The sequence below is a fragment of the Peromyscus leucopus genome, chromosome 12, assembly GCF_004664715.2.
Source record: "Peromyscus leucopus breed LL Stock chromosome 12, UCI_PerLeu_2.1, whole genome shotgun sequence".
NCBI lineage: Eukaryota > Metazoa > Chordata > Mammalia > Rodentia > Cricetidae > Peromyscus > Peromyscus leucopus.
In genome coordinates, this window is record NC_051073.1 from 65,564,904 (window position 1) to 65,636,077 (window position 71,174).

Consider the following 71,174-nt stretch of genomic DNA (forward strand, 5'->3'; position numbering starts at 1 on the left):
CCCCTTCCTAATCCCAGGCCATTTGGATATGCTATCTTAAACCGCAAAGGAGACTCTGTAGAAGTCGTTAGATCAAGGATTCAGCGGAAGGCCCTTGGGTTACCTAAAGAGCCCTGTGTGACCACAGGAGTCCAGCAAAAGAAAGAGGCAGGAGAGGACCGTATGGTGCTGCTGACTTTGAACATGGCGAGAGAAGCCAGGATTCAAGGAATGTGGTAGCCTGCACTGGAAAGGCACGGAGCACGTTCTTCCCAGCCTCCGGTGAAACACAGCTGTCCTGGCCCCTCCTCTCAACCCATGAGACTTGTTCCGGGGTTGTGGTAACTCCTGAAAACAGCAATAAGAAAGGCACTGTCTCAGTTTCCTGTTTGATATGTGGCATCTAGTCTGCATTATGGTGGCTCTCTGTAGGTCAGTTTTCTTAACAGGAGTTCCTCCAGCAAAAACTGCATGTGCTTAGCTTTCCTCTCATGGGTCTGTGTGGGGCTTAATGAACAGTGGGTACTCAGGGTGGGCACACTCCTGAATGGATGAATGTGGCATGTGTGAGCTGGCAGCTGGGACTGGTCATCTTTAACACCTGCTGTGTGTGCTCTTGGGGAGCAGATGCCTGTTGGCCCATGACCCTGTGGCCATCTGAAAAGGTTTTATTTTAGAAGCCTCTGTCCCACAGGTTTACATATCTTGAGCCCTAGACATCCATGGCTTTGTCTTCTGGGATAAGATTTTCTCTCATGTCTTGGACCAAGGCATCAAGGCAAGAGATGGCAGGAAGGGAGAAGGGGGTCTCAGGTCGCTAAAGGAAGCGTGATTTGTAACGGTGTCTTCCAACCTGAACACTCTGCTACACGCTGACAGCCACAGCCAGGTGGGGAGTGTGGATTTATTTAGTGTTGAATCCATTAGCAAGCAGATACCAGGTGTCTTGTTCTATGCCATTTCAAAGGAAATGGGGTCCAGGGAAGACCCAGAAGTGAAGTTTTTGCTAGGTCAGAGGAAGAACTCGAACACTGTCCAAGGTTCTAGTGGCCCCAGCACGCCAGCGGGAGCTTCCTCCTCAAGCCAAGCAGCCTTAGGCTAGGGGGGAAAGAATGTTGGATGGAGACCGGAGTGGGCCTGGAAAATGGCCTCTAAGATCCCCGTACCTCAGACAGTCTCTGACTAATTACCCCCTACCCTGGGCTGAACTGGGTGGGTCTGGGTGTCACCTGCCACCCAGGCACTGGTCAACCAAGACACTGACTGTGACCTTGCTGAGCCACCTGCTTGAGTCGAAGGGCAATTTGCAAGGACTGTCCTGGCTTGGGTGCTTCATGCCCCCGGGGTCAGTTCATATCCTCAGACAAGCATGCGAAACAAGCTCCTCCAGGACCAGGCAGTTTGAGCTGCTGTTTCCAGGGGAGGGGACTTCTCCTCACAGGTGTCATCTTCTGGGCTGGCATAGTCAGCCTGATCCTCCCTCGGGTCACACTGACCATCCCCAGGCTTCTGATAATGGGACTGAGATGTCCTGGATGCAGGGAGGCATCTGGGCTTTGGTATCCTTGTGTGCGAAGTGGGAGTCTGGAGCAGAGGGACTTTCTGACTCAGGGTCTGACTCCTGGATCCCCAAGTTCTCCTTCCTCACTTTCCTTCCCCACCCTCTAACTTGATTCTGTCAAGGCTGCCCTGCCCACCTCCATCAGCTGCCCTTTCCACACAGTCTGCACCCCAATGGCTGCGCCTGCCCCCGCTTGCCACACAGTCAAGCAACTCTATAAACTGTCCCTTTTCAGAATAGGTAGATAGTCGGGGCAGAGTCTGCCCGATGGCCCTCGACACACCTAGCAGAATCACCCAGGACAGCGGTTCTCATGGCTCCCGATTGAAGGGCCATTCTGAATTCAGTCATCTTGGCACCCCGTTTCTTGTGCTATTAGCTGCTGACCAGGAGTCCCGAGGAGGGTGGTGGTGGTGGTGAGTGAAGGAGAGGTTTTCCTAGGTGGCTCCTTGCCCTGCCTCTGTCATAAGGAGGACTTAAGGACAAGGTCCCCTGGCTTACGGAGGACCTGCCATTACCTCTTCTGGTGACAGTGAGCCGTTGTTTTTGGAACAAATGTTGTGACAGTAGAGATTGAAGGAGCTTTGTGACCCGGGAGCTCCTACATGTTCCTTTCCTTTTCTTTTTTCTCTTGAGACAGGGTTTCTCGTGTAGCCCTGGCTGTCCAAGAACTCACTCTGTAGACCAGGCTGGCCTCGAACTCGTAGAGATCACCTGCCTCTGCTCCTGAGTGCTGGGGTTAAAGGTATGAGCCACCATGCCTGGCTCCTTTTGCACAGAGTCACCAAGATCAAGTGATGAGTTTGTAGGGCGTTTAGGAGAGTTGGTTCAGAAGGACCGATGTCAGTGGGACAGTCTGATTTCTGAGGAGGAAAGGTCCCGCACTCTGACACTGGGCTGCAAGGGCATTGTCAGCCTCGAGGCCCTGAGGTTTCAAAGCCCAAACAGAGGATTAAAGTTTAGGGAGAGTTGCTGAGAGGGGAAACATGGCTTATCCCTTCCCCTTGATGGCCACAGATACACCTCAACCAAGCCGGAAGACAAGAGAGTAAGGATCTGGCTCTTGGCAGGGTCACCTCTTCATCTGTGGTGGCACCCTGAGCCCTGTGGAAAGGCATACCTCTGGTGCTCACAAGAACCTGCAGTTGGGATGACTGTTGGGCATGTTTGGACTAATGTCAGTGTTCCCTGCAGAGACCCTTGTGGGCATTGTTCCATCTGGCCCTTGACTCAGGTCACTGACACTCCCCTCTGGTGCCTCATCATCTGTTTGCCGCATTAGTAGACCTGATTCCTTTCTCCGATTGCCCGCTAAGAGGCTTACAGGGATATCTGGTCTACCGTGGCAAGGTTCTCTCCCTCCCGGTTCTTTAGCTATCTCACCTTGGCTTCCCATGCCCAGCCTCTTCTCTCTGCCACTGAATGCTGAAGCCCCGTGTGCCTCCCCCCACCTCCAGGCCTCCTAAGGCAGGTTCACAGAGTCCTTAGTGTCTTGAGTAGCCATCGGCTGCCTGTCCGAATCCACCGGGGACATTGCCCGGCGGATCGTGGCGGGCTGCCGTCACATGCCTGCTGACTAGCACAGAGGCGGCCACGTCACGGTCTCCTCTCTCCAGGCCCTGTGGTGTTTGTCTCTGTGGCTGTGGCGTCTGCTGCCTCTTGCCTGTGTCACAGGTGGGGAGAAGATGCCAAGTCTACCTTTAAAATGTAAATGTGTTTGTTTTTGTCATTTACGATTCTGGGACCACAGGGCATAGCACATGCTAGGTGAGATCTCTGCCACTGAGTTATTATTTAAGAGACTAGTCTCATTAAACTGCCCAGGCTGGCCTTCAATGTTTAGACTTCTTGTCTTAGCTCCCCAAGAGCTGGGATTATAGGTCTGTGCTACCAGGCTTGGCAAAATTTCTTTTAATTGCTTAACATGTGTGCAGGAAAGCACATGCATGAATCCTGTCTGTGTGCAGCTGAGTAAGGGACCACGAACTGAACTTTGAGTGTTTACTTTGGTCTTATTCCTTGTTCCCTGCTATTCCTTCCCCTTTGTTTTCTTAGCTTTAATTTAGGCAATCTTGTCTCGTTTTCTGTGAGCTGCGTAACTTCGTTTCTGGAGCGAGGCATCAGAAGGCTAAATGAATACATGGGTTGTGTGGATTCTGAGGTCTCTGACTGGATCACGAAGAGCCTGGACCCGAGGACCACAGCTCTGCCCTCCATGTGAGGAACTGTCACGTACTTTATAGAAGGGATAGAGTAGGGTCAGAGCAGGGCAGAGCTCAGAAATCATCCTTATCCCGCCTGACTGACTCCTGCTGTGTCTTTTACCCATCATGCCGTAACCACGTGTTCCCTGTGCCCTCTGGAGTGGTAAGCAGCCTTCTGACTTGCCTGCCTCCAGAGCCCTCTGCTGAGTCCTCTTCATCCCCTTCATGGCTCAGGGAGGAAACAGCCAATGCCATTGCCAAGTCTGTAGCTCCCCGAAGTCGGGTGTGGCGCTGGAGCAGAACCCACATTCAGTACTGTCATTTTGTGTCTATTCAACGGCCGTTCGGTCGCTCTTGCCTGCAATCCCACCACCGGTAAGGCTGAGGCAATAGGATACCACGAGTTGAGGCTAGCCTGAGCTACATAGTGGGTTTTATGCCTGCCTGAACTACAATGAGAGTCCCTGTGTCGAAGAAATCGAAACAAAACAACGACAACAAACAAGCAAGCAAACCACTAACAAGGAGCAAAACACAGAACGGTTATCTAGATTGGGCAAGCCAGATGTGGTCCCAGCATACAGAGGCAAGAGGGTTCTGGGTAATGGCAGCCATAATGATCTAAGTTCAGATCCCCATCACCCACGTTAAAAACCCAGGAGTGGGGACACACACACCCATCACCCCCTCATTGTAGGGGCTAGAGACAAGAGGATCAGATCACCAGGAGCTGCCGGCTCCCGGCTTAACTTTAGGTTCAGTGAGAGACTATCTCAAGGGGATAAGATGCCCAGTGACCACCTAGCGAGCAAGGACTGGTGAATACGAATATGAACCCGGGCAGATTTCCCCTCCTCTCCTCTCCTCACCTCCTCCCTTTTCTCCCTTCGTTTCCAGATGAAATGGGGTTTCAAAAAATAAATAAATAAAGATACAGTTCTTCCCCCAATAGCCTAATAGGCTGTCCTGTACGATTGCCTCCAGTACTGCCCTACTGTACGGAAGGGAAACCCAAGACCCACTACAGGAAGTGACGCACTAGGTCCCTGTTCCTGTTCACAGCCTTCCATGACTCTCATGAACATGCTCATGAGCCTGCTTTTTTTTTTTCTTTCTTTCTAGCTAATGGCACTTTCCTATTCTTCTTAGGGTCTCTCACTAAGAGTAGTTGGAGGTGGGGATGGGGGATGGCTCAGCAATTAAGAGCACTGGCTGTTCTTCTCCGAGACCTGAGTACAAGTCCCAGGAGCCACACGGTGCCTCACAGCTGTCTGTAACTCTAGTTCCCGGGGATCTGACACTCTCTTTAGCCTCTCCGGGCAGGGTACACATGTGGCACACAGATATACATGCAGGCAAAACACCCATACACATAAAATAAAAAATAAAAAACAACTTGGAAGAAAAAAAAAGGAGTAGGTGGTACAGTGCGGCCCCCTAGGCTGGGCACATGTGGCCTTGTCTCCTGCAGCCTGTCATGTCCGGCATCCAGAACAGACCTGTTCATTCACGCAGAGATTAAGGGAAACATCACATCCCTTACAGCGCCCATCCCTGACCTTTAATTAGGTGTGGTGACGCGCTGGAAGCTGCCCTAGCCGTAAGGACTGCGACGTCGTTAGTTTAATCATTTCAAAGGCTGCTCTGTTTTATTGTGGCGTAAAATTTGGAAGGCTCATATTAAAATGTACAATTAAATGTAACTTGAATAAATTGCTTTAGGCCAAGGAGAACTTTTCCCTCCCTCTCTTAACAGCAGTCCCATTCCCTCCTGAGTCCCATTTGTTAACTGTCTGCCTTCAGACTCCCTGAACTTTCAGGGCATGGAATGTTGGGACTCTTTGAAAATGGACATTTCAGAGGCATTTTGACTTGGCCTTGGGCAATTCTTAAGGCCGATGTGGCAGAAAAGCAGCCACTAGAGCGGAAGCTCTCAACCTGTGGGCTGTGACCCCTTTGTGGGGGGGGTCGAACGACCCTTTCACAGGGGTCTCATATCAAAGATCAGATACTGCATATCGGCGGATGTTTACATGACGATTTGTAACCGTGGCAAAATGACAGGTGGCAACGAAGTAATTTTGTGGTTGGGGGTCACCACAAAGCGAGGGGCTGCATTAAAGGTCACAGCGTCGGGATGGTTGAGAGCCACTGGTCTCGAGTGACGGACTGAGGGCCGGATCAGTCATCATCACCTGCCAGGTGTACAAGAGCCTCACATTCCTGTTAGCTGTTCCGGCTCACCCCCTCCTCCCACGGCAACCGTCCCTGAATCGGCCTTGGCTCCCGTCTATGGTACCCCCACCCCATTCTTTTTCTCCAGAGTTCACAGATGCCCAATTTCCCTTAAGGCTCCTGCCGCTCCCTGTTCCCCCCCTCTCCCCGCCCCCGCGCCCCGTCTCATTATCCCGGCTGGACCACCGCTCCCTCCCCGCCTTGAAGCCAGATTCCTGGCTTACAGGGTTGGGATGCCCCGTGCTCCTCGTATAGGGTGTTAGTCTCCTGGGGTAGGGACTGAAGATCGGTCCAGCTTGTCTCTGTGGGGACCCCTTGCAGAGATTTGACGGGCCTTTTATTCTGGACCATGAGTCCAGCCCATCCTTGTAAGGCTACCAGCATGACTCACCCGGGGAAAGATGGCATCACTGATCACTCCCAGTCCCACTTGAGAAACATTGCAAGGACGCTTGGAGGATAGGGTCTTAAAAATGGAGAATCCAAGGAATGTTTTCTTCTCTATAAAAATCATCAGGCGGCATCAGAAAAAAAAAAAACATGAAAAAATATGACAGACAAAATTATAGGTGCAGATATATGAGCCATATTCCTGTCACCTGAGACAATTTAGCCTTCCTCAAAAGCTTGGGCCATGCCTGATGGGTGAGGGGAACCCAGAGCTGGCCAGGGCAGAGGGATGGCTTCTATAGTTGGCCATGCCCCTGCCGAAGCAGGTGCCAGAATGCTTAGAATGATCTTCTGTGGTCTTGGTTTTTAATTAATAATTTAAGAAAGGACTAGTTTTGATTTTGTGGAATATCATTTTACTATTACAGTGACGGACCTCAACTCTCTGGAACATAACTTTACCTGGGGGTTACTTAGCGTATTAAAATATATGTAACACACAATTTATTATTTTCCTCAAGGTAAAATATATATATGAAACTTACCAGGATTATTATTATTGTTGTTGTTGTTGCTGTTAATTTTAGTTATTGAAGTTTTACTTTAGCTAATGTTACTGGGGGTGGGGCTGGCAGCCTAGGACAATTTTGTGGCGGTTCGTTCACCTTTACGGGGGTTGCAGAGATCGAACTCAGGCTCTGGTCCCAAGGCTTGCACAACAAGCCCCTTTGGCCCCGCTGAGCCATCTTGCCAGCCCGTCTTTTGTTTTGTCTGAGGCAAGATCTCATTATGTAGCCTAACCTAGGCTAGCCCTGAAGTAGCAATCCTTCTGCCTCAGCATCCTGAGTGTTGGGGTAATAGGTGTGAATCACCGCACCCAGCTTGCCTCAACCGTTTTTAAATGTATAGTGTGTGGCGTTGAGTATACCATAATTTTGTGCTGCTCCCCAAACTGAAACTCAGCCCATTATCAACCCCTATCCCCCACCCTGTTCCATGGCAATCACTTTGTTATACCCTGTCTCTGTGAATTTAGCTTATATATATATTTCCATTCTTCCTAAAAGTGGAAGCACACAATATTTTTTGAGATTAGTTTCTTTCAGCATAATTTTCATATTCATTTTCTTCTTAAAACTGGAGCATCTTGCTGGGTGGTGGTGGTGGTGGTGGCGGCGGCGGCGGCGGCGGCGGCGGCGGCGCATGCCTTTAATCCCAGCACTCGGGAGGCAGAGGCAGGCGGATTTCTGTGAGTTCGAGGCCAGCCTGGTCTCCAAGGTGAGTTCCAGGAAAGGCGCAAAGCTACACAGAGAAACCCTGTCTCGAAAAACCAAAATAATAAATAAATAAATAAAAAACTGGAACATCTTCATACACATTTTAATATGCACCACATTCTATGGTTTGTCCAGAGCTTGGATTGCTCCCACTCCTGGCTGTTCAGATTAATGCTGCTGTGACTGACAATGGGCAGATAGTTCTGCTCTGGGGCATGTGCCTAGACGAGGAACGGCCATATGACATGGTCCTTCTATACCTAACTTTTTAGAAGTACCATCCTGCTCTCCATGGGGACTGTGTCCTTTTATACCCCTGCCATTATAAGCGTCAGTCCACCTTCTCCACATCGGTTCCAACACATTATCTTCTGTGTGTGTGTGTGTGTGTGTGTGTGTGTGTGTGTGTGTGTCTGTGTGTGTCCGTGTGTGTGTCCGTGTGTGTGTCCGTGTCCGTGTCCGTGTCCGTGTGTGTGTGTGTGTGTGTGTGTGTGTGTGTCTCCTTATGCTCTGTAATGCAGTGGTGTTGGTGTTGGGCATTCTTTTGTACCTTCACTGGCCACCTGTGGATACTCCTCAGAGAGCTGCCTGTCCAGCCTTTGCCTGTTTGTTTGGGGATTGCTTTCTCACCGTGAGACACTCTCCTCTCCACCCACAGCTCTGAGCAAACAGCCTCCTGGACACCCATGACTCTGCAGTCACCGTCATGAGGAGCACATGCCGGGGACCCGAGCACTCTTAGGAAACTCATCCCTGGAGAAACACCACTAATAACTGGGTATGGACGGGGATGAGTCTGGGAGTTGTCGCCGAGGATTTTAAGAAGGTGACTGTCCGCTTGTTTTGTCCCATTATCTTTATTTTATATATTTTCAGTATTTCTGGCATCATTCTTCCAACGTGAGCATGGTGCCTGACGCAGCCACGTGCCACATATGATGTTTCTATCAACAGTGGGCCACGTATATTCCAGTGGTTCCCTCAGATTATATCTTCCATGACTCAGCCTTCTAAGTCTGTGCAAATAGCCCCTGATGTTTACACATGATGAAATCCCCTGACGATGCATTTATCACAAACATCCTTGCTGCTGAGAGATGTGCAGGTGTACCTTATGTAGTCCAAACTCAAGCCCTTTGGTACAAGCGAGGGATGATAAGGGAGGGCACTTGCTCACTAGCTACCTATGCTCTTGGTTGCTGAGCGCGTCGTCCTTAGGGACAGAAGAAGCTGAGGAGGTTCAGGGCGCTCCCACCTACTCAGCTGCTGAGCTGGCATCCTGCACCGTGGATCTCACCTCTCACTTGTCTTCTAGCCTGAGTGAATCAGGCGAGGCAGGTTTTAGTGAAGCTCGTTGACTTCACGCATTGGGACGAGAAGGCTCTGAGAGGGAGGTGAGAACTTGCAGAGCTGAAGTGGAAGCCATCAGAAGCATGAACCCTCTCTGCGGCAGGGACCCTGTCCCAGGCTGTTGGACCCACCCTGAGGGCTGGGCTGACATTCACAGCCATTTGCTCCATCTTCCTCTTCTAGGTCCCTCCCTCTCCACTAGACATTCTCACCCGATCTGTGGGCATGTTGAATTCTCTGTCCTTAAAAATCCTCGTGTGTTGTGAACACCCTGTATGATGCTGTGATGGCAGACACTTGTCATTGTCTTCCTCCAGGACTGAGTGAACTCTCATGCAGATGATAGACTCCACATGGTGACGACGGGGCCTTGGATGTGACCATCAGGGCGCTCCAGTGAGGCCTAGGCTAAGAGTCTGAGTTTGGATCCCCAGCGCCTCTGTGGCTGTAGGGCATAGTATCATGTGCCTGTAATCTCTCTGGTTGCTGGGGAGACAGGGACTTGGGAACACACCCGAGGCTTGCTGACCAGCTAGTCTATCCAATCAGTGAGCTCCCATTCAAACAAAGACTTTTTTCTTTTTTAAAAAAAAAAAAATAAGGTGAAGGGTCAGCAAGATGGCCTGGAAGGTAAAGGTGCTTGCTGCCAATCCTGACAATCTGAGTTGGATCCTGGGACCCACATGGCAGGAAGAGAGAGATGACTCTTGAGAGTTGTCCTCTGACCTCCATGTATGTGCCCAGACAAATAAACAAATAAAATTTAAAAAAGAAATAACAGGGTGAAGAGTGATTGATGAAGATGCTTGACATCATCACCTGACTCATGTGCATGCACACACATGTGCACATGCACACACAAACTCATAATACACATATACCACACACACACAACGCACGCTCTGAGTCTCCCCTCAGGACCCTGCCTCCTGCTCCTGCCTGCTGCTTCCCACACTGAGGTGCCCTGGCTGAAAGCTTCACCACACCCCAAGTTCCTGACCTTTTTCTCCATCCTTCTGCATCCCCTTCTCCCTCCTCCCCCTCCCTTCTCCCTCCTCTTCTCCTTCCCTCCTCCTCCCTCCTCCCTTCTCCCTCCTCTTCTCCTTCCCTCCTCCCTTCCCCCTCCTCCCTCCTCCTCCCTTGCTTCTGCCCCTCACTGTAGCCTCTTTATAAATATTAATTGTATTTATTTAATTTATTACAATAAATTGTGCACATGTATGTATGATGGGAGACATGCACATGTCACGGTGTGTGTAGAGGTCAGAGGGTAACTCTGCAGAGTCAACTCTCTCCTTTCCACGGGTTCCAGGATCAAGCCCAGGTTACCAGTCTAAGTAGCTCGACTGCGGCCCTCATCTTCTGTTTCAGTAGCATTCGGGGCTGATTTTCTTTTCTCTTTAACCTTTCTTTCTCCCTCTCCTTCTCTCTTTCTGGCAGATCTCCCTATGTCCTCAGATTGGCCTTGAACTTTTGATCTTGCAACCACCTCTCAAGTGCAGAATGGATTCCAAGTCCGTCTTCTTACCCCTTTCCTTACCTCCCTGGGATGGACAGTGAAGGCGCTCACCCACTACTCACGCCACTCTGCCTGTCTGTCTCTATTTTTTCTGTCTGTTTCTGTCTCTGTCTCTCTTGCACACACACACACACACACACACACACACACACACACACACACACACACACACACACACACACACACACTCGTGCATGCACACACACTTCAGGAAGCTCAGACTTCACCTTCCACCCAGCCCTTTAATCTGGAGTGTGTTTTAAGCGGGGGGCTGGTAGTCCCCAGAGCAGGCCATTTCTGTGTACTCTACCCCTTGTCTACCTTATAGAGCCCCACCCCCGCGCCGTCCTCTGAGCCCAGGTGTGGTTTTACACTCCCCTGGACAGTCCACAGTGGGCTCGGCTTTGCCCACAACTCTCTCTTCCCTCATCATCCAGCTCTCTCTCTCTCTTTTGTTTTTTGTTTTTTGTTTTTCGAGACAGGGTTTCTCTGTGTAGCTTTGCGCCTTTCCTGGAACTCGCTTGGTAGTCCAGGCTGGCCTCGAACTCACAGAAATCCACCTGGCTCTGCCTCCCGAGTGCTGGGATTAAAGGCGTGCGCCACCACCGCTGGCATCATCCAGCTCTCTTAATAACACTGACCAACCACTCAGTTACCCAGGCCTCCATCTGACTGATGACTTTACACTTTTTTTTTAATCACTGATGGCACAGTGATTGATGGTCCCCTAAAGGCCATTCACTCTCCATTCCACAGCTGTGAGAGTCTTGCTTTGTACATGGTGCTTGGCGAAAGATTACATTCTCTTTGCAGATGGGAGCAACCACAAGACTAAGCTCCGGCCAGTGGGATATGAGTGAGATTTGACGTGTGTGTGTGTGGCTTCTAGATCATTTCCTTAAAGAGAAGGACCAAGCCCTAAGCATCTCTTCTTTTGGCAGGAATATGAACAGCTGTCTAGGATCAGGACAACCATGGCTTGCCGTCTCCAATGCAGCGAAGTCACCATTCCACATTTCGATGGGAACGCCACTGTGATTCAGCTCTTGCGATACTGGCTTCCCTGGTGACGGTACCCCAGCAACCCTGCTTCATCGGTCCACTTACTGCTGTAAACATTCCATCACTGGACTCCAGCAATTGGCTATGCAACCTACCTATCAATGCTCCAGGCCTCCATCATCGGCCCAAGCTACTACTGTCATTTTTATCCTGTTCCCCATTCCGTGTCCCTTAGTAACTCACACTCTACGTCGTCACCCAAACTATCCATCTTCCCACACCAGCCTTTCTTCTCCTGGGCATCAGTGATTTCCCGGACCACATAGCTCTCTGTCTGGCAGCTGTCCTATACATTGCAGGGCATTTAGTAGTGTCTCTTCTTCCACCCTCCCCACCCCCGATGCCAGTACCCTTACCAAATGATGAGAACAAAAATGTATTTAGACACTGCCAGATGTGCCGTGGAAGCCACCAGGGCACACTGATCTGATCTGTGTCTTGCAGAATGCATTACAGTTGTCGAGACTTTTCCTAGGCCGGCCTTGCCCTCCTCCTGGTTGGTAGTTCTGCTTCGGACATGACCCCACTCTGGGGACTGCTGTTCTGTCTCTCACACGCATGATAGGCTGACTGTTCACATCTCTGTGCCTCTGCAAATGCTCTTGCTTCATCCCAGAACGCCCAAGTGCCTCCTCATTCTACCAGGAGCAGTTTGAGCGTCAGCTCTGTGGGAAAGCCGTCTTCCATGGCCCTCCCAAAGCTCCGTGGTTCTGTGTCTTACTCTTGAATTTGATGGCTGAGGTGTTTGAGCTCTCTTAGAAGGAATTCATTCCTGCGTGTTAGTTAACACCTAGTCTAAGGCCTGGTGCAGAGTTGGTTGAATGAATGCAGGCACTCAGAATGGTGAGGTGAGGTGGTGTGTCCAACAGTGCAGGAGAGATGAGGACTTTGATAGACTGCGCCTCCTTGTGGGCCCTGCTCATGAAAGTGGCCTCCATGTGAGAGCTGACCTGATGATATGGTCCCTAAATGTGACAGAGCCCATGGGTAGGGATTCCCAGAAGGCAGGTTTCAGCATAATAGAAGGCAAGATAGAAAAATATAACTTTATTTTTACAGCATATGATAGTTGGTGTAATTACCTATTAGATGGTAATACAAGAATCAAGTTTATTTCAATAAAGCATGGACTGGCTGGACATGGTAGTGCGCATCTCTAATCCCAGCACTTAGGAAGCAGAGGCAGGCAGATTTCTATGAGTTCAAGGCCAGTGTAGTCTACATATTGAGTTCTAAGACAGCCAGGGCTACACAGAGAGACCCTGTCTCAAACAAACAAAACATGAAAACCTGTATCTATGAATCTGAGATTCACTGCTTTGGGGCTCACACTAGACTTCTGAGAATAGCCAGGACCGTGGGAGGAGCCGAGAACCATAAGCTGTCCGTGGGGAACTCAGAGGCCCCATGGCCTTTGCTACCTCAGAGAGGGACCATGGCAGGGGAGGAGATGAGGAGACCTGGAAGGAGAGAGGTGGAACGGCTTTGAAGGCTGTTCAGAGGGGAAATGGGCCTTTGTTCTGTCCTCTGGCTTCTGGGGGACCATGATTGACAGTCAGCAGGATTGTTTCCCATAGGTCTGAGGCGTGACTGAGGAACAATGTTGATAATGTTGTATCAACATGATGATATACAACTTGGTGGCAATGCACAGAGAAGTGACTGCCGCTTGGCTAGAGTCATGCTGTTGTTTACAGGAAAGCTGAAACAGGCACCAGAAAAGGTGCTGTGCAGATCAGCAGCGAGAGTGATTATCACACTGTTTCCCCGGGAGGGGGCCTCCTCCGGCAGTTAGGGCCTCAGGTCATCCTCACCCCCAGTGTGGGGTTTCCTGGACAAATTTAAATTCTTTTGGTCCCTATGCATGGGCCTGAGCCCTTCTTTCTCCGGCCCAGTCTTCTGTCTTGAGGAATTCAGATGACATCAGACGTCTGGTCTGAACACTCCTGAACGCAGTGGTGCATTCATTGTCATTCTGTGGGAATGAGGCTACCCTACCCCGGCAAACGGCTTTACACATCCTGCCTTTGGTAGAACACAGTAGGTGTTCTGTCGCCCACAGCCTCGCTACCCTCGGGCGCTCTCTGTCTTCTTCACTGTGCCGCTCTATCGGGGCATTCATGGGATGATAATGCCCTGTGCTAGGGTGCTATGAGGGGTTTCCCAGAGTCCCAGTTGATCCATCCTTCTTTCCCCTCATTTTTACTTACTTACTTATTTATTTGCATGCATGTGCGTGTGCGTGTGCGTGCGTGCGTGCGTGCGTGCGTGTGTGTGTGTGTGTGTGTGTGTGTGTGTATGAAAGAGAGCACACTAGAGAGAGAGAGCGTGCATGTGTATGAGATTTCTACGTGTGGGCGCTAGCGTACCCCGGCATGCATACGCAAGTCTGAGGACAATTTTGGGAGTCGGTTCTCTCCTTCCTTAGGCCTGGTTGAGGAAGGAAGGAGAGAAACGCCTCTTCCGTTTCTGCTCTGCGGCAGCTCTAGGCTAGCTGGCCCGCGAACTCGCAGGCGGCGACTCTGCTGTCTCCCAGTCCCCTCTTTGAAGTAGCACCGTTGAGACTACAGAGTGCTTGCGGCTTTTTAAACGTGGGTTCCGTGGATCCATCTCAGGCTGTGAGGCTTGTGCCGCAAATACGTTTACCCACTGAGCCACCTTTCAGGCCCCCTGTACCCTTCTTAGCCACAACAGATCCACATGCGTCTGGGGAAGGGGGGGTCAGACTTCCCTTGAGTGCTTCAGCAAACCTGGCCCTTCTGGTTCTCCCCCACGGGATAGGAAGAAAGTGTGCCCCGGGGCCACAGGGCCTCAGGGTGGTGAGTCAGGCTTTTCCTTTCTGCAGTAATACGTCCCACTTGTGGGGGCTGACTGCACACCATGTTGCTTTCTCATACTTGTGGGAGCACAAGTGTAAGAGGATGGGCAGGACACCCCAGGGTGGTCCCCGCACATGTCCTAGTCACTGTACATCAACCACATGCTATCGAGTGGGCCGGAAACTTGGCACCCTCTCCCCATACCAGCATCCTGCCGCTGGCCCTCCTCATGCTTCTTACCCCTTCCAATGCTTCTGGCGGCCCCCCCACTGCCTGCAAGGTCACACGCTCCTCCTCCGGGAGGCAGCCCAGACTTCCTCGACTCCATCACAAATCTGGGCTTCAAACGTGACGTTTGGCCAAGCGCCTTTTCCTTGCTCTGCCTTAATGGTTTCCTTCGCCCATTCCACTGGGTCTTAGCACCATGTCTTCAGATGCTTCTACCCTTACCCCAGGACTGCTCTGTCCCGCATACTCTGCCCACCCCACCTCACCCCTCCCTCCACACAGCCTGTCTAAACAGCGCGGTGTTTTTATCTGTCAAAGACGTGCCTGTCTGAGCGACGAGTCCCATGGAGAGATGAACAGCACAGAAGCCATAAATTTGGATCCTCACTCCAAACTGCCCCTTGGTGTGTGACCTCTGGGGAGTCAGCACTGGCGATAATTGCTTCATTTACAGTATAGAGAGCCATTGATGGGCCCATAGTTCTCCCCCACCCCTCCCCATGGGAGGCGACATTTGGCAACGTCTAAGGGACATTTTGTTGTTGTTGTTGTTGTTGTTGTTGTTGTTAACACTACAGAAGTGATGCCCCGGGCTTTTAGAGGGTAAGGGCCAGAGTTGCTCTTTGGCATCCTATCCTGCAAAGCCCTGGGCAGCTCCACAGAAAAACATCACCCAGCCCTGAATGTCACCACGGTCTGGTTGAAAAACAAGGTGTGGCGGAGGCAATATAGGAACTCGGCACAAGTCCCTCGGGACACCCACCTTACAGCTGTGCTGCTTTAAATGGCCACCCTTAGATGTCACCACTATTGACCACTCTCAGCCCAGAGCCTGGCACAGGGGACTGGAGGAAAGAAACAGGACGAGGCGACTATTTTTTTTTTTTTTTTTTTTTTTTTTCCAGACAGGGTTTCTCTGTGTAGCTTTGTGCCTTTCCTGGAACTCGCTTTGGAGACCAGGCTGGCCTCGAACTCACAGAGATCCGCCTGCCTCTGCCTCCCGAGTGCTGGGATTAGAGGGTGACTATTCTTCTTATTCGAGGTCCGCTGGCAGGAAGTTGAGGCTCCGAGGTTGGGGTTGAGAAGGAAGGTGCTCTCCTGTGGGATATCAGTGGGAAAGGAGGCCGAGGTTGGGGAGCTGGGGCTGGGGGGTGTGGTGGCAGGGCTCTCCAGCTCCTCGTTTAATAGCCAGGGCACTTTTGTTTCTGGCTGTGATTCATGGTGCCACGGCTGAGGCATGATTCAGGCTGTAGGGCTTGACCACCCAAATCACGGCTTCAGTAATAACACCGCACTTTTATGTCCGCCTTTCATGGCAGCTCTCAAAGCACCCTGCAAACATTAATTAAGGCTCTTGGCGTTCCACCAGGGGCTGGGTGCAAACATCACTCTCGCCGCTTGGTGGAGAAGGGAAACTGAGCCAGGGCGCCTGCAGTCTGTGGCTCTTGCTTTGTTTGAGGGCCGCTCGTGGAAAAGAAGCTGAAATCTGGCCGCCCCCTCCCCATCTATCTCCCCAGGCGCTCTCTCTCTAGGTGACCCCTTGAATAGAAACAGTATCTTGGCTCCCTACTGGGGCAGGAACAGGTAGGGGCAGCAGGGCACGCTCAGGCTGTGGCGCAGGGGTGAAACGTGTGGAGAAGCCCTCCTTCTCAGTCACCACGTCCATGGCTGTCACAGCCCAGGGCCATGGCCATGGCGTAGAAACCCCTCTGGGGCAGCCGCCTAGGAGCAGAAGGTGGCCTCAGAGGGACATGAAATGCTGCTGTTTAGGAGAGATGTGGCAGAAGAAATGATATTCTTCCTTGGAACGTAAAGGAAATATACCTTTTCTAAAATGTTAGCAGTGGCTGAGTTGGGTGAAGTATCTGAGTATTCCTTATCATTGTTCTCGCACATTTTCTGTAAGATAGGAGCTATTTCTATATAAAAAGTTAGAAATAGAGGGAAGGGAGAGGGAGGGGAGGAGGCAGAGGAGAGCGGACCCAAAGGCCGCAGAAACAGGACTTTGAGCATCCCTGGGCTGGTGCCTAAGGCGAGCGCAGGGTCTCAGCCCCTCAGAGACGCACTGGGGTGGCAGAAAACCCCCTTTCCGGCACTGCAGTGGACACAGAGCTCGAATCCGAAGACGATGGGGAAGAGCGGGGAGAGGGAGGCCAGGGGCTGGAGAAGAAACTTATTTTCAAATTCAGTCGAAGAACACCCCTTGAGCTTGAACGCAGTGATGATGCGCCCAGAGTCGGGCTGCCCCGCCCCGCAGGCCGACACTGCCCCCTGCGGTGACTCACGAGGGGATGTTTAAATGACAGGGAGGACCCAGAAGTCCCTCACTCATGCTGCAGCCTTGAGCCCGTCCGGTCCTCCTCCTCTCCTCACCGGCTCCCTCTTGTTGACCCGGCAGCCGCGTGGAGCTGCTGGTAAGTGGGTTCCCCTCCTTCCCTCCCGGCTGCTCCCCACCTCCCGGCTGACCACAGGATCCCGGGAGAGACTCCAGAAGGGGCAGGGCTGGCCGTGCCTGGGATGCTCCGAGGACCTGGACAGGTACAGCCTGCGCAGGCGCTGGGCGAGCCCGCCCCCAACGCCCCTGTCCCAGGATCTAGCTGTATATCTTGGCGCCCTGATTGCTTCCCTTGTCTTTACAAGTCTGTGGAGTCAGTTTGGGGTGCAGCCGGGAGAGCCTTTGACCTGCAGGGAGTTAGTTGAAAGTTGACTAAAGCACCGGTTTACCTCCTCCAGGATATCAGAGTCACAAGGACGCGAGTTTCCCCTAGGTTCCAGCTGTTGGAACCTGTATAATTTCTTTTGCACCTACTGAGGTGGTGGTTTACAGGTGCCCTTGCACATCTGTCCAGGATGGTGAACTTTGCCTCACAGGGTTTCTGCCTGGGAGAAATCAGCTCTCTCTCTGTCAAAGATGGACGGTGTTACCCGCGGGACTCCGGGCAGATGTGCAGTCTCTATTTAGGAGTGCCAGTTTGGAATCTAGCTGTGGGCTCAGATGTCCAGGTTACAGTTTTGTGTGGCTTAGATGACGCCATTCTGGTCACCTAAAAGTATCATAGGGCCTAGGTCAGGGGAGCTGATGAGTTTGAGAAGGAGTAGCTGGAGGTAGGTTTGTGATGAGAATCAGGTGCTGCGTGTGTGTGTGTGTGTGTGTGTGTGTGTGTGTGTTGGTGCTGAGGATCAAGCCCAGGACCTCAGGCATGCTGAGCAAGCACTCTACAACTTTGCTCTAGCCACGGCTGACTGTGTGGGTCTTAATCCCTACCTGTGTCTCTGCCCACGAGCACAGGAACCAACTGTGGAAAAGCAGAGCCTTCTGGACCTTTCAGCCCGAGCCATTCTACCTTTGGGGCTGAATGCGCCACTCCAGGGCAGACTGTGACTCCCGTGATGACACATGTACCCCAGGTGCTGAGTGCTGCCTGCCACACGCTGGCATCTCTGCCAGGGTGTCTAAGCTGGCATCACCTACAGAAGGCAGCTCCCAGATGTGTGGGCGCTCCTGCTCTGGGACTTGGAAATTCCCTCAGCGGGTCTTCTCCTTTCTCTCTGCATCGCCTGAACATCTGGAGTAAATTCAGGGCCAGACAGTCCAATTTTTCTGTGGCCATGAGTCAGCTGTTGGTCTCAGCAGCGACAGGGTAGAGAAGGCATGTGATTGAGGGTCGTGGCTAGGAAGCGTTCTGAGGAGACCCCACAGCGAGTATAGGAAGGGTCTTCCCAAGGCTGGGGGGCACTGCCCAGGTTAGCTCTGTAAAGGGAGGGACGTGAGGCATGAGTGGAAATAGATCCAGATGTGCAGACATGAGGGAGACGGGAAAGACGGTGCCCAGACTTTGTCCTGCCAGCAAGCACACGAGAGCTGTGATTACAGATGACAATTTGCTTTCCCGACCCCCGGCCACAGTAGAAGCCGCTGAAGCTGCCCGACCCAGTGCCTGCCTTGGCTGTGGGACACGAGGGCAGAAGTTGCTTCTGAGACGTTCTGATCAGAGACCACACCGTTTCCCCCTGCTTCAGCCCCAAGGGGCTACGCTGGGAAGGAGCATCTTTGCACTCTGTGTCTTCTTATAGAAAGACCCTGCTCCCCGACTCCTGCCATTGTGCTGGGCAGTGTGTGCTCTTACAGCTCCTGCCTAGCGAATTACAGTCCTGCTCTGGCCTCTGCAGGAAGCCAGGCTAGGCCTGCCCCAGGCTTGGGAGGGTCCCCACAGAGGGCCTGGGGAAGAATTGCTTTTTCTTTTTCATTCTCTTTTAAAAAAACAAAACAAACAAACAAACAAACAAACAAAAACAAACCAAATGAAAACAATGAACAATATTTTGGCTTTGAAGGGCCCTAGAGGATGAGGTTGGGACAGCCTTGCTGTGGAATTCAAGGGTCTTTGTGTCTGGGGTAGAGTGTCCCTAAATCATGGGCTGTGTGTGCTGATTACCAGGCTCAACCCTTCCGGTGTCCCCCTTCTGAATCTTCTCTCCCCTCTTCTGTTAACCCTTAACAACACATCATCAGTGCAGCCTTAGAGTAGAAAGTCACTTGCGAATGAGTTGGGGGAGGACTTGGGTGTGGCTAATAATGCTGGATGGTGGAGGGTGGTTGTATTTGGGCCAATCATGTCAAGGGGAGGGGCAAGGCATCTCCTCCCTCTCCCCGACACCGCCCGAGGTGGGAGCCCACACAGACTAGGCTCTGTGGTAGCCTCACGATGAGGTCCATGGGTTCACCAGGCTCTGTGTTGAGTCTTCAGTTGCCTGTGTGACCTTGGGTGAGTCCCTTCCTCTCTATGGACCCATCAATTTCTCATCTATGAGGCAGCCAAATGGTCTGACCAGATGACTTCAAAAGACTCTTGTACCAGTGGTGTCCTGAATTCCATGACCTAAATTCGGAAACAGCTGCTAGGCTCAACCAGTACAAGCCGAAGATTCCAGGTTGGGGAGACAAACCAGGAGGTGTGCCTACCTGGTGGAACAGTATTCCAGTCTCCCCCATTCCTAGTCTTCCTCTGTTCTTGGTGGCTGAATGACATAAGCTGTGAGCGTGGGTTCTCAGGCAGTCTAGACCACGTTCTAGGTGTGTGGCCTGTGTGTACAGGAATGGGAGTTCATGTGTGTGAGTCTAGGCCTCAGCCCAACCTAGAGGTTAGGAGCTCTGTGGGTGGAGCCTCCAGAGACCTGGTTTTGCTCAACAACAAGCTAGCAAATATCGCCCCTCACTTTTATTGGGAACCCACTTTGTCCCAGAACCATTCTCAGTGTCTGGTCCATATTAGGTCACTTCACAGTTACAGTAGTGATGCCAGGAGGTCAGATCTAGTCAACAAGATTCTTAGGCCAACTGTGTGTGTATGTGAGAGAGAGAGAGAGAGAGAGAGAGAGAGTGAGAGACAGACAGACAGACAGACAGACAGACAGACAGACAGAGACAGAGAGAGACCCTGAGGACTGAAGCGCTCTCTCTCTCTCTCTCTCTCTCTCTCTCTCTCTTTTTTTTTTTTTTTTTTTTTTTTTATGTTGTGTCTGCAGACAGACAAGACAGAGAACTCTGACTCTCTCTCTCTCTGTGTGTGTGTGTGTGTGTGTGTGTGTGTGTGTGTGTGAGAGAGAGAGAGAGAGAGAGAGAGAGAGAGAGAGAGAGAGAGGACTGAACTCTACCCAGGTCCAGTCTCTCTGACAGACAGACCGCACCAAAGAGCAGCCAGACTGAGGACACCCTGCACACTGGGTGGGAATGAGGGCAGGCCCAGGCCTGGCCTCTCTTTTGCCTGGCCTAGGGTCTGTCTCACTCCAGGAGAGGCCTTGGTTAGGAAACCATCTTTAGGGAGTGTCACAGGGATGAAGAGAGGTCCTCTTTGTGGGCCCCAGTTCCCTCAGATGCAGGGGAAGGGCGGAGAAGCCCTTGAGGGTCCTCTCAGGTCTTGGGCTGTGTGAACAGACAGAGACTAACCGGCGAGGTTGTCCTGCCTGGGGAAACTTTGGAAAGAGGCTTGGGGAAGAAGGGGTTTTCAAGCCTTGGCATGTGAGCAGGGCCTAGCCAGGCGGCTCTTCGTGGGGAAGAGGGGATAGAGCACGCTATCTTCACTCTAGGTTCCTTTCTGCCCTCAGCAGAAACCACACTAGCGCTCCAAGAGTTTCGGAAACTCTTACGGAAGGGGACATGAGGCCTGCAGTGTTTACCTAAGCTCCGGTTGTTAACGTCAAGACTGCTGTAGAAGAGGGGTCTCCCTGGCGCCCCTCAGAAGTCTCTTTCCAGGGAACACTGTGTTTAGTGAACAGGAATGATGGGCCTGGTCCAAGAAAGCCCAGCTCCCAACCAGCAAAGCCCAGGGCTTCGAGGCTAATTATGTGTTCGCTCGTGAGTCACAGGGTGTTTCTGCAAAGAGACCCAAGCACCCTGTTCAATCGTTTCCACTCCTGGGGAGGGGCCGCGTCCATGTCCAGGTGAGCCACCTGTCCTTCTGTCCGTCCGTCTGTCGTCTGCCGGCTTCTCTGACTATGCGGATCTGAGACTGACGCCAGGGGTGCCCCCTCCCCAGGGACTGGCTGACATGATTGAGGACGTGCTCCGTGCCTGGAGGAGGAAGCTGTAATTAGGGCAGCTTTGAGGGCTTTTAACTGCCATTGTCCCGGCTGCCAAGCAGCACTGGGCAGCGTGGGCTATTAGAGGCCACCAGATGCTGGCTCCCTGAGGCCGAGGGCCATGGCCTGCAGGACTGCCAAGAGTTCAAGGCCTCGTCCCAGGCCGGCTTCGAGTGGAGTGCTCCCTCCCTCTTTGAGGGGACTTGGGGGTGTTCTCTGCAGGTGGTCAGGGGCAGGCAGGTGGGGGAGGGGGCACCAGCTGTAACAACCGCTGGAAAACTGGAAACAGCTGCCTGCAGGCCTGGGTGGGCTCAGCAGACAGGGAGGATTTATAAAAAGACATTGAGGGAATTCCTGGCAATGTCTGTTGTGCTGAGGGTGGTCCATTTTAGACAACAGTGGCCGGTTCCCACAGGGAATTACCTCTGGTTTTCCTCCCAGGCTACAAAGTGTCTCCCCAGGAGCTCAGAGTCTTCACTGGGCTGGCCTAATGATCTCTCTGCACCCCCCCCCCCCCCACTCACCCCCGACCTCCCCTCTGCCTAGATGGAAAGATGGTCCTCAAGGAAACTGCTGCCTACAGGAAAAGGCAGCAGGCAGAGCTTCCGGGTGACGGGCACGTAATCGCCCTCCATTGCTTGGGCCGTGACATCATCCTTGGAGCTGGGCAAAAGGGTATTTATGAAAAATAAGCAGTTCAGACAGCACCAGGAGCAGCTGAGCCTCAGCCAGGGGTGAGTCTCACCAAGGGGACGGACGGATGGACGGACAGACACAAACCCTGACGGCCCAGCCTCTTGGGAGATGGCTGGTTCTCACTTCCACTCTCTGGGACTCAGCCCTCGACCCTGAAATCTTAGCCATGGGCTGGACATCTGCTGTCTTCTCCGCTGGACCGCTTTGCTCAGGGTAGGAGTCTGCTCTCCACCTCAGTCTATAAGCGCTCAGCTGGGCTTGAACACGGAGCGTGCTGCCTCTGTGGGACTGTGCACACCAAGTGTGAACTGAACTCTGCTGGGCCACGCCCCTGGCACGCTAGTGTTGGTGTCTGGACTTGCATCGCCTCTTTTATCCCGTGGCAGGTTTTTTTTCACACTCAGGAAAGGCTCGTGGATTCTCTGTCTGCTTCTGGCTATTTATCTGCAGCTCCTTCAATGGATGCTCAGACGGTGTAGTCTCTATGGCCTCTCACCAGGCTCTAGGCCATTGGTTCTCAACCTGTGGGCTGTGACCCCTTCGTGGGGGTCAAACAACCCTCTGACAGGGATCACATCCTGAATATCAGATATTAGCCTTACAGTAGCGAAATTACAGGTATGACGTAGCAATGAAAATAATCTTATGGTTGGGGGTCACCACAGCATGTGGAACTGTATTAAAGGGTCACAGCATTAGGAAGGTTGAGAATCACTGCTCTAGGAGTTCCTTAAGAAACTAGTTTGTCATTGAGCAGTGGTGGCGCACGCCTTTAATCCCAGCACTCGGGAGGCAGAGGCAGGCGGATCTCTGTGAGTTCGAGGCCAGCCCGGGCTACAGAGTGAGATTCAGAACAGGCACTAAAACTACACAAAGAAACCCTGTCTCAAAAAAAAAAAAAAAAAAGAAAGAAAAAGAAAAAAGAAACCAGTTTGTCATTGGCCTTGAAGTTCAGAGTGGAACTGAGCACGGTGCAGTAAGAAGGGGCCTGCTTGGGGAGGGGGGGGGTGGAGAGTAAGGCCGTCACCTCCTGCCTGCCACACTCCGTATTTCTCTGGAGACCATCTAAGATCACGTTAGCTTTTCTAGCATCGTTGTTTCCTTGTTTTTGCCAGTACGGAGCCACCCTTGTGCCTTTGGGAACACACGTGGGGGCCAGAGGTCAACGACACGTGTCTACCTCGACTGCACGCCACCTTCACTTTTGAGATAAAGTCTTTCACTGACCCTGGAGCTCCACCACCGTTCTGCCAGGTTGGCAGTCCAGCTGGCGAGCTCCCAGGATGCACCTGTCTCCACCCAGCCAGCATGGAGCTGACAGAACTCTCTGTGCCCAGACTTCTTTATTTTTCTTTTTCCTGTTTCTTTTTGACAAGGACTCCCTCCATAGCCCAGGCTAGCCTTGGAGCTGCAGAGATCTCCTTGTCTCAGACTCCTTAGTGGTAGCATCACAGGTGTGAGCCACTATGCTTGGCTCTGCCTGTCCTCTGTTTAAGCAAGTGGTTTCCTTTCTGGACCTGACGCGCTGTTTACTTGTGGTCTGCAGCGACATGAGTGGCCATGCTGTTCTTTTTCCTTCCCCCATAGTTATACATAACTTAGGCTTCGTGAAATTTCAGCAGGACAGAGCTAGAAAGGGCTGTGAATAAATGAAAAGCTGAGGTCCGGGTGGGCGGGAGATAAGTCGGGTGTTTCCCAGCCTGCTTTTTTTGTTGGGGGACAAAGAAGAGGTATAGGAAGCTCAGGCTGGGGTGGGGAGCTGGGCTCAGAACCCCATCATCTCAGAGCACCCAGAGAAGCTACGGAGTCCCCCCACCCATCCCCCTGCCCAGTGTGTGCCTCAACTGCCCCTTAACATCCCTGCCTGTGCTCACCAGCTGTGCCCCTTAGGAGAGGCACTGCATGCCACTCAGAATCCTCACCTGGAAGCCTGGAGACTGGAGCCTCAAGACTGGAGCCTCAGTTCCCCGGCTTCCTGCCTCCCCATAAAATCATGAAAGGTAGCAAGTCCTTAGGCCTCGGGAGTTATAGGCTCCTTTGAACTGTGGACAGAGATCCTGCCACTCATGTCTACACACAAAAACCCTTAGTCCCTTGGCCAAGAATGCCAGACTAGAGACACTCAGAGGGCTTCCTGACTTTGGGGGGCCCATGAGTGTATGCTATGGGTAAGCTGGGCCCAGGGCACACGTTAGTACAGCCACGCAGAGGGTGCCTTTGAGTCTGCTCTTCCATCTAACCCGCACAACAGCCCCAGGAGAAAACAGAGGTCGTCTCCCCCATTTAGCAGACGACGAAGCTGAAGTCTGAGGCCTGAGAACTCTCATTCGAGGCCAAACAGTACCTTAAGTAGCCACATAGGGAACTGTGCCCACGGCTCTGTGTTTAGCACTACCACAGGTGACTTCACACCCCAAGCCTGTGCCCGAGGAGACATTTGGACCCACCTGTACCCTTCAGCTTTACCTGTGTCTGTGTTTTCAGGGACTCACTCCAGGCCACCCAGTGTTTCTCTCTGGGAACCAAGACTCACACCAGAAGCCACACCCTAGGCAGCAGCCGAGGCCCAGTTACCTCTTCCAGACAGGCAGCGTGTGGTACAGACGGCGGCTTCTTTTTTTTTTTTTGGTTTTTCGAGACAGGGTTTCTCTGTGTAGAACTCACTTGGTAGCCCAGGCTGGCCTCGAACTCACAGAGATCCGCCTGGCTCTGCCTCCCGAGTGCTGGGATTAAAGGCGTGCGCCACCACCGCCCGGCCACAGACGGCGGCTTCTTATCAGAAGGTGGCTTGCATTAAATCTAAATGAAGCACATATGGCCAGGCTAAGGAAGGGCCAGGGTGGTGATGGTGGCGGCGATGGGCTGGTAGGGAGGGGCAGGAGGGAGGGCAGGAAGAGCTCCTTGCAAGTTAGTGTTACCTCCCTCTGCGGGCCCTCGCTGCCCCTCCCTGTGGCCCAAACATCCCCCAGGCTCAGACCCTATTGCTATCCTGACTGATTTTCCTTTCCTTTCCGGTCCTTCCAACAAGGCTGTGTTCCGTCTTGTTCATGTGCTGAGGGCGGCAGAGGTTATATGGCAGAGTTCTTGGGGGGCATCACTGAAGAGGGTACAGGGAGGCTGTGAGGGCCATCGCGGACTCACCATAGCTGTGACTGCCTGCCTAAGACCAGCACAAAATCAAGCCAGTTAACATTCCAGTGGGGGGTCGGGGGGGGGGTGGGGGAAGGGGGAGGCTATGAGCGCCCACCCCTAGCTGAGGGGCTGTTGAAAGTTGATGGCTGCTAAGGGAGAGACCGTCAGTTCTATTTAAGGGTGTGGGCCCTGGTAGGTAGGCTAGGCTCCTGTGGATGGCCCCATGCCTGTGTGTATCTGGTCAGCACAAATTGCACTCAGTGGTTCGAAACAGAAAAAAAAAAAAAAAAAAAAAGGACATGAATTGGGATGAGGTGGGTGGAAAGGTGAGCATGGATCCAGGAGGAATTTGGAGTGAATGTGATTGAAATGCAATGTACATATGCGTGAATTTCTCACAGACTTGATTAAAAATAGAATATATATTTAAAGATACAGTTTCTATCTTAGCAACCTGTAGGATTATAAGAGAACAACCTTAAAAATCTAGCTGGACCGTGGTGTCGTGCACACCTTTAATCCCAGCACTGGGGAGGCAGAGGCAGGCGGATCTCTGTGAGTTCGAGGCCAGCCTGGGCTACAGAGTGAGATCCAGGAAAGGCACAAAGACTACACAGAGAAACCCTGTCTCAAAAACAAAACAAAACAAAAAACAAACAAACAAACAAAAAATTTGTTTACTAGGGAAAGAGACAGATGAATTCCCACCTAAGCTTAGCTGGCTCTGCCATGGCAGCAGAAGAGGTCAGTGGGGTTATTACCCGAGCAAGGGGGTGACTAATACCCACTGATAAGACCTAGAAAACTTCTTAAGGATGGCTGCGCTTGAACTTGACCCTTGGGGAAGACTTGGGTGAACATGAGGAGCTTTCCGGTGAGGCGATTGCTCGGACAAGGGTGCAGATGTAGGACAGCCAGGGGCCTCCCTGGCCGAAGCAGAGAAAGCTTTGAGTCAGGTGCGTGACGGTGTGCTGGAAGCCGCTGTCGAAACCCAAGGGCGGTGGTCAGTGAGGTGACCGTGACTCACGCAGCTTCTCTCTCCCAACACAGGCCATGCCACTGAGACATTATCTCCTTCTGCTGGTGGGCTGCCAGGCCTGGACTGCGGGCTGGGCCTACTATGGCTGTCCTAGCGAGTGCACCTGTTCCCGGGCCTCCCAGGTCGAGTGCACAGGGGCACGGATTGTGGCCGTGCCTACCCCTCTGCCCTGGAATGCTATGAGCCTGCAGATCCTCAACACGCACATCACTGAAATCCCGGAGTCCCCGTTCCTCAACATCTCAGCCCTCATCGCCCTGAGGATGGAGAAGAACGAACTGTCCAACATCATGCCAGGCGCCTTCCGCAACCTGGGCTCCCTGCGCTACCTCAGCCTTGCCAACAACAAAATACGGATGCTGCCTCCTGGTCTCTTCCAGGGCCTGGACAATCTGGAATCCCTCCTTCTGTCCAATAACCAACTGGTTCAGATCCAGCCAGCCCAGTTTTCCCACTTTGGTAATCTTAAGGAACTCCAGTTGCACGGCAACAATCTGGAATATATCCCTGAAGGCGCCTTTGACCACCTGGTGGGACTCACCAAGCTCAACCTGGCCAAGAACGGCTTCAAGGATCTCTCACCTAGGGTCTTCCAGCACCTTGGAAACCTCCAGGTGCTCCGGCTACACGAGAACAGGCTTACGGACATCCCCATGGGCACTTTCGATGCCCTTGGCAACCTCCAGGAGCTGGCCCTCCAGGAGAACCAGATTGGCATCCTCTCCCCTGGCCTGTTCCACAATAACCGCAACCTCCAGAGACTGTATCTGTCGAACAACCGCATCTCGCTGCTGCCCCCTGGCATCTTCATGCAGCTGCCCCAGCTTAACAAGCTCACACTCTTCGGCAATTCCCTGAAGGAGCTCTCCCCGGGGATCTTCGGGCCTATGCCCAACCTGCAGGAGCTTTGGCTCTACAACAACCACATCACCTCTCTCCCTGACAACACCTTCATCAACCTGCCCCAGTTGCAGGTTCTGATTCTCAGTCACAACCAGCTCAACTCCATCTCCCCGGGAGCCTTCAACGGCTTGACGAATCTGCGAGAGCTGTCCCTCCACACCAATGCTCTACAGGACCTGGATGGAAATGTCTTCCGGGCGCTGGCCAACCTGCAGAACATCTCCCTCCAAAACAACCGCCTCCGACAGCTCCCCGGCAGCATCTTCGCCAACGTCAACGGCCTCACAACCATCCAGCTCCAGAACAACAATCTAGAGAACTTACCCTTGGGTGTCTTTGATCACTTGGTGAACCTGTGTGAGCTTCGTCTCTATGACAACCCCTGGAGATGCGACTCAGATATCCTCCCACTTCATAACTGGCTCCTTCTCAACAGAGCCAGGCTGGGGACAAACACTCTTCCTGTGTGTTCCAGCCCAGCCAACGTCCGAGGCCAGTCTCTTGTCATCATCAATATCAATGTCCCTGCGCCCAGTGCCCAGGGTCCTGAAGTATCTAGTTCTAGCTACCCGGAAGTGCCACGTTATGCAGACCCTGATCTGTCAGGGTCATCCAGCTATCCCGACAGCACATCCATTTCCTCTACCACAGAGATCATCACATCCGTAGAAGACTACACCGATCTGACCACCATTGAAGCCACCGATGACCGCAACACGTGGGGCATGACCGACGCCCAGACGGGGCTGGCCATTGCCGCCATTGTGATTGGCATCATTGCGCTGGCCTGTTCCCTAGCTGCGTGCATCTGCTGCTGCTGCTGCAAGAGGAGGAGCCAGGCGGTCCTGATGCAGATGAAGGCTCCCAATGAGTGCTAGGGAAGCAAGCTCCAACAGGGCTGGGGAAGAGTGAAACCAGAGGACCAGAGAATGGCATCATTCAGCTTCCAAACCTGGGCCCACACAGACAAGCTCTGATGGTCCCCCCCCCATTTTTGTCCTGAGTCTTCTGTAGAGAAACAGGCATTTCAAGACCTCCTACTCCCAGAGAAATCTAATTGGTCATTAAACAAACAAACAACCCCAGACAGTTCTAGGTCAATGCCTCGGCATCCATCAGAGGGACCCTCCACCAAATCCTCACTCCTTCCAAGAACAAGCTTCCTTGCACCCGGCCCCTTCCAGCCTCTGCAGACTTAATGATGACAAGGCCTGCTCACATCATGAGATAGTTCTCTGCCGGGACAGCCCGTGCCTCGAAGTATTATATAAGGTGATTTCTTTTCTCTTGCTTCTCTTTTTGCGCCGTGGCTTGACTCTGTCCCCTCGAGTGAGAGGTCTCCCTGTGTTTTTCTGCTGCCAAAGGCAGACTTCAGTTCTCTCTGTGAGAAAGTTTGGATCTTTTAGCTCACTTCGCTGGCTTGGAGGGCGCTCTGCAAGACAGAAAGACACCTCTGCTGTCTGTTCCAGACAGAATTGTCATCAGTACTGGTGACAACAAGTTCAGCCTTTCAGAGAAGAATGTTTAAAGCCGCAAGCTCTCCTTCGAAGATCTTAGCCCTTTGTGATGTAAAAGTGCGCAGTTGCTAAATTCTCAAAACATGAAAACCAGCTCATTGATAATGACTGAAGAACACAAGCCTGGGGTCCTTGTCCTCACCCCTACACTTTCCCTTTCTCGGGAGGGAAGTCGGGGCTGTGCTGAAGGATCACACACATACAGAAAAGTGGGAGTGTGATAGAGTACATCCTGGTCAAGTCTCACAATCTGAATAGATATCTGTGTGATCAGCATGATACCAAGAAAATGGTATCACAGTGTCTCCACTCCAAGCTTGTTCTGAAGGACTTCTGGAGATGCTGTGGACTTTCTGGCTTTCCACGGGCTAGGGAGGGATCCTCACAGTCTTCCCTACCCCTCCGTGGGCAGCCTTTGCAAAGGCCCAGCTGTCAGGAGTGGAAGAGATGGAGGTACGGTCAGAACAAGAGGCAACCAAGCTGGCCAGACCAGAAGCACCCGAACTACAGTAGCCTGTGCAAGCACGCATCCTCCCTGCCAACAAACCCTGTGCTGCTCATCAGTGCCCCTCTATTCATCCTTTTATGGGTATTATATGCCCATATCTGTTTCCAATTTTTGTTCTCCATTTGGGGGAAGAAAAAATAGCTCCGAGATGAGATCTTCCAATTGAATAACCAAGTGTAATGGAAACCAGGAACCCTTCTGCACTGTGGTCAAATTCTTCATCCACATGAGTCAGCTGGTAGCTAGACTACAGGGTGTCCACAGACAGCAGATAGCAGGGCATGCTGGGAGGTCACATGAGGGTGTGGGCTGGCTCTGCGAAACCTTCTGTCTGGGTTCTGGTTATGAGCTGAATGGTTTAGTTTAGAGTTTTCTCTTTGAGTGACAGTCACAACACATCTGCCTTGCCTGTGTTTCTTGCCACACATGTGTCTATTTCCACACTTTAAACAGTTCCGAGCAAGGTGACAAAGCTCTCTCATCAGCGAAATGACCAAACACAGTGGCGCACACCTTTAATCCCAGCACTCGGGAGACAGAGGCAAGCAGATCTCTGAGTTCGAGGCCAGCCTGGTCTACAGAGTGAATTCCAGAACAGCCAGGGCTATGTAGAAAGACCTCCCTCAAAAACCAAACAACCAGGGAAACAGAGAATGTCAGTTTTTCCTCTCAATGAGAGGAGGACGTCAGCTGAGCACAGGGATCTGGTAATGTATCTCCAGCCTGCAGTGGTGTTTACAGGGCAAATGAGAAATCCCTTTGAGTCTTGGCAACAGAGAGCTTACAGGATATCCAGGCCTCCCCTCCAGTTCCCCAACAGAATAGTCCAGATGGAATGCGTGTGAGAACCTGCACACCCTGCCCCAGGGAATCTGATGTCAGTCAAAAGCTATCATCCCCCCAAAGGCCAACCTAAAGTGTTTGCAAAGTATCTATAGCATCTGGTACACATGGACCAAGGCTGTCCCCAACTCCAGAGTGAGTGTGAGGACGGTTCTGCTGACTGTGACCTGCTGGTGAACCTTGAGGTGAAGAGAGGGAGCTGAGCCTGCTTTATGACACATGGAAGCTTGGCATAGTACTGTGTTCTCCAGAACAACCATCTGATGCTCCTTGTGAGCTATGTCCAGCCTCAGTGGGCTAGGGATGGAGAGAGGTGGAATCCGCAGCATCCAGTGTCCCCTGCCAGTTTTAACCTGGAACCACTGGCCACTTCTGACATTGGCCGTGACAGTGATATATCTTGCTGGCCCGAAGGCTGGGCTGGGGGCAGCTAGCTGTCTTCTAATGGCCTGCCTGGGAGCTCACAGGTAATGAGCGAGGTGACGTAGGGGCCTTTTCCTTTCCCCCCACTACAGTGTCCAGATGGAGTCATCAGATCTGCTCCTTACTGATGGGCCTTTCGGTTTTTTTCCATCTTCTGGTCAGAGAGGGAGATGCTGGGAACACTGGTGGTTGGAGGGCCCTTTCCAATAGGATAATGCATCTAGCTCATTTTCTTGGGGCTGGAATGAGCTCTGTGGTCCCTAGACGTCCGTGGTACGGTGCAGAGCTCAGCTTCCTTGCCCTCTGTGCTCACTGGTTTCTGGACTTCCATCACCAGCATTTGTGTGGAGAGGGGAGGGAAGTCAGGGCTGTAAGAAAGCCAATAAAGGCCAGCTAGAGCCACCGCGTTAACGGATGTTCGGGACCTGGGTGCCCTTCAAGGCTCTCGACGTGCATTCTCCTTCGAACCCTCTTGACTCCTGGTGAAATTCGTCCCACAGGTATCCTCTTGTGTGGGGACCTTTTCTGCACAGTGCCCAACAAACTCCATACAAAGCCTCATGGGCTGTCTAGGGCTTTCCTCAGGAGACCAAAGGAAATAGGCTGTACACATACAGCTGGGTTCTTGGAGTTTCTCACTGGCAGCCACACAGTTCCCACGGGCATCCAGGTGGAACTGCGGAATCCACTTCCAGCCTTGGGAAAGACATAGAAAAGTAAGTCGATAACCCGAGTCAGGAAGCAGGCCTGGCGTGTATCTAGACTTAGCTCCAAGCTACTCTAAGGTTCAGCCCCAGGCCCCATGGTCAGAACCAGATCTGGCCACTGAATGATGATGATCTAAAGGAAGCCACCAGTGTGGTTCAGACAGAGAGGGCAGCAGGAAGCTTCTGGGTGAAGCGCCACCCAGTCCCAGGGCCCTTCCCCTAAGCAGAGAGTGAGTGTCCTCGCCTCCCACAGCCTTTGCTCTGCGTTCTAGAGCAGTCATGCTTGCTTTGTTCAACGATCTTTGCAAATAGTCCCAGATGCTTGGAATTGCGTTTAGAGATTTCTAGGCCCCTGGTGTTTTATAGAATGTGAGCCCTGGTGGGCAGGGTTGGGGGTCTGTCCTTTGCTAGATGCCGCTTGTGATAGATTTGGTGTACAGAATCCACAATAAACATATACTCGGGATGAGTGTGTTCTCCGTGGACGTCTCTTGGTGAGGGGGTCTCAAACCTGTGGATGTTGCCCTTGCCTCCTATATTAGAACTGGCCTGGATGGGATGGTTCCTCAGAAAAACTTGATCCTGGATGGAAAACAGGCCTTCGGGGGAAAATGTGGGCACTGAACAGCAATAGCAAACAATATCCACATGCCACCGTGGCCAGGGGCGGGGCCTTTAGGAGTCGGTTTGGTCCTTTTGACAGATGAAGAAAGTTAACTCAATACAATTTGAATTTCCCAGAGTCACCTTGTGAACTAGTGGCTGGCTGTCCCTCTAATCACCCAAAGGCCACAGGGACAGGCTTCTGGAATTCAAGATAATGGGAAAAGGGGCCAAAGCTACATGCTTATTTCCTGGGGGATCCCCGAAGCTCTTGATGCAAATATCCCTCCATACGGAATATGCACATGTACATAGGTCTGCAGTCTGGACACATGGACACACGTGGACAGACACAGACAGACACACACACACAAGCAAGACACAACACAGACACAGACAGACAGACAGACACAGACACACACAGACACACAGACAGACACAGACAGACAGACACAGACAAGCGTGCGTGTGTGTGTGTGTGTGTGTGTGTGTGTGTGTGCTCCCCCCCCACCCCGTGCCTCCTGTGAGAGAGAAAACAGATTTATAGAGATCAAATCACTTGTCTTAAGATTAGCTCATTGAAAAGCCAGAATTCAAACTCTGCTCTGACACCAGATTCCTCGTTTGCTCTGACATTCTGACAAGTGAGACTAGCTTTGTTTCTAGAGGAGCCAAGGCCCTGAGAGCACAGGATAGGATAGCTGTCTCTCAGCAGTCTCCCAAGAGATGCGGGTCCCATGCCCTGCCATTCCCTGAAGTGAACATCTTGCCTCTACCAGGTCAGGGGCCACCCAGGGATGGCCTGGGAACACCGGGTTCACTGGTTGTCAGCCTCTTAAAGACTCCCGTCAGCTGGGCGGTGGTGGCGGTGGTGGTTGGTGCACACCTTTAATTCCAGCACTCGGGAGGCAGAGCCAGGTGGATCTCTGTGAGTTTCAAGGACAGCCTGGTCTACAGAGTGAGTTCCAGGACAGCTGGGGCTACACAGAGAAACCCTGTCTCAAAAAACAAACAAACAAACAAACAAACACTCCTGTCTTCTGTACTGAAAGAAAATGCTTCCTACTGGTTGGTCAGAAGTTTGCACTGTGGGATGTCATCTGTTCGTGTGCAAAAGAAGTAATATGTGAGTAGTTTTTTAAAAGCGAGCAACAGTTAAACAGCTTCGGATGACTTTGGGTAATAGATCACGGCACTGAGGTACGATATTGCTTCTCTAGGTCACCCCTTCATGCCATACATCCTGTGAACACTCATACATAATTACATACACATGCACACACAACACAGCCCTCACTTGATCATACCCACCACACACTCTCATTTTTATTGTACATAATACATCCGAGTGCATACACACACATACAGCTCCACTTATTCTCACATGCTCATTACACACACCTCCACTCACAGTCTCGCATGCTCAGTTTACACACAAGCACACACACACACACAACACACACACACCTCCATTTACCCTCTCTCATGCTCACTTCACACCACCCCCACACACTATATACATATATATATATGTGTGTGTGTGTGTGTGTGTGTGTGTGTGTATACATTGTGTGTCTGTATAATAAGAGATTGGTACACTTTTAGGTTTTCTCTTGGTGGCAGTACTAAATGCTGAGCAGGTGGCCTCTTAGCCCACACCTCTGTTCCAAAGGGAATGGCCCTCATCTCTGAGCAGTTCAGCCTGGAGGCAGTTTTTGTTTTTTGTTTTTGAGACAGGGTTCCTCTGTGTAGCCCGGGCTGTCCTGCAACTCCTTTTGTAGACCAGGCTGGCCTCAAACTCACAATCGGCCTCCCTCTGCCTCTGGGCACTGGGATTAAAGATGTGTGCCACCACTGCCCGGCTTCTAGAGGCACTCTTTAAGGTGTAATCGATATTTAGGGTCACAGAGCTGCCTCGGTGGGATGTTACCCTATCAGACATCTGTCTACGGGAAGCATTCAGGGTCATTTTGTAATCTTCAGAGGCCTTGTCCAAGTGACCTTGGTGTCATTCCGGGAATAGTCAATCCACACGAGGGGAGGAACCCTTCCCGGGACTTTGGTCGGCGTCGAGGCTAGATCCAGCTGAGCACGGAGCATAGGAAATACTGCTCTGCTTCTGAGAAAAAAACAGAGCGTCTGGCCCCGGCTGCCCAGCCCCTCACGGTAGGCCTCCCGCCTCACTCCTGGGTCTGTGGGGATGCAGGGACATCTGGCTTAGGGGCCTGGCTGGGACACAGGGAAGGGACTTGCTGCTCTTCCCCCAGAAGGCCACAGTAGCTGAGTTCCCTTTCCTGGGAGGAGAAGCCCCTGAGTGGGTCAGCTAGCCTTGGCCGGGAAGGGGCAGGGGAGGTGTGCCAGGGAGATTCTAATGGGGAGGGTGGCCCGTCCTGGCTCTCGGGGAACTGAGTGGGGGCAGGCAGCGTGGCCACAGGTTCATGGTCCACCCTGGTTGGTGTCCGTTGTCCTGCATAATTAATGCAGCCCCTTTTTCGTCTCCAGTGGCAGGCTTAGATGATGTCTTTCACATTTTCTCTAGAACTAAATTGAACGTTTGCCGTTTCCCGGCACTATGCAGTGCTTTAAATGGACTAATCAGGGGCTGATTTTAACCTTATGGCTGGGATTCTAATCAGGATGAGGAAATTAGGCTTTGATGGGTGGGGTGGGGAACCTTTTGAGCCCACACAGCTAGTAAGCACAGTGTCTGAATTTGAACACAGATCTGGCTAGGCTGACAGAGCCCAAGTGTTTCTCCTCTCCATTAAGTAGATGAGGGTGGTCACAGAGAGCCACAAACATCCCATTTCTTCAGCCTGGTACTGTTTCTGTGCCCAGCCCTGACCCAAGTGCTGGGATGCAGAGCTGGGAGTTAAAATACTTCAGGACCCTGACCCCTGGGGGTTTGGTTGGAATATTATTTACTGGAACACAGAGAGGAAAGACCCAGCACTTAGCAAAGGACACCAGTGAATTGCCAGGTGAAGGATGAGCAGTCGGGAAGGCTTGCTGGGGACCCTGGCCTGGAAAGAGTGCGGGGAACAGGCAGTGTTAGGGAATGGTAGGCACAGACAATTTGCAGCATCACCAAAGGACTGGAGGTGTGGCAGAGGGGGTCAGTGACATACCCCGTCCGTGCCTTCTTATGTAAAGTGCCCCCTCTCCCACAAAACCAGCGCGGCAAGGCGCCAAGCTCCCATGATCCTTTGCAATGCCAGATCTGAGAGCTACAGACCAGCCAGTCCTGCTGTGGGGTGCTGGAGTTGGTGTTTGTGTGCGGGGTCAAGCCTCACACCTTCCAGGGGATCCTGGGACTTGTGCCTAATGTTTTACACAGTTACCTCCATTATATAAAAGAGCTTCCTTGTTCCCATTTTACAGCTGATGCATGTTTATGATTCAGAAATATGTACATATTTTTAAAGCAGAGCCAATGTAGATTTATTAAAGAAAAGTAAGAAAGAACTCCCGAAAGTGAGAGAGGATCCAAGGAAGAGAGGCCCTAGAACACTTTAAAAAAAAAATAGAAAATCTTTTATTTATCCTTTGTCAATTTCTCGCATGTAAACCATGTATCTCGATCATATCTATCCCCAAGTTCTGTCACTTCCCCCAAGTATCCCCAACACATCCACCTTCATGTCCTTGACATTTTTATTTTTTAAATAACCCACTGAGTCCAGTCAATATTGCCTGCGGGAATGTTGACTAATCCTGTTGGCTTGACCTGGTGCCAGTCTGGTGAAGGTAACCCAGAGCTGCAGCAGGTTCACGGGTCAACATCCATGTCAGGTCCAGAAGTCAGAATTTGATAGCACTTCTCTCCTTCCTCTGGCTCTTGAGTTCCTTCCACCCCCTCTTCCAAGGTGTTCTTGGAGGGGGTCATTGATGGGGATGTCCCGTTTATGACTGGGCACTCAATAACCACTCATCTCAGCACTTGGACCAGTTATGCATCTGCGTCAGCTGCTGACCCCTGCAGAGAGAAGCTTTTTCTGGCCAAGGCTGAGGACGGCACTAAATGTGTGTGTGTGTGTGTGTGTGTGTGTGTGTGTGTGAGAGAGTGTGAGTGAGACAGAGACAGAGAGAGACAGAGAGAGAGAGAGAGAAAGCAGTGTTTTCCAGAAATGATTAAATTCTATTGATTTCACAAATTAGCACAATTAAGCAGACACTTGATCATATTTCTCTAAAGTTAGTTATCACCTTAAATGCCAATAGCCCAAAGTATAATATCACATGAAAGAATATTGATATGAAATAGCAGAACTAGAAAACTCTTTAATTTCCTGTCTTGGGCCTAAGTGCAGCCAGCATTGCAGTGTCTTAAATGGTGGCTGTGTCTAGAGTCATCTGGAAAATGGTTCAGAGAGCCTGGACATCAACAGGTGGAACTGGGCTTTTCTTTTTAAAGACCCAGGGGATTTTTAACTCAGGAGAGGGAGGCCATGCAGCAGCTCCCCAATGCTGCCTTTGATACTTTCTTTAAATGAACTAAAAATATACTTTATAAAGTAGTGTACAAATCCTCATTTAATGCTGGGTGCGGTGGCATGTACCTTTAATCTTAGCACTTGGGAGGCAGAGGCAGGCAGATCTCTGTGAGTTTGAGGACAGCCAGGTCTACAGAGCAAGTTCAAGGACAGCCAGGGCTTCACAGAGAAACCCTGTCTCAAAAAACACAACAAGTTCCTCATGTATTGATATTCTATTAATCTTTTCCACGCTACAGACCTTGTTTGGTCTTACCACCTGCCACTAATTTAATGAGCTAGTAACAGATTTGGGAACTGGTCCTGAATCCGCTCCTGTGGTATTCTCTCCCAGTTACAGACTGTCACTATAACCATCCTTGCTGATGGACACATATTTTTAAGCAAAAGAAAAAATTAAAAGTAACTCACAATTCTGTTTTTCCACTTATAACCACCGAAAACGTTTTGTATAATCTATTACTGTTTATATGCATGTGTGTATATTAAAAGTTGAAGCTTAGCCAGACCTGGCCATCCAGGCTGATAATCACATTTCCTCTGGGGACTAAAGCAGAGAGTCTGGAGTTCAAGGCGTGGCTGGGTTACAGAGTGAACTCAAGGGCAGCCTGGGCAATTTAGTAATGCCATGTCACAAGATAATAACAGGCTTGCGAGGCAGCGGAGAGGTAGAGTGTCTCACACTTGTAAGGTCCTGGGTTTAATCCTCAGTACAGGAAAAAATAGAAATGCATTCTTTGGAGCTAGACAGATTTCATTGATTCTGCAAACATCATATCAATAAATATGCCCCATCACTTTAAAGATGCTGTCACACCAGCGTCACCCACACTCCTTCATGATAGACATTTAGACTTTTTTTAATTTTATAAACTTTATTATTGAAAAAAACTTGCAAATAAATAGAAACATCAAATACCAAAATTAACCAGACCCAAAGTCTGTACAACTCAATTATGTCTGTGTGTGTGTCTATGCACGTGAGTGAAATCGCCTGTGGAGACCAGAAGAGGGCGTTGGATTCCCTGGAGCTGGAGTTACTGACATGGGTGCTAGAAAATGAACTCGGCGGAGGAAGGGGGGGTCGCCTGCAAGAGCTGCACATGCTCTTAACCACGGAACCATCTCTCCAGCCCTGCTGCATCTATTTATTCTCTCTCTCTCTCTCTCTCTCTCTCTCTCTCTCTCTCTCTCTGTGTGTGTGTGTGTGTGTGTGTGTGTATTACACCACATGCAAGAAAGTGCCTGCAGAAGCCCTGAAGAGGGCAGCGGAGTCTCCAGGAACTGACATCACAGGCGGTTGTGAGCCACCCCATGTGGGTGCTGGGAAATGAACCCAGGTCCTCTGCAAGAGCAGTATGTGCTCTTAGCCACTGAGCCCTCTCTCTAACTTCACGGCTTCTACTTTTTGATAGTTTGTTGCCCGTGGTCTCCTTTGGGCGCCACAGTAGCAGTAATAATGTTGCGCTTTAGGTGTCGCGATTGTCATCATTCATCATCATCATCGTGTGGGTCTCAGAGTTTGCTCCACAGCCTGGGCTCAAGAGGGTCTGGAGGTGGAGTCGGGGGTCAGGGAGGGGCTGTGCAAGTCCCACCCCACCTGCCTGAGGCCCTCCGCCTTAGATTAGTTTGCTGGGTCGAGAGGGAAGATGGTCAGGAATGGGGAGCAGCCAGGGACACAGAGGAGCCTCGGAAGCCCCTCTTCTTGCTTCCCATGCACCGTGGAACAAGAGACGGTATCCAGACAGCCTGGGAGGTGGATCCCAATGCAGTCAGCTCCCGGCAACAGCACACTGAGGTCGGACGCTGGGCTCCCAGCACCCTGAGGAGGGAGGGAGGCTTGGCTCTGTGATGGATGACAGATAGATAGGTTTAGGGCACACCAGAATGTACCACAAGAGCCGTTTGAGAAGATGAAGTCTGTTTGTACCCAGTCAACCAAGACAGTCAGATGAATAATACACATTTCGGAATGGAGGAAAGGCCAGATGCACCTCCTTGACTTGCTGGAGTATGGGGCACTGTTGGGGCCATTCACTGGTCTTTCTAGATGCAAAGCAGGCACCTTCCACAGCTGTGACCTCTGGTGCAGGCCTCCACTGTCTCTGGAGGTGGGAGCACCCAGTGAATTGTTCTCTTAAGGGAGGGCTAGGAAGGGGACCCACACCAAGGCTCTGAGAGTCTGTGCCTTTCTTGTCACTGAGAAGGAGAGTCTTGGGAATGGGGCTGTGGGGAGGGTCGCTCTGCCACGTGGTGGAGCGATTCCATGTGCTCATCAGGTTTTCCACGGCAAACCTCTGATGACCTCTGACCAGAGCTGAGCCTTGCTGAGCTCAGGAGAACCATAACCACTCTCAGGCCAGATCACCCACACCCTACCCACTCTGGACTTGGGATTTTCTATATATTCTCTCATTTTATCCTTATGAGAGTCCCACCTAGGAAATAGTATAGTGCTCACTGCTTTAATGGTGGAGAAAGCAAAGCACAGAGAGGTTGCACAATTTCGCCCAAGTACGCAGCTAAGCAGGATTGGAGCCCATCCTGTCTGCCCACAGAGTGCTAGCTCTTGGTTATTCTGGAGTGAGAACAAGTCTAAGGCTGGGAATGGATCATTCCCTCTCTGCCTTCCATCCCATCCCTGTAGACTAAGACAAGTGGGATCTTGTCCTAAACCTGAGAAGGCACTGTTCTGGCTCCTCTCCTAAGGATGCTCCCAAAGGTTGAGAAGAAGGCAAAGCCAAGGGCCCTTGCTCATCTTTAAGCCATCTTAAGCCATGCCTTGGGTACCAGGATGTGAGCTAGCATGGAAAGCTAGCTTCTCAGAGCCCTCTTTCCTAGACTGCCTCTGCCACAGACGCACATGCCCTTTGCCCGTGGAACAGAAAAGGCAGCTGTACGTAGTGGGTCTACTCAGCCCTGTGAGATTCAAGTGGGAAGAGACGTGGACAGACAGAGGGTGGGAGAACTCTGGGCTTGTAACTGTGAGGAGCGACCCTACCCTTTTCCTGTCTGAGACGAAAGCCATGTGGGCTCAGTGAAGACCTTTAGAGCACAGACATGGTTCTAACCCTGACCTCTTCATGTCTGAGTCGCATGCTGGGGGAGTCCCAATCTTCCTGTGCTGGGCTTGTCTAGGCTTCTCCGAGGAGCAAGTTGCATGTCTGAGAACTGTGGGAGTGGGGAGACAGCCCCTCAGACCTCCTCCTGGTCCCCTGTTCCCCGAGCCCCACAGGGGCCGGACACTCCTCCAACACCTGGGTGGATCTGCTGCACCTGGATTTCTGTGCCACCAGGGGTGACAGTTTTCTTCAACGCCTGGATTCTTGACCGTTGCCTCCTCAGAAACTTCTCAAGCCCTTGTTTTCTCAGGACAGTGTATGGAGGGGCCCCAGGCTAAAGGAATGGGAGGAGAAGGGCTGAGCCAGCCTTGGTGGCCCAATGGGTGACTCTTGTCCTCAGGAGGCCTTTGGCTGTCCTTTTGTGGTACTTCCAACCATGACTCCAGGTTTCCCCTTGGCAATGCCAGGAGGGCCTGTGGTCTGCTGAGGGACTCCTGGGTTGTGTCACCCTCTTAATTACTGTTCGCAAATAATTGTTGCAAAGAGATATAATAATCAAGGCGACTTCTAGAAGGAATCATTTAGTTGGGGACTTGCTTACTTGTTTACATGATTATCATGGCAGGGAGCATGGCAGCAGGCAGGCAGGCATGGTGCTGGAGCAGTAGCTGAGAGCTCACATCTGATCCACAAGCAGCAGACAGAAAAACTGGACTTGGTGTGGGCACCGGTGATACACCTCCTCCATCAAGGCCACACCTCCTAATCCTCCCTAAACAGTCCATCAGCTGGGAAACAAACATTAAAATATAGGAGCCTATGGGAGGGGGCGGGGCATTCTCATTCAAATCTCCGCAGTCGCTATCCCATGAAAAGGCCTTCAGGACCCTCACATCCCCTGAGTTGTATGTGTACAGCTTTTTATTCTGAGTTACCTTTTTCTGGAAACTTCCCTTGAGTACCAGTGGCCAGAGGTTTTAGTCAGGAAGGGCGGTGGGCAACTGGACCCCCTTTGGCATGTTCACAACAAGAGCTGCGCATCTCTTAGTCTCGTGCTCTCGAGGCTGCGTTTCTGGACCGCAGATAACCAGGGTCTGCATGGGCTCATTCCAGGAAGGGCAGCTGCCTCCCGCTGCCTTGTGGAGTTCCACTCATTGAATCCGATGGAGTCTGCAGGAGTCAGTCCGGGCTGCCAGCAGAGGGCAACAGAGAAACAGCAGGAGGTTTTTCTTGCTTGCTTATTATTTTTATTTTTAGTAAAGTCAAATGTATTCTAGATACAAGATATTTTCTTATGACTTTTTTTGTTGTTGTTCAAATGGTCTCTTTGTAATGACGGTGCCTTGCAACCTAACAGTTAGCATAGTTTCCTAATTACTCACTCATTCTGTGTCCCTGATCTAAACGTGCTCATTCAGTGCTCATAACGACCACGATGTTGTCAGCACTGTTATTATCCCCGTCTTGCACATAAGGAAGTTGAAGTACAGATAATAATATGCCCAAGGTCACTAGACTAGAAAGTCATGAACCTGGGATTTGAACACCTGGGGTTTGAACCTCCACAAGTCACGTCAACAGGTGAGAAGATACCACTGGGGGTTGCAGAGTGCATGTTTTCTGATGGCCAGGGACTGCTGAGCCCCAGTTAGTCTTGCCAGGTGGGGCCGTGAACCTGCTGTTTCTAGATAATTCTGAAATGTGGATTTTCAATATGGGATTCCCAGTTTTTAATGTGTGACCTACAAGTCCGCCAAGGACGAAACAAAACGCACCTGTAGGCTACGCTGCTCATCTGTGATCTGTTAGTAGATTCTGATGGGTGTCTTTTGTAGTTGTTTGCTTTTAGCCAGGACCTCTCAATATAGCCCAAGTTGCCCATGAACTTACTAGGTAGCCCAGGCTGGCCTAAAACTTCCAACTTAAAACTAAAACTCCTGCCCTATATCTGCCCCAGCCTCCAGAATGTTATGATTGGCACCACACTGGTGGGAACCACTGTTCTAGACTTTTTTTTTGTTTTTTAATGAATACTTAGTAAATGAAGCTTGGTCTCCCTGGGTTTCCTTTGTGTCTGGACTCTAGAAAGTTTCCTGGTACTGGGACAATGAGGGACAGCAGGGCAGGGAGGGCAGCATTTGGTACAGTTCTGAAGGGCCCTTGTCACCCTTAGCAGACCCAACTAAGAGCAGGGTACAGGGACTCCTCTTGGCCATGCCCTGAAGCATGTCGAGATCTGGAAATCACGAAGGATTATGGGTTAGACATTTCCCATTTAGGGCTAAACTGCCCATATTTTACATGTTATCTAGAATAATTTCACATTATCGATCCTCCTCTCTCTGCTTTTTTTTTTTTTAAGACAGAGTTTCTCTGTGTAGTTTTGGTGCCTGTCCTGGATCTTGCTCTGTAGCCCAGGCTGGCCTCAAACTCACAGAGATCCGCCTGGCTCTGCCTCCTGAGTGCTGGGATTAAAGGCGTGTGCCACCACTGCCCGGCTTCTCTTGCTTTTCTTATTCTTCCCGTATCATTTTCCAATCTGAAAAGAACATGGACACTTCAGAAGACCCCAGGTCTTGATCCTGCCATGGCCTCTAACTTGCAGGGTATCTAGACAGGCAATGTGGCTGGAACCTTTGCTTCCAGGAAATCAGAACACAGCCCTACCTTTTCCAAGGCTACTACTGTAAGGTGGTTCGAACAAGCTGCTAAAAGCACAAGCTGGGGCTGGGGCTCATTGGTAAAGCTTTCCCAGCATGTACCGGCCCTAGGTTCTGTCCCTACCAGCCCTAGGTTCTGGTCCCCAGCAATGATCACATAAGCAACTGTTGCCAACACCATGACCTCCCTGAAGAGGCCATTTCTGGCTCACAGCCTGATCTTGCCTTGAGGGCGATGGTCACCTTCTAGTGCTCTGGTACTGCTGTTTTTCTAGTTTTATTGACATACAATCATATAAATATCACTCTTTTTTTTTTTTGTTTTTCTTTTTTTTTTTTTTTTTTTTTTTTATTTTTTTTTTTTTTTTTCTTTTTTTTCTTTTTTTTTTTTTTTATTCTGTGCACTACTTCTGCTGGTCACTGCATCAGTGTTTTATTTATATAGAGCAATATCCACAGCAGATACCCTTATTAAAGGCACTCTTTTTGTTTTGTTTCTGTCCCCCTTAGATCTAGAAGATGTTCCCTGGAGCCTGGCTGTGCTGGACCTCACTCCTGCTCCTGGTCAGGCCCACCCAGCCTTGCCCTGTGGGCTGTGACTGCTTCGACAGAGAGGTATTCTGCTCAGATGAGCAGCTGGCCACCATCCCCCTGGACATCCCCTCACACGTCACAGACATTGTCTTTGTGGAGACTGCCTTCACCACGGTGGGGACCAGAGCTTTCAGCAGCAGCCCCAACCTGACCAAGGTGGTCTTCCTCAACACTCAGGTCCGTCACCTGGAGCCCGATGCCTTTGGGGGGCTGCCCTGGCTGGAGGACCTGGAGATCACGGGCAGCCCCTTCTCCAGCATCAGTACTGACATCTTTTCTAACCTGGGCTCACTGGAGAAGCTCACCTTGGGCTTCGACAGGCTGGTGGCTCTGCCCGAGGACCTCTTCCAAAACATGGACAAACTGGAGTCCCTTCAGCTTCAGGGAAACCAGCTCCAGACCCTGCCCGGGAGACTGTTCCAGTCCCTGAGGTATCTAAGAATCCTCAACCTGGAGCAGAACCTTCTGAGCAATCTCCCCGAGGGGCTGTTCCAGTCACTCATCAGCCTGCGGACACTGAAGCTGAGTAACAACAAGCTTACCAGGCTCCCCGAGGGCTTGCTGGGCGATCTGGGCAGCCTGCAGGAGCTCTTTCTGGACGGCAATGACGTCACAGAGCTGTCCCCACACGCGTTCTCGCGGCTTTTCAGCCTGGAGAAGCTGTGGCTACAGCACAACGCCATCAGCCAGCTGCCGGTCTCCGTCTTCTCCTCCTTGCACAACCTGACCTTTCTAAACATGCGGGGCAACGCGCTGCAGACCCTGCCGGCCGACCTCTTCGCCCACAACCCAGGGCTGCTCCACCTGTCCCTGTCCTACAACCAGCTGGAGACCATCGCCCAGGGTACCTTTGCCAACCTGTCCCGCCTCGCTTCCCTCACGCTTGCCCACAATGCCATCACCCACCTCCCCGAGGATGTCTTCAGGGACCTCGGGCGGTTGGTCAACCTCTTTCTGAACAGCAACAACATGACGGACTTGCCTCCAGGCCTCTTTCAGAACCTGTCCAGGCTGGAGGTGCTCAGCTTGTCTAAGAACCAGCTGACCGTGGTCCCCGAGGGCATCTTCGACACCAACTATGACCTCTTCAACCTGTCCTTGTTCGGCAACCCCTGGCAGTGTGACTGTCACCTAGCCTACCTTGCCGGCTGGCTCCGCCTCTACAGTGACCAGCTCTTTCAACACCCGCACCTACTGCGCTGGCCCAGCCTACCTCAAGGGCCAGTTGGTGCCCAGCTTGAGACAGGAGCAGCTAGTGTGCTCTGTCATCCCGGGCCACTTGGGCTTCCCAGCCCTGGGGGCGCTGGGTGACAGCGAGCCAGTGGGCAGCTGGGATCTGGCAGGGGAGGGGAGGGCAGCCCACAGTCAGTGTACCTACCGCAACCCCGAGGGCACCGTGGTGCTTGCCTGTCAGGAGGCTCAGTGTCGCTGGCTGAGCGATCCAGCTGTCTTCCAGGGAAGGCTCGGACTCCCCAGCAATGGCCTACAACTCCAGTCGGGAGTGGGAGTTGAGGTCAGCCTGTGGCTCCTTGAGGGTCACCGTGGCTATCGAGGCTCAGGCTGCTGGGCCCTAAGTGCAGCAGAGAGATTCAGAAGCATGGGCAAATGGGTGACTTTTTGGGGGTGGGCAGAGGGAGCTGAGTGTCCGAAGCTAAGATAAGGGACACGGCCACGTCTCCAGAGTAGGGAGGAGGGAGACCTGCTTCACGTAGCATCTCCTCATCCTTCCTCACCGTGACCCCTTGGAGCCTGTGGCCTAACAAGGTCATCCTCAAACCTAGAGCAGTCGATCTCAGCCTTCCTCACGCTGTGACCCTTTAGTACAGTTCCTCATGTTGCGGTGACCCCCCTCTAGCCATACAATTATTTTCATTGCTACTTCCTAACTGTAATTTTGCTGCTGCGATGAATCGTAAGTGTAAATATATCTTGGAGGTGGAGGGTTGGCAAAGGGGTCATGACCCACAGGTTGAGAACCACTGGTCTAGAGCCTAACCGATCCCCAGCCAGAGTGTTTTCCTATTATCTCACCCCACCCCACTCCCTGCCCTGAGCTCTAGCCTTGAGTTATGCTCCCCACTGTTGTAGTTACACAAAGTAGAGGCCACATCCCTTTGATAGATCAGAAGCCATCTGTCTGTTCTCACTTCTCGCCCCCAATTTTGTTTTCAAGGGATAGAGAGGAAAGGGATATTAGAGGCGCTGGAGTGACGAGAAAAGGACAGGACAGGGTTGGGCGGGGAGATGGTACTGTCCTGGCCACCTCTCAAGCTGCATCCAGGAGGAATCAAGGCAAGATGGTGCCTTAGGCAGGCAGAGCCGGCCTGCGTGGCTCTCAGGAAGGCAGTGTGGTTTTCCCTGTTCAGCACACAAGATGGCCGTTTGTTGTGGATATTGCTCTGTATGCTGTGAATGTGTTGCTCTGATTTGGTTGATAAGTGAAATGCTGATTGGTCAGGAGCCAGGCAGGAAGTATAGTATAGGTGGGATAAGCAGAGAGGAGAATTCTGGGAAGAGGAAGGCTGAGACAGGAGACACTGCCAGCCACCGCCATGAGAAGGAAGATGTCAAGATACCAGTAAGCCACGAGCCACGTGGCAAGGTATAGATTTATAAAAATGGGTTAACTTAAGATGTAAGATCTAGCTAGCAAGAAACCTGAGCCATTAGGCCATACAATTTGTAATTAATACAAGCCTCTGTGTGTTTATTTGGGTCTGAGTGGCTGCGGGCCCGGGCCGGACTGGAGAAAACTTCAGCTACAGCCATTCCCTGAGGAGCGGGCAGAGGGGAGCTGGTGGATCAGGGTAGCTGCTTTGTGACAAGGCTTCCAGGGCATCTGACTCTGAGCTGCTCATCCACTGAACGGCTCTCCTCAGGTTTCTAAGACGTCTCCCCTGTCCCATCTCGTGGTGTTCCTCAGCCACCGCTCAGAGGACGGGCTCCTCAGCACCGATGACCTCACATCTCCATCTTAGGCTCAGCACTCCTCAGCTGCACACCAGTCTCTACAAGGTTAGCCACAGCACATCTCAACTGTGTCCCCGCCAACTCCAGATTCCCATTCAGCAGAAGGGCAAGCCCAGAACTTAGGAGCTGGGAGGAGTGTTCTCGCACCTTTCCATGCCCATCCTCAGGCCATGGACGGTCCTCTTTCCATCTTCCCTTTCTTCTTATTCACCCCCCTCCCCCAGATCACTGCACAACCTCCTACTTGGGTACAGGGCTGCAGAGCGGAAAGGCTGTGTGAGATGTAAGATGCACTGTGCCCCCCCCCACACACACCAGCTCATAGCCCAGGGGAGAAATTAGGAGTTTAGAAAGTAAACTCCACACACAAAGAGGTCTGTGTGTGAAAGTGTGTTCAGGGGGTGTTCTGATTACGTTTCTGTTGTGATAAAACATTGACCAAACTAACCCAACTGGGGGCGGGGGAAAGGGTTTTATTTGGCTTATGAGTTCAATTCACAGTCCATCATAGTAGGAAGTCAGGGCAGGCACTTGAGGCAGGAACCGTAGAGGAACACTGTTTACTGCTTACTTTCACGTTCAGCTACCTTTCTTAGACTTCACAGGGCCACCTGCCCAGGGGTTGGTACTGTCCACTGTGGCCTGGGCCCTTCCCATGTCAATCAATCGTTACTCAAGAAAAAGTCCCACGGCTGGGCATGGTGGTGCACACCTTTAATGCAAACATCCAGGAGGCAGAGGCAAGTGGATCTCTGTGAGTTCAAAGCCAGCCTGGTCTACATAGAGATTTTCAGACCAGCCAGAGCTACACAGTGGGACTCTGACTCACTGATAAAAATAAATAAATATAAATATAATGATAATAAAAAAGGCCCCAAAGACTTGCCTATAGACCAATCTGATAGAGGCCTTTTCTCAACTGAGGTTTCCTTTCTAGATGAGCCTAGCTTGTCCAAGTTAACAAAACTAAGCAGCATAGGAGGCCTGTGGATCCCTGGCCTTTAGGAAACCACAGGCTGCGCAGAGTGGGAGCTGAGTGCTGGAGACATGAGAGCATGGGCCTGGAGGCGGGAGAGTGGGTGATGAAGAAGAGTGGGTGATGAAGGCCAATGCTTGGAGCCCAGAGGAGACTCTGGGCCTCCTGGGGCTCTGGGGTCAGATGTGGTGGTAAGGAGTCTGGGAACAGACCTTAGGCCCTCTGCAAAAGCAGAAACACTCTTAACTGCTGAGCCATCTCTCCAGCCCCCTTTGGGGAATCCACCCTTCTTCCCAGCATTCTTAGTTTGGCTTTCCCACCTAACCTTATCCTGTTCAGCTATTGGCCAGTCAGCTTTCTTGTTAAGCCAATCATAGCAACATATATTCACACAGTATAAAGAAATATTCCACATTTCCCTCTTTTTTTTTTTTGTCTAATTAAAAAGGAAGGTTTTAACTTTAATGTAGTAAAATTATATACAACCAAAACAGTTATCAAGTAAGAATTACAGTTACAATCTCTAGTTCATTTGTTTTTGGCAAAATTAGAGAAAATATTCTATTATCCATTTTATCTTTGTGACTCTAAAGTTTTATACCTAATTTACCTTTTATCATAACTAAAGAAAACTTTAACTATGACTATCTAGTCTTCAACTCTGTCAAAGACCCTAGAAGGGTGAAATATTACCTAATGATAGGGACATTTGCCTGGACAATCACCCAAAGTTATTCTGTAACGTTGGGAGAGCCAACTTTGGCCTACAAACCTAGTATGTCTGACAGACAATTTTGAGAAGCAGGGAATTTTGAAGGACTGTCCTACCTTGTCTTGGCAAAGTTTGGCAGTCGCTGTTTTTGCATCCTGATGGTCCAGTTTGGACAGCATACTGTCAGCAACTGAGGCAAGGGCTGCTGTGGGATGTTCTGTATGTCCTGTGGAGCCGTTCTCGGGTTCCTCGTGGCTTTACCCAGCAGGTCCACATAGAGGATGATTAGGACCACGGACTGAGTGCAGGTGTCTGAGATGGTCTGCACTTGGCTGTGCTGTGGGATGGTCTGTATGGCAAATGTGTTGCTCTGATTGGTCAATAAATAAAACCTGATTGACCATGGCTAGCAGGAAGTATAGCGGACTAACAGAGAGGAGAAAAGAAAGAACAGGAAGGCAGGAGTCACAGCAGCCGCGCAGGACAAGCAGAAGTAAAGATGCGGTAAGCCATGTGCTGCATGGCAGGGTATAGGTTTGTAGAAATGGATTAATTTAAGCTATAAGAACAGTTAGCAAGAAGCCTGCCACGGCCATACAGTTTGAGGCAATATAAGTCTCTGTGTTTACTTGGTTGGGTCTGAGTGGCTGTGAGACTGGTGGGAGACAAAGATTTGTCCTGACTGTGGGCAAGGCAGGAAAACTCTAGCTACAAAGGGCAGTTTCTTTGCCCACATGGCTAGCTTTTGCCATAAAGAAAACAAACTCCATACGGAGTTCTTTGATGACCATCATCTTCTTTGAAGCAAATCGGTGCTGTCAGGAGCAGATGTGTCTCACTGTCATGAAAAACCTTACGTTATTAAAACATTTTAAATGCCATATTCTGTAGGTCTTTGAAGTGTTTGAAGACCATATATTTATCCAAATATATCTGTTTAAACTTGAAAACATATGTAACATGACTACAAGTTTGATTGTAATAGATGACTGACTACTAACCTGCATTTCCTTTATTATCCTAAATAGTTTGTGATAATAACTTTCAAGGACTAGAAATTTACATTACATTGTTAAATGAGCTGTATAGGTACATACCTTAAACAAGAGTAGAAACATATGTATAATATGTTCTAAAAATAACTTTAAATTTGTATCAATATGCAAAAATATCTTAAACAAGAGTAGAAATATATATATATATAGTATAACAAAATAACCTCAAATTTGTATCAATATACAAAAATCCATATTAATGTAAAATATTTAAGACTAGTAGTTGCTTTTGTGTTTTAAAAATACATTCATTAATTCACCTTTTTATCCTATTACTTCTAATCCCCCCCTTTTCTTTTTAGAATGAGATCCCTGAGATCTAATCTCCTTTGTTTAGACCATTATCAATAGTAACTTGTAACCAACTCCCCTTAAATGATAATAAACATCCATAATCCATCTTTTGGGAATATAGGTGTCATTCTCTAGACTACTTCTTGTTGTTTGGGGGCATTGGCATCTTTGGGAGAACCTTGAGAAAATCAGGATAATTGTTAAGTCTTGGCCTGGAGTATTCTATGAGGCTGGATCATCTCAGCAGACTTGAAGCTATTCTCGGTGCTGGATCTCCTGGCCATCTGTTTTCATTGATGTCTGGTCTCCTTGCTCTGAAAATATACAAACTTTAAAAGGTAACATACATATCTACATTAATACAAGTATACAGTGTGTATTGTACATAAGTCAGCCAAAGATGATTTTTTTTGAGCAGGTAAAATATACATTATCTGTCTTGTAGTTCTTCCAGGTTTATTTCTTTATGTTTGTAGCCAGGATTTTCAGGGGGTCTTCCCCGATTAAACCTGATCATCCTTAACTTTGAGTGAATCTACAGCATTCCATTTCCTGTGGAAATAAACACATAATCTCTTTCCCAAAGTAAAATATCTTTTGACTTACATCTTGAAGTTAAGACACTTTTAAAATATATAAATTGGTTTAATTTAGCAGCTTTCATAATCCAATGTCTTAGCAGCTGTCGCTTCTCCCTCAGCAGTCAAAAAATTCAAAGACAACACAATACCATTCAGTATCCAGACTCTCTGTGTATCTTCCATTTTTATGTGACATATTTTTTTATTACTCTATTCCTTTATTATGGACTTTACTTTGTTATTTTAAAACTCTGTTTTTTAATTTAAGACTGTATATACTTTTTCACATATATATATATATATTATATATATATAATATATATATATTATTTTATACCCATTCAGAGGGATTTTTTTTTGTCTGAATCTGTCTTTACTGCATATCTGTAATCTTTTTCTGACCTCATGAGCCTTTAAACTGGGAGATGCTTTTCTGTACTGCAGCTGGTGTGAGAGACTGTGGGAACCTGCCATGCAGCTTATCTCATGGTGCACTGGCAGCTCAAGCCTGCAGGCAGCAGCCAGGAGACAAGTCCCCGTACCACGGCCAGCACGAGAGACACGTGTAGGAAGCTGCTCTTGGCTCTGTTTCTGTGTGTCTAGAACCCTTTTTAAAGCTTCCTCAGGCTTTATATGGATGTATGCTCCCCACATTGGGCACCATTTGTAGGCAGAGTTTTTATCCCACCAGCAGCTCCCAAATAAACACACCAAGGTTTATATTAATTGCAAATGTTCGGCCAATAGCTCAGGCTTGTTACTAGCTAACTCTTACATTTTCAATTAACCCATAATTTCCTATCTATTGCTTTGTCATGTGGCTTGGTACCTTTTCTCAATACAGCATGCCCATCTTGCTTCTCTCTACATCTGCTCAAGACTCCAGACTCTGCCCTTCTTCCTCCTAGCATTCTCAGTTTGGCTCTGCCCACCTAACCTTATTCTGTTCAGCTATTGGCCAGTCAGTTTCCTTATTAAACCAACCACAGCAACATATATTCACACAGTGCAAAGGAATATCCCACATCTGTGTTTGTTAAAGATTCTGCAGTCAATTCACACAGAGGCAGGACATGCTTCTGTTTGTGCTTCAAGCAGTTGGCCAAGAACAAGAAATCAGGAAAACAGTTTGAACTGGTGCCTGGCTAGAGATGAGAACCAACAGGGCAAGGGGTGCTGTGGAAATAGAACCAGATTTCAGCAACTTGGCAGCACATGTACAGATGGATTAAAAGTCCTAATGATGAACGACAGAACTACAGATGGCAAGTGAAGCCATCGTCGATACTACTTTACATCTCTTCCACAGAAACTGGAAGGCCTAACAGCTCAAATACAGTGGGGTAACAGGGCCCCAGACCTTAGCACAACTGACTCCATGATGGAAGTGCCATTCAGACTGTGACACTCAACATGAAGACAGGGCCTCCAGCCAAAATGAAAACAAAGACCTAATCCATCAAAGTCCACGGTTCTATTAGAGTCTCTTAAATGTACTAACCTTGCTTTTTGGCTTCTGTAGCTCCCCTTCTGGCTAACTGTTCTTGTTAGTTGAAGCATGTCAACCCAGAACACGGTTTTTGTGCTTCAAAGCTCACGCTGAGAAAGGTTCGGGGCTACACTGGGATCCCAAACACACAGTGTAGTCACATGCTGGCTAATAAAGACTTTTTATTGGCTTAAACCCATGTCCAAGCAGTCTTCTCTGGCAAATGCCCACAACAGTGGGAATGTAGGACTGGAAACCGCAGTGCTGCCAGGGAATGTGGGTGGGTGTGGCAGAAGATGCAGAGGAAAAGCCTGCTCTCAGGGGGTTCTCTTCTGAAGACAGTGAGGTTGTGAACAAGGTCAGAGGCAGGTCAGGCAAATGGAGAGGCCAGGTGGAGCAAAGCTTCCCCTCCATCTTGACGCTCAAATGGATTAATTTGAAAATGATAGGAATCTGCTGATTAGCAGATTCGCCAAAGCAACAGATTCCCAGATCCACTTGGTTCCATGTCTAAAATCATTTGGTTGAAGAGTAATCCAGACCACATCTTGCAAGGGTGGACGGCTTGGCCTAGAAAAGCTGAGGAGGCTCTGCTATGTTGGGCTGCTGACTCCCATCAGGTGAGACGTCCACCACTGGGGAGACTTCAACAGTACAACCTTGGAGGAAGTTTAGGACTGCCCATGCACGGAACACCTGAGCTCTGGGCATGACCCAAGAAGTCATTCCTTCACTACAGAAAGGACAGAGGCAGCTAACATGTCTCTCAATTACGTTTTAAAAGCCTAACTCTGGGGCTGCTGGGATGGTCGGTGAAGGGTTCACAACACACCCCACGGTCAGGCGTGTTTGCATATGCCCGGCGGACACTTCCGCCTAGCCAGTTCCAGGTCAGGATAGCCATTTCTGAGTCAGGGCGTCTCTTGTAACCAGGATGTCTGGCAGACCTGGACACTTCCACCTAGCCAGTTCCAGTTCAAGATAGCCATTTCCGGGTCAAGGCGTCTCGCGTGACCAGGATCTGTGACGTTGCATAGCTTCGTAGGTGCGCAACGTGGCCATGTGATCTACACACATGCGTGGAGTAGTGACGTGACCTGTGCATGCCCAGCCTTTAAAATCCAGCGCCATGTTGCCGGTTCCTTCTTCTTCTTCACACATGTGTCTCTCCCACAAGCCTGCGCACTCTCTGTTCCTTTATCTTTAATAAAACTCTTATTAGCGGATTCTGTCGTGTTTCGTGACATTTTCTTGCAGGGTAAGAGCACAACGCAGCCAATTAACTAACAGTCGGCTCAGCACATAGAAGAATTTTCTCAGTAAAACTGATAACCTCGATTTGATCCCAGATCACATGGTAGAAGGAGAAAACTGGCTCCCAGGAATTGTCCACTGACTTTCACAAACATGTAGTAGTAGGTGCACACCTGCACACATCTGTATCCATAAGCATAACTCTGGATTACATTAGAATGTAATAAGATCTTGAGCCAAATGATGCTGCCGGGGAAAGAACACTGGTCAACAACCAGCTTACATCAAGGTAGGCTGTGTGGCTTCCAGTGAGCTACTTGGAACCCAGGGGGTCTCATGTCATGTCCCCTTGTAGGGTGACCCAGCCTGATCCAACAGTTGAGATTTTTTTTTCTGAAAGATTTATGTTAGTTTTAATTATGTATATGTATGCATATCTGTGTAGGAGTATGGGAATGTGCATGCAGGTACAGAAAAAGAAGGTCAGATCTCCTGGAACTCAAGTTTCAGGCGGTTGTGAGTCCCCTGGCATGGGTCCTAGGAACAGAACCCAGGTCTTCTGGAAGAGCAGTGCATGCTGCTTGTTCTTAACCACTGAGCCACGTCCACAGACAGCAAGAGTTGAGAGGGTTTTTGTTTGTTTGTTTGATTTTTTATTCTGAGCTACAAATCAGTGTATCTGTCCTCTGCTTCCAGAACATTTGACATTTAGTAAATTATGTCCTCTTGTGGTGCTATTTGCTCCACCCATGTCACTTGGGCCCAAAGGAGGCGGCGCTTCCTGCCCTTGTATGTGACCTCTGATAAGGAGTTGGAGAAGGGTCACATGACCTTTCTCGCTGCTCCTGTCTGAGAGGTGGATTCACTCTGGCCAGATCAGAGGATGACTTCTGCTGTCTACTCTGTTCTGCAATCGTGAGTGTATTTCCTCAATTTATATCTTAATAAATTCTGTTACCCATTCGATAGACTCACGTGGATTGATCGTAATCCCCTCTGGCTAGGTCTGTTTCGCATCTACTCGACAAGGAGGATGACTGAACCCCAGAAACATCTAGGGATCTTTAGAAACAGATGAACATCAGGGGCTGGTTCTGTGGTTTGGTGGCATTTTTCTGGATATGGTGATGTATACCAATTGCCCTAACTACTTAGGAGGCTGAGGCAGGAGGATCACCTGGGCCCAGGAATTAAAGTCTCACTTGGGTGATATAGGTAGAACGCATCTCAAAACTAACTAACTAACTAACTAACTAACTAACTAACTAACTAACAACACAAGACCAGTAAAAAAGCAAGCCAAGTTGTCTGAGCCTCATCTTCTGAGATTCTGACTAAAGTTATACTGGGAGGTGGCAGGGAATTTGATGTCAGCCTAGATAGATAGATAGATAGATAGATAGATAGATAGATAGATAAAAAAAAAAAAAAAAAAAAAAAAAAAAAAAAAAAAAAGATAAAGATAGATAGATAGATAGATAGATGATAGATAGATAGATAGATAGATAGATAGGTAGATAGGTAGATAGATAGATAGATGTGGGCCCTGGCCTTCCCATATTGAGTAAGCTGTTGCCTGCTTGCCGACCTTGACCAGATGTCCTCCCTATGCTGATTCCCTGCCAGTTTCCACCCTCCTGAATGCTTCAGGGAAGTTCCTTGTTTGTGTATCCTGCATATTGGGTGTTAACAGCTTAGATGCAAGATTGTAAACATCAGTAGTGAACTTCTGCCCTCTGGGGTTCTCCCATTGTGCTGTAAGCCTGTATTTAAGGTTTCCTCCCTCTTTCAATAAACGGCCTTCGGCATTCTGCTGAGTGAATGACCCGCTGTCTTTTGTCTCTGTTTTTTCGATCCACAGCCCCTCACTCAGACATGGTGAACCGGTGGTGGTAGCGTGGGTGTTATCGCTACAGATAGATAGAGAATATTCACTCATAATTCTAACCGACAGCCAGGGTTGAAAACAAGGCTCAGCTTGCACAGGTACCACCCAGATGTGTGCCCAACAGTACCACTTGTATCCTAAGCCAGGTCGAGGTGTGAATGCTGGCCTCCTCGGACCTACCCAGTATAACATGTTTGAATGAGTATGTTCGAATTAATCGAGCCACAAACACTATAGAAAAACACACTTCGTATATTCTTTTTTCCCCTCGTCATTGTAGAGTGCCTCCTTCTGGCACACAGGACTCCTTCCTTTCCAGGGGGCTTTCAACACAGCAGGTCGGTGATTTCCTGCCACCTGCCAGCCATGGAACTCTGGGCAGATCGCTAAGTTCTGCGCCCCAGACTCCTAACCAACTGTTCAACACTTCACAGAGCACCAAGACAGTGGTGGAAGACAGGTTTTTGAAGAACGATTCTCATATTATTATTATTATTATTATTATTATTATCATCCAGCCTTTTGACATGATGTTTTGGTCAGTGATGGACCACGGACATAGGCTGTCTCATAAGATAATAGCAGCTGAACATTTCTTATCTTCGAGTGACATGGTTAACTGTTCCCACATCAGAGGGCGTTACTCATCTGTTTGTGGTGATCTACTGTAAACAAACCTACTCTGTTAGCAGTCATAAAAGTATAGCATACACAATTATAGACAGCATGCTACACCCGACAAGGACAACGAATGACGAGTCTACTGGCTGACGTATTTACTGTACCACACTATCATTGTTCAGAGTGCATTCCTGCATGTATGAGAAACATTTACTGAAGCTAGAGATGCAGCCTGCCTGTCTAGCATGTGTGAGGCCCAGGATGCCATCCGTGGGACTCTTAAAACATTTTTTTTTTAAAAAAACTGTACATCAGCTTGCTGTTAGACTTTGGCGTCCAAAGACATCTCACGTTGCCCACTCTCTGGATTGCATGAGGCTCCGTGGAGTGGCGACCTACTGTGGTGTCAGAGAAACCGATACCCCACCACAGAACCTCTTAGCATGATCAGAATGTGTTCCCTGTGTGATGGGACACGGCTGTACTTCTAGAGAAGCGGGCGTGGGTGGGGATGGGTTTGGATAAATGCCGGCCAACCCCGCACAGTCCCACCGTGAATTACTTCACGAGTTTCATTCAGCTCGCTTCTGAGGACACATCTGGCCGTGACCCTGCAGATGTTAGGATCCTGGTCTCGGCACGCCCCCTTGTGGCCCCTTGGAAGAACGGCTTTCCGCGGTGACCGTGACGCCGCCTCCTGCCGGCAAAGCTGCAGGACCAGGTCCTTTCCGCCCACGAGCCCAGGGACGGAGATGGCCGCGTGGGCGTCCCGCCTGGTGTCAGTGAGGCCGGTCTGGCAAGGGGCTGACTTGTTGCGCCCCTCCCACGGTGTCCAAAGGCGCCGCCCGACACCGCTAGGGCGTCAATCCCGTCCAACAGTCATCCCTGCCTACATCTGCTACTGGAGTCTGTCTGCATGGACGTCCTCCGCCTTCAGGGTTCCAGGACCGCCAGGGCATGCTGGAGGAAGCAGGTTTTGTCTCTTTAGAGTTATATTGGTTGTTCATCATTTTTGGAAAATCATTTTCCCTTGGTGATATTTAGCCTGTATTTTAAAATCTTTTTTTTTTTTTTTTTTTGAGATAGGGTTTCTCTGTATAGCTTTGGAACCTGTCCTGGACGTTGCTCTGTAGACCAGGCTGGCCTGGAACTCACAGAGATCCGCCTGGCTCTGCCTCCCGAGTGCTGGGATTAAAGGCATGCACCACCACTGCCTGGCTTGTACTTTAAAATCTTAATTTTTCGTGTAGACAGAGAGCCTTTTCTTTTCCATCTCTCCTGACGTAGAATAAACAGGCACACCTGTCTTTACCAGGCCCATAGTGAGTGGAGTCTTATTCACAAAATAGAAGGGCTGTTTCATTGGAAATTACCTTTTATTTCCAATTCATGCTAGAACATTGTATTCTTAAATTCTCTGGGAGGTCGGATGACCTTGCCGTGAACTTTTATTTCAGGAGGTGAGAAGGGCTACTAGGAATAAATAACTCACCGTAAAAAGGGGTGCTTTGTCGGTAGGGATATAGTGTAGCCCCAAAGTAACAGGAGGACAAGCGTGGTGGACCACAGGGATAAAGATCTGACCCGTTTTTCCCAGATTTTCCTCTCTTGTGGTAGAGGCCATGGGTGGGGGGCTGTGGCGTCCCTTCCCCTATCACACTGAGCATGCACCTCATCTCCACATTGAGCATGCGCCTCACCCCCACATTAAGAGAGAGTTTATAAACAGGAGATAAGAGTCAAGCTGCATTTGGAGGGGCAGAGAGGAATGGGTTCCCTGAGCGACAGAATGGTTAGGATATCTGCTGAGCCCCTGGGGGAGTCCACACATGCAAGAATGGAGGATGGAAAAAAAGTCTCACCTGTGACTGCATCCCGTAGGAGACCAGGAAAGCTAGCGGTATAATTCAGTTCAAGTCCCAAGGCTTGTGCACCATGGGAGCCCGTGGAGACGATGAGGAGGATGCCCCGGCTGAAGCAGGGATATGTAGGAACGGGTGACTTCTTCCTTCATGCCGTCTGCTCTGTTCAGGTCCTCCACGAAGATAGGATCACGCTGGGGAGTGCAATCAGCTTTCCTGATCTTCAATGCTGCTCTTCCCTGCTTCCAAAGCCCATGTGCTAGAGCAGAGGTTTCCACCTTCCTCACGCTGTGACCCTTTCATACCGTTCCTCGTGTTGTGGTGAGCCCGCAACTATAAAATTATTTCCATTGCTCCTTCCTAACTGTAATTTTTGCTACTGTTATGAACCGTAATGTAAATATCTGATATGCAGGATGGTCTTAGGAGACCCCTGTGATAGGGGTTGTTCAACACCCAAAGGGGTTTCAATCCACAGGTTGAGAAACCCTGTGGTGTTAGAGGCTTCATCCTTAGCCTGGCAATTTTGGGAGGCGACAGAATCTTTTAAGAGGAGGAACCTCAAGCTGGTAGTGGCACACACCTTTAACCCCAGCACTTTGGAGGCAGAGGCAGGCTGACTACTGAGTTCCAGGCCAGTTGGTCTACAGGGCGAGTTCCAGGTTAGCTAGAGAAACACTGTCCAGAAACACACACACACACACACACACACACACACACACACACACACAGACACACACACAGACACACACAAGCAAACGACAACAAAAGAACTTAGTGGGAAGTCTTAGGCAGCGTGGGTGTGTATTTTCCTCCTTTTCTCTTTTGTTTCCAGGAATGAGGTCATCAGGATTCCCAGCCCTGTGCTCCCAACATGGTGTGTTGCCCCACCATAACCCAAAAGTAACAGGGCCGACTGACCGTGACTGAAACCTCCGAACTGTGGCTCCAAATAAGCCCCTCCTCTTTTTAAGTGTGTTTTGTTACAGTCACAGTCCATCATTTAGAATGCTAGTCTCCTAAAAATCCCTTATGGGGCTGGAGAGATGGCTCAGAGGTTAAGAGCACTGACTGCTCTTCCAGAGGTCATGAGTTCAATTCCCACATGGTGGCTCACAACCATCTGTTATGAGATCTGGCACTCTCTCCTGTATACATAATAAATAAATAAATCTTAAAAAAAATAAAAAAATAAAAACGAATCTCACAAAAAAATAAATGTACCAGCCATTAAAACAAACAAACAAACAAACAAAAAAACCCTTATGAATCCACCCAGCCGTAGTCTATCCTGAGAACCCCACAGGCTTAAGAGTTGAGAACATAAAATTGGTCCTCAGTTTGGAAACCTCATCTGTGGCCTCTGCCCTCAGAATTGTCCTGTGACTGAGCCTCTGGTTATTCATCTGGTGACTAGAAGCTGAAGTGTAGTGGGTAGCCATTCCAGCTTTGGTCTGGAAGTTCCAACCCCCACTGAGGCTTCAGTAACTGTCACGCCTATAAGGCGGGGCCAAGGGAGGGCCCTGAAGACCCGAGATCCATATGCACTGCGCTCTCTCTGATCTTGGACCCTGGATGGTGGAGTAGACCAAGCAGAGTTCTGTTGCTGGAGGGCTTCTCTCCAGGTTCCACCAAGCCCTACAGTCCCACAATCCACGTATAAAATAATCACTCAGACACTTATATTATTTATAAACTGTATGGCCATGGCAGGTTTCTTGCTAACTGTTCTTATATCTTAAATTAACCCATTTTTATAAATCTATACCTTGCCACGTGGCTGGTGGCTTACCGACGTCTTTACATGTTGCTTGTCCTGGCAGTGGCTGCAGTGTCTCTCCCTCCTTCTTCCTGTTTCCCCAATTCTCCTTTCTCCTTGTCCCGCCTATATTTCCTGCCTGGTCACTGGCCATCAGTGTTTTATTTATATAGAGCGATATCCACAGCAGAGTTCTCCAGAGAATACAGGTAGACTGAGCAGAGTTCTCCAGAGACTGCGACACACCTTCCCCAGACCCTTCGACCTACCTATCCCTTCATTTGTAAGTTATGCCACTAATAAACCTCCCTTTTAACTACATGGAGTAGCCTTAATAATTTCACCAATACTGAAGGCTTTGAGTACTGATGTCCTCATCAGGCGATTGTGTGGAGGGCTCCACATCCTGCCTCACACTTCTAAGGTATGTGCTGCCCATCCAGGAGCCAGCTCCTCCATTGACCCAGGGGGCGGGGCCTCACCTACTGCTAACTCCTGTGGTCTTTTATCTCTTTCTCAGACCTATGTGCTGGGCTACCTGTGTCCAAGCCTGTAGGGTAGCTAATCCCAACAACAGCCATTCCCAGTGCTCTTTGTCAAGATGATCTTAGCAACGTCTGAGTTATAGGGTCAGCCTTCATGGCAGGCGCTGCATGGGTGGATCATCCCTGGGAGGAGAGCTGATGCTCCTTCAGGGCGGTGAGAGCAAACGCAACATTTGCTCAAGGTCTTTGAAGAGAGCGCACTGCTCACCCAGAGGCCTGCTGTGCGGAGATTTTCTACAGCTTTCACCATGTTGTGTGGTAGTTGCTGTTAGTCAGGGTTCTGACTAACTTGCCAGCTGCTGAGATTTTAAAACCGTCTGCAGAGTGACAGAATGGGCCAGGGGCTTCTGTTTAATGACTTCATGAGTAGGAGAACTGCTCTCGACTGATACAGATGTTTCTGTCTTGCCCAAGGGACCAGGGTTCCACACGGCGTTTGTGCACTTGGCTGAGAGCAGGAAAAAGCATCCGAGTTTGATCCTCAGAACCCATGAAAAAGCCCAGATGGTGCCATGCACATGTAGTCCCAATACTCCTCCGGTGAGACAGACGGCAGAGAGAGATCTAGCCAGAACCTGCAGAGTGGCAGAAATAAGAGAGACCCTGCTTCAACAAGGTGGAGGGTGGGACTTGACTCCCGATACCTGTCCCCTGACCTCCACACTCATGCTATGGCAAGTGCGTCTGCACACAAAAGAATATTTAAAATGCCTCTAAAAGACAGACAGACAGACAGGCAGACAGACAGAGAGAAAGGGATGAATGAATGAATGAATGAATGAATGAATAAATAGAAGCCTTTCAGAGCTTTTTCTAATGGAAAACACCCCCACCAGAAGAGCTCAGCATGGTACAGCTCCCTAGGATTCTAAGCAACCCCTTGTACCTGGTTGAATTGAACACACAGGGCAACAGGACCATTGCCTGTTCCCCCTCCCTCCTCCTCCCCAACCAGAAACTTCTTGAGGGGTGAATGATAAATTTGGGAAGCAGCCTCTCTAGGAATCTCCATCGTATGTCTTCTTTGGAACATCAGGCACACCGTAGAGACATTCCCAGGCCAGTTCTGCCAGACGCTCTGAGAGCAGGTGTCGGATGGGATCAGCTCACTTTGTTTCTCAGAACCAGATCTCAGCTCTGCCTTAGAATCTTGATTCTCAGAGGGTTTGGGATACTCCTGGATTCCTGCCTAGAGGCCAGTGAAAGCCTCTGTGTACAGGGTGGGGTCCTTCCTGCTTCTGCCTTACTCGGGATTCACTGAGGGGCCTGTGACATCCCCATTGAGGCTCTCAGCTCTAGTTTCCTGTCTGGGAACCTTCAAGGGCTCCTATGTGGATGCAGGTGCCAATATCCATCTCCACCTTTTGTGTCATAACTCACGGTGATTGTGGCCCTAGCCTCGATTACCCATGACTTCCCTGAGTTGTAACCCTCAAGAATACCAAGAGGGTCACTAGATCCATTCAGTGTCCAGGTCATGCTGACAACTCCCCAGCCTCCAGCATCTCTCCAGGCAATAAATAGCCAAGCTCTCTCTCATCGTGGTCCTCTTTGCTTGCTGCAGCCTTCCGACCGCACACCAGTGACCAAACCTTGCATCGCAACCACCACCTCAAAACCCAGCCCTCCTATCATTTGTTGCCCAGAAGACCTTGGGACCTTCATGACCATGACATTGGAATCGAGTCCTGGAGCTACAGCGGAATGTGCCATCCTTTGCCTAGACTTCTGGTCCCTCTCCAGTAGGAGCTCATAGCTACTATGTATAGTTCTGTCCATACATCAGGGAGTCCCCTCTCACATCCTGGGGAGGTCTTCACGGCCAGCCTCTCCCTCTGACCCACATAAAATTTCCCACAATGAATCTCTCTTAGGCTACTGCACAGTGAACCCTTGGGAGACGGCACTCCTGGGCCTCCGGTACAGGTGACAAGGAATATGCCTGCTGCCATATATTCTTGAAACTGAATAGGGAACACGTCATCTTTTCTTTATCTTCTCTGGCTGTGTCCATCAGCTATGACATGCAGAGGCCCGCTCCTTACACTTCGAGGTTCAGATGGTTTTGGGGGAAGGAATCAGGCCCCAGAAGGGACTTCCCCTTATACAAGGAACAACACACCGCTTCTTTGTTATGGTTTGGACCTCAAGTGTCCCCGACAGTCCCACGTCTTGATGCCTGGTCCCCGGCTCATGGTGCTGTTCTGAAGGTTCAGGAGCCTTTAAAAGGCAGGGCCTGGCTGGGCCTTGGTGGCGCACGCCTTTCATCCCAGCACCCGGGAGGCAGTGACAGTTGGATCTCTGAGTTCGAGGCCAGCCTGATCTACAGAGTGAGTTCCAGGACAGCCAGGGCTACATAGAGAAACCCTGTCTCAAAAACAAACAAACAAAAACAAAACAAATAAAGAAGTGGAGCCTGGCCTTCAAACAGTGGGGTGCAGGCAGGTCTTCAGGACTGAACCTTTGAAAGTTACACCTGTTTTGGGTTGTGATCTGTATTCTCTGTCCCCCAGCCTGCCACTGTGTGAGCAAGAAGCTGCCGTAGACCAAGGTCCTCCACACAGCATTCCCGCCAGGACGGGCTTGACTCTGACTGTCGGGAACCCCGGCCATCGTCCATCCTTCTTCCCTGAGTTATTTTATCACAGTGAGGAGAAAAGAAACAGATGCACACCTGATGCCAGGGTGTCACGTGCCTCCCCCCACCTCTGAGAGGAAACGGGGCCTCTTCCAGAGATAGGTTAGTCTAACACTGCTAGCTTAGGCTCAGAAGGGAGGGGTTCGTATCGGCCGTTGAGATGATTTTAGTTTTTGCTCTGAAATCACATTTCCTGACCTGCGACATTGCCTTGACATCTGTGAAACCAGGAAAGTGGTAAAGTCTCCTGGTGTAGACGAAATTCTAAACGGTTTTATTAAATAAGGAACACAGAGCCAAATGCAGAGTTAAAAGCCTAAGAGATCAGAGCACTAGCGAGGAGAAAAGACCACCTTATCTTACTACTCACTGACGTCCTTCCCCTCAGAGAGAGACCTTCTTCCTGTGTGTCTTGAGTTTTTCTTAATTAATTAATTAATTAATTACGTATACAGCATGTATGACTACAGGCAGAAGAGCACCAATCTCATTACAGATGGTTGTAGCCACATATGGTTGCTGGGAATTGAACTCAGGACCTCTGGAAGAGCAGTCAGTGCTCTTAACCTCTGAGCCATCTCTCCAGCCCATGTCTTGAGTTTTATTGCTTTCCTGTTCTGCCTTCTCATTGGCTCTAAGCCCAGCCACATGACTTCCTTGTCACTGCCTGTCTATACAGACCTCCAGGTCTCTATGGTTGGTACTGGCATTAAGGGCGTGTGTCACCATGCTTGGTGTCCTTGACCACACAGAGACTCTGCCTGCCATGTGATCAGATTAAGGGAATAGGCTACCACCACCTGACTTCTATTCCTGGCTCGATAATGACCTTTGATCTCCAGGCAAACTTTATTTATTAACATACAAATAAAATCACATTTCAGCACAATTAAAATATCACCTCATCCTGGCATCTTAAAATTGGATCTATGAAATTGGCGTGCCCTAATAAATGGCAAGCCAAAGACCCAAGGGCATGTACATGTCATTAGACACCCCAAACTTGCCCACAGATAGAGCTGGTATTCAACTTGAAACGTAAGAACTTCGGCAAACAAAATCTCACTATCCAACCCTTACGCTCACCAAAGTGGAGTTCTCTAAACCAAGGGAGGAAGATGGTCCTCGGCAGCCAAAAGAAGGGTCCCAGCACCTAAGTTAAAGGTTCTGCATTTGCTCAGGGGACGTTTCTCCCCTAGAATTCAATAGCCTTTGTGTTAGACCCGGGCTCAGCAGGTTTGCACACATGATTTCCAGACTGTAGAGGTTAAAAGCTAGAAGGACAAGCTGGAGGGCACGTGAGGATCTTGCTGAGGAAGATTTGCTGACAAGTGACAAGATCAGCCTCGGAGTGCAAAAACAGGTCAGCCTGCACCATCACCAGGAGATGGTTCACACCTGTGAGCACAGTGCATTCATTCTCCCTGGGAAACCTGCTTCTAGCATGCTGCTCAGGGTGGGTGGCAATGCACCTAAAGCAGAACTCCAGACAACTACTTAAATACCATTTAATCGGGAGATGAAGTAGGACCATGAGACCCGGGGAAGAAATCCAGGAGAAGATGTATCCTGAAGGCTGCCACGCATCCTGAAAAGCATCAAGAACGCTTCCAGAGCAGCCTTCTCACAGGGAAAAGGTAAGCATCCACCCACCAGCACTGACCTGCAGCTCCTAATGCCCACATTTCCACAGAGGAATCAGGCCACGGCTGCAGGACCGGCTCTCCAGTGGCTGTCAGGGAGGGGTGGGCTGACAGTGTGCCTTGCAAACGGTACCCACATTAAAAAGTGAGTGCTAAGTGTTGTGTGGCCTGTGGGGGAAGGAAGGGAGACCTGGCATTCCAAGCACCTGCTCTTAAACAGAGATCCCTGGCAGTGTTGAAGCAAGTCCTACTGTGGAGATGTTGCTTTGGAACGACTGACTGAAACCTGAAGGAGAGCAGGCAGTCTGAGACGAGGGATTTCTGGCTTTAGCTTCTGGGAGCTGAAGCACAGTATTTCCCGCACATCCTGCTTGGTCCAGGGCTGTTTACCCAAGACATTTTCATTTTCCTCTTTCTGCTATGTTGGGGGATGCTGAAGGCCAGTCACTATTTCTCAAACTATTGGTGTCTTACGTCAAACGTTGAGGGGCTGTTGTAGGTGCAGGTGATGCATTAAACGGAATGGCCAGCTATGCCCAGTGGCCCAGGCTTGTAATCCCAGCTACTGAGGAGACTGAGGTTAGATCAGAGGTTCAGGGCCAGCTTGGGCTAAAGAGTGAGTCCAAAACCAGCTTTGCTGAGCTTGTGAGATGTTGTCTCAAAATAAAAAGGAAAAGGGGACCGGGGTTCAGTTCAGCGGAGTACTTGTCTGGCATGCAGAAGGCCCTGGGCTCACACCCACACCACAGCAAAATAAACAAATAAATCTAAAGAAGAGGTGATCTCGGAAGAATTCGGAATGAAGTATGGAACGCAGGACAGGGTGTAGTGGGGAACCTCTGTGGTGATCAGGGTACCTCTGAAATGCAAATGTTATCATTGTTTACTTCAGCTCTGGCAGAAAAGCAGACTTCACAATCAGCCAGAGGATGCCCTTTCTGGTTACAGGAGGCTAGTGAGTCATAAAAACTAGGAAGGGGTCCCCGATGTCTGATGGAACATGGACCGTGTCTAGCACAGCGGTCCCCCCCAGCCCCCTATGCTGGGTTTTAGGGATTAGAAGATTATGTTACTGTGTGTGACCCCCAGGTGACTTTTACCCACTTGAAGAAGGACTGCTTTTAGATACCAAGTATTCTGATTTGGGCAGCCTGTGTTTTTCCATCTGACCCATGGCTTTAAGGAAGTCCCTGGCTCTTTGTGACTCTGTTTGGCTCTGTGGGCCCCCCCTTTCTCTCTCCTTGTGACTCTGGTCAGCACAATCTGGATGCGGGTGCTGAGTGAGCACCCCAGCTGGCAACCAGCTGGGCATCCCTCATCCCTGGAAATATATGATTAAAATTCCTTCCCAGGGCTGTAGAGGCCTGCGTGTAAAAGGAGGCAAGGTTCTGGTTCCCTGTTTCTGAGATTTCCGTCCATGTCCGGGTGGTGATGGTGCACGCCTTTAATCCCAGCACACGGGAGGCAGAGCCAGGCAGATCTCTGTGAGTTCGAGGCCAGCCTGGGCTATCAAGTGAGTCCCAGGAAAGGCGCAAAGCTACACAGAGAAACCCTGTCTCAGGGGGGAAAAAAAAGAGAGAGAGAGAGATTTCCGTCCATCATCACTTGGCTCCATGTTTCTATGCCCGAGGCGAGGGAAAGCATCATGACGGAAGGTGTGGTGAAGGAAAGGCGTGGCTGATCACATCCCAGCCTTTGAGGTGACAGAGCAAGGATTGGGTGAGGCCTGATGTAAGCCAGAGCCTTCAAAGCCATGCCTCTGACCACCCACTTCTTCCAGGCAGCCCCCACCTCCTGGTTCTACCACTTCTCAATAACGCCATGACATGATGAATCTACCAATGGGTAAATCCATTGGTTGTCAGAGCCTTCAAGATCCAATCCCCTGGGCTGGAGAGACGGCTCAGCGGTTAAGAGCACTGGCTGCTCTTCCAGAGGTCCTGAGTTCAATTCCCAGCAACCACATGGTGGCTCACAGCCATTTATCGTGGGGTCTGATGCCCTCTTCTGGCGTGCAGGTGTACATGCAGCTAGAGCACTCATACACATAAAATAAATAGATCTTAAAAAAAACCCAATCACCTATCAATAATAGCGTCACCAGCTAAGGGCCAACCCTCTAACACATGCGTAGCTGGAGGTAGGTTTCAGAGAGAGTCTACGCATAAGAAGGGGCAGAGGTGTTCTTTTAAAAAGGTGGACATTTTCAGGGTGATTGAAGGACACAAGGTGGTAATAAAAAGCCCCTGTTGGGGCTGGAGAAGGCTCAGAGCACATGCCGCCCTTCTAGAGGACCCAAGTCTGAGTTCCAGCATTCATATCAGCTGACTCCCAAACCCCTGTAACTCCAGCTGCAGGGATATCCAACCTCTGGCCTCTCTGGGCACTGCACTCATGTGCACATACCCAGACATACAGACATAATTAAAAGTCATTAAAAGCCGGGCGGTGGTGGCGCACGTCTTTAATCCCAGCAATCGAGAGGCAGAGCCAGGCGGATCTCTGTGAGTTCGAGGTCAGCTGAGTACCAAGTGATAGAAAGCGCAAGTACACAGAGAAATTCTGAAAAAAAAAAAGAAAAAAAGAAAAAAAAGTCATTAAAAAAAATTTTCTTTTGAAAAAGTAACTGCCGTACCCGAGTCCAGAAGAAGAGTGTAAAAAGTTGAGTTTTCAGCCGGGCGTTGGTGGCGCACGCTTTATCCCAGCACTCGGGAGGCAGAGCAGGAGGATCGCTGTGAGTTCGAGGCAGCTGGCTACCAAGTGAGCTCCAGGAAAGCGCAAAGCTACACAGAGAAACCCTGTCTCAAAAAAAAAAAAAAAAAAAAAAAAAAAAAAAGTTGAGTTTCAACTTTGCTTATGCCCACCCATACTGAAAGGACCACGAAGAGTAACTTTTCCATGTGGCCCAGGGAAGCAGCTGCTGTGTAGGGCCAGTGTGACTCAGCATCCACCCTGACCAGCCCGGCAGAGTGAAGGCAGATCCACTCTGTGCTGCCTGGTTTGGGAGGGACGATGTTTGGGTTGATGGAAAATGTCCCGCTTGTCTCTGTCCTTCAGGAAGTGTGCCGGCAAGGCACCAAGCAGTGTGTTCCCAGCTTCCCTGTTCTGGCCCTGGGAGGGGAATGCTGCTCCCTGAAGAATGCTTGGGGCCCGCTGGAGCCAGGTCAGGCGGAAGCCGGTGTGCCGAGCCGTCATTTCAAGAGATTGATGGAGGGGGCGTGTGTCAGGCCTGGTCTAGTTCCATTGCTCTTATTTACAGCCCACCCCTGAGCATCCATCACCCGCTGACAGCTCACCATAAACTGATGACTGTGGCCTTCCTGCCCAGCCCTTAGCTGGAGCCATGCTAGCCTCAGAGTCACAGACAAGTGGAGGCATGGAGAAGGAGGTGACAGAGCATGTCCTGACCCCATGAGCTCATTGGCTAGAGAGAAGGTGTATGTATGTACACATGCCTGCACCCCTAAATGTTTTTATAGCCAACATTTGTGAGATAGACATTGGTTCTTCATTCAGTACAGGAGAAAGAAGCACACGTAACCTGAGCAGTAAGTAACCCAGGCAGCTGTTTGAAGCTGCTTTGGGGAGAAGACATCAGAGAGTCTTTGCTGTCTTGGTTAGCTTGGTTAGTTGGCTGGCTTTTACTGTGTGTGTGTAAGAGTGTGTATGTATTTGGCTGGGTGGTGGCACACATCTTTAATCCCAGTACTCAGGAGGCAGAGGCAGGCAGATCTATGTGAGTTCGAGGCTAGCCTGGTTTACAGAGCAAGTTCCAGGACAGCCAGGGCTACACAGAGAAATCCTGTCTTAAGAAAGCAAAACCAAACCAAACAAAAAAAGAGTGTATATATATGTGTGTGTGTGTGTGTGTGTGTGTGTGTGTGTGTGTGTATGTCTTTGTGTTTGTATGTATGTATAAGAGAATGTGTGTGTATGTGAGTCTGTGAATTTATGTGTGTTTGTGTATATATGTGTATGTTAAACATGTGCATGTATTGTGTGCATGTATATCTGTTTCTGTGTGTGAGTGTGTCTATGCATCTGTGCATGTGTGTGGGTGAGTGTGTGTGTGTGTGTGTGTATGCATGAGAGAGAGTATATATTTGTGTGTTTCTACAGATAGCAGGTTTACTAGTGCATTGGTTTTCAACATGTGGGTCACGACCTCTTTGGGGTTGTCACATATCAGATACCCCACATATCAAATATTTACATTACAATTCACAACAGTAGCAAAATTACAGTTATGAAGTAGCAACAAAATAATTTTATGGTTGGGGGTCACTACCACATGAGGAACTGTATTAAAGGGTCGCAGCGTTAGGAAGGTTGAGAACCGCTGTACTAGTGGAATCCAGTGCAATATGGCTGCATGTGTATTTCCTGTGTTTAGTCAGCACAGGGGATGGGCAATATTCCAGGTGCTAAGAGCTAGGGGATGCCCACATGGTCACTCAATCCCAAGCGTATCCCAGTGGGACCCATGGCAGGAGCAGCCGTTCCCACTGTGGCTGGAGTGTGTGGGGGCCAGGATTTGGAGTCAGAAGTCTAGGTGAGGGTCCCCAGTGAGACACTTCCTTTATTGACGGCAGGTCTTTGTCCCTATCTTGTCAGTGGAAAGGGTACCAATCAAACGACCCGACACAGACGAGCTGAAAACCACGGGTGCTCCTGGGAGGTGGCCGTAAACCTCCGCTTCGGGGGCCCTTGAGGTGCAGTGTAGGCCTGGGACTTGGACAGATGGTTTCCATGGAGGACAGACAAACCTCTACGTGCCCCAGAAGACACAGCCGTGACACGCCAATACCTTAATGGTCTAGAGGACACATTGTCACCAATGCTGCGTTTGCCCTAAAGCATCCATCTTGTATGGTCAAGAGATACAGCTCACGGTCTGTCATCAGAGAGCTCACCTTTGACATACCAGATTCTCTCTCCCTTCCTCCTCCCACCGGGTAAACCTCCGTGGAATGCGTCTGGCCAGGGAAGGCAGCTGGGACAGTGACCCCCGTCCCTAAGTGACCAAAATGTAGCAGGAGAGACGACAGCCACTGTGACCACTTGGTGAGAAAAATGCAAGGATCCCCAGAGAAGTGTTTCTGTCCATTACCAAGTGACAAACTGCCTTCAAATGTCAGGGTTTAAGAACAGCAGTGCTCACTGAGGCTCTCACATCACTGTGGGTCAGGGTGCAGAGAAGGCACGGGGACAATCTGTCTGTGCCATCAGGTACATCCTCTCCCCGTGGCCAGGGCTCCCTCGTGCGTCCCTATGGCGAGAGGCAGAGAGAAGGATTGTCCTTCTGAACTCAGCTCAGGAGTCACAGGCAGGGCTTCATCACTAGTCCCCCACGGAAGGGACACAGAGTCCACCTCTGGATCAGGACCATCCTGCAGGCTGGGTTGAGCGTATGGGAGGGGCCAGTTTGGAAGACGCAGCCCGCTCTGTTAGGAGAATGGGATGGAGGCATGCAGAGAGACGTTCTAGGAGAGGCGATGCTTGGCCTGCATCTTGAGGACTGGAGAAATGAGATGTAAGAAGTGGGAGGGAAAAGGTTCCCAGGAGTGGGGGCGCGGGGGCAGGGCAGCATCCGCACAGGCCAGGATGCTGAAGAGGCAGGGAGAGCGAGCCAGCACAGGCAGGTGGGGATGCTGCTGCAGGGTCAGGGAGCTTAACCCGGAAATGTTCCTGGGCCCTCTGGCTGCCAGCGCCTCTGAGAACTAAAGGAAATGAGCTCTTAGGTTTTTTCACACTGTTTGGGGGACCTGGATTAAAGTCTTCGGTTAAAGTGATCTAAAGGGTCTCTTCCTGCTCGCGGAACGGACCGAACTACGTTCCCCGGGAGGCTCATGTGTTCAGGCGGAGGCTTGGGGAAATGGTTAGCCCCTGAGGACTCAGACTAATCCCTTGGTGGATTCAGCATGCGATGGTGCTGGGAGATGGTGAAAGCAGGAGGTAGGGACTAGGAAGAGACAAGGAGTTGTACCCTGGAATGATGCACCTTGTCCTCAGCCCCTTCCTCCTTCTCTGTACCTCCTAGCCGCCATGAGTATTATTCTGTTTAGCTTTGCTCTGCCAAACTCTCTCACTGGCCACAGCAATCAAACAAGCTGACTCTCTTCGTTAGGGTTTCTATTGCTGCTATGAAACACCATGACCAAAAGCAGGCTGGGGAGGAAAGGGTTTACTTGGCTTACACTTCCATATGACTGTTCATCACTGAAGGAAGTCAGGACAGGAACTCACACAGGGCAGGGACCAGGAGCTGATGCAGTGGTCATGGAGGGCTGCTGCTTACTGGCTTGCTCATCATGGCTTGTTCAGCCTGCTTTGTTATAAAACCCAAGACCACCAGCCCAGGGATGGCACCATCCGTAATGGGCTGGACCCTCCCCCATCAATCACTAATTAAGATAATGCTCTACAGGCTTGCCTACAACCCAGTCTTATGGAGGCATTTTCTCAATGGAGGTTCCCTCCTCTCTGATGACTCTAGCCTGTGTCAAATTGACATAAATCTATCCAGCACACTGACCAGGAGTTGAAAATTTTAAAACCCTGAGCCAAAATAAATCTTTTATCCCAGGGCCACTGAGATGGTCCAGTAGATACAAAACATGTTTTCTGTGCAAGTCCAATGACCTGAGTTGATCTCTGGACCCCACATAAAGGTGGAAGGAAAGGATCAACTCCACAAAGTTGTCCTCTGGCCTCCACACATGCGCAGAGGCACAGACACTCCTATACATACATGTCACACACAGGCATATCTGTTAGTCATGGGTACTTCCGTGTGGCATCTGCGTGGGGCCCAGAGCCCAGGCTTCCATGTTCCTACAGGCATCCACCCTCAGCTCAACCACTTCCCTGCTCTCTGTGATGAGGCCACAAGTTCAAGTTGCAGAAAGACAAGGCAGTATGGCTCCCATTGGTGTCCCACATGTTGCTCTGCCTTCTGAGTCGGTTCAAATGTCCAGGGATGGGGCCGGCCTGCTAACACCCACTAGAAATCAACCTTCCGGTACAACAGTCAGAAGCAGGACTGTGGTGCCCCGTCCGTGGGTATCATAACTCCAAGAAGCCTGCCAGCCTCAAATAAGTTCTTGGCCCAAATGGCTCGCCCAGACAGTAGCATTGGCAAGTCTTGCCTACACCTGGTACCTGTGTGGTAGCTTGTATTCCTAGCCTTATAAAGTGCTCACAAAGTACTCTTACATGATTTTGATTCTGGAAATGGGTGTGTGTGTGTGTGTGTGTGTGTGTGAACTACAGTTTACGGGTGGGAACTGAGGTCCAGGGAGCATGGTTCACTTGTCCAAAGTCACACTGATTGGTTGTCAGGCCTGGGAAGGTGTCCCAGGCCTCACAGCATCTCCAGGCCAGGCCTGTTTCCACCACACTACCCTTGTTATTGGAGTTGTTAGGGTCAGAGCCTGGGCCCTCAGAGCCACGACAGGCTCTTAGGCCACCTGTCCTCAGCCCACCAACTCAAGAGATGCCTAACAGTGGAAAGCAGAGAAAAAGATGTACTCAATGTGGCCGCACTGGGAAAGGAACGGGAAGGGATGATGAGCCCAAGTCTGTCTTTGAGGTACGCACCTATGGTTTGGGTTTAATGGAAAACAAGAGGTCTACATAGCTAAGCAGACCTGGTCAAGGTGTGGTCCATGCACCCAACTGTTTGAGCTCCAATCTCCCCTGAAAGATGATCTGAAGAGTTGTCAGAACTGGGTGAAATCTCTTCCCTCAGCATGGCACTCCCGGGGAAATCCCAGTTCCTTGGGATCCCTGGTCCCAATAGTCTAATAGTCAAACGGTAGGGCCCAGGTCTCTTCATCCCTACCAGGACAGTTACATCCTCTCTCCCAGTCCTGAGGCCTGGCATGTCACCGAGCTGCCTGGCACCACTTCATGCTATCTCCCCAGAAGATTCAGTTTTAGGATGGGGTGACTCCAATGTGAATAACTCTTTCTCCCAGCTAGGGAAGCATGCTCACCACACTTAACCTCCCCAGCCTCCACTGATCAGGGCAAACTGTAGACTGGGTGTTCTTTCCTTCCTGGGACACCACCACTGTAGCAGGAATTGTTAGAAGGTCTTATTAATAAAAACAAACCCAGAGCCAGGTATTGGGGTGAATGCTGGGAGATCATGGAAATAGAAAAGGCCACAGTTAACCTCACCTCGCCAACTTCTCAGCTGATCCTGTTTCCTCAAACTGGAAGCCTCATCCAAATGGATCTCAGCTGAACTGCTGCTCAAAAGCCTGAAAGCTTAACCAGCTCTAGTTCCTGGTCCTCACACCTTATATACCTTTCTGCTTTCTGCCATCACTTCCTGGGATTAAAGGCATGTGTCACCATGCCTGGATGTTTCCAGTGTGGCTTTGAACTCACAGAGATCTGGATGGATCTCTGCCTCCGGAATGTTAGGATTAAAGGTGTATGTGCCAGCATTTTCTGGCCTCTATGTCTATCTAGCGGCTGTTCTGTTCTCTGACCCC

At 50.2% G+C, this 71,174-nt stretch overlaps 2 protein-coding genes across 2 annotated transcripts; both read left to right on the top strand.

Annotated features, from left to right (window-relative positions):
* The first annotated feature begins 16,958 nt into the window (after positions 1 to 16,958).
* Lrrc15 (leucine rich repeat containing 15) lies at positions 16,959 to 29,572 on the top strand. The gene is made up of 2 exons (XM_028890069.2): positions 16,959 to 17,038; positions 26,082 to 29,572. The coding sequence occupies exon 2, from the start codon at positions 26,085 to 26,087 to the stop codon at positions 27,849 to 27,851; it is 1,767 nt and encodes a 588-aa protein (XP_028745902.1). The 5' UTR covers positions 16,959 to 17,038; positions 26,082 to 26,084; the 3' UTR covers positions 27,852 to 29,572.
* Positions 29,573 to 33,598: 4,026 nt separating this feature from the next.
* On the top strand, positions 33,599 to 44,337 carry Cpn2 (carboxypeptidase N subunit 2). The gene is given in 4 exon segments (XM_028890074.2): positions 33,599 to 33,740; positions 42,309 to 43,559; positions 43,561 to 43,821; positions 43,823 to 44,337. Coding segments are annotated over 3 exon segments (1,647 nt in total). The 5' UTR covers positions 33,599 to 33,740; the 3' UTR covers positions 43,958 to 44,337.
* Positions 44,338 to 71,174: the final 26,837 nt, after the last annotated feature.

Excerpts from the sequence above, each read along its gene's own strand:
- Lrrc15 (XM_028890069.2), top strand. The coding sequence starts at position 26,085 with ATGCCACTGAGACATTATCTCCTTCTGCTGGTGGGCTGCCAGGCCTGG.